Genomic DNA, 72,089 nt, shown 5'->3' with positions numbered 1-72,089 from the left:
CTTTATAAAAGTTAAATTTTGATTAAATATAAAATAAATTCTGGGTACCTCATATAGTGTATAAAATCATAGGTATTATGTGGAACCTTCATATACAGAGAAATTTGGGGGGATGTATAATATCATTAGATTTTATATATGATGTTATTGATAACGGATGTCAGATATTCCTAATTTTAACTTGTTTGAAATATTATGTAAGGTATCAATGACTTTTCAAAAATACTATATCCTATACACATATGCTACCACTTAAAATTAATTTACCAACAGAAAAACCTTAAATGAATAGAGTATATAATTTTATCATAATTAAGGATTAAGCAATATTATTTAATAATTTCAAATGAAGTACTTTGTGATTTTAAATACCGAAGCATGCTTTTTTTACTTGCACCATTTCTCCTAATTATCTGCGGAGCTAACAAACAGCAACATTGGGATGTATATGTTGGAAACACATCACAGAACACATCCATGCTCTCTGTGCTACTATGAAATGTTCAAATAGATTAAATAAAAACAAAGGTTCCATGTTACTAACATGAAGTTCAATATACAACTCTTATGAAGTTTGAGAATTAAAACCCATACCAAATTAATTCAATAAGGAATAATCTTCTAAAACAGAAAGCACCAGGCTTTTTCATGAGAAAAAAAGAAAGTAGTAAAACGAACAAACAAAGGAAGCAGAAAAACAAAACTGGTATTTAAATGAAAACTTTTGAATGCAAAGGAAAAATAATTTTCATTTTGCAAAATGTATTGATATTGATAAAATAATCTGTCGCTTATATGGTGTAATTATTAACTATTATTTTTATTGTTTAAATGCTTTCTACCATTTTAACTTATGTTTATCTTTTAGCAATATTTTAACAATAATTTTATAAGGATATTATAAATAAAATATCCTTAGCAATACAATTCTATGATTTTCAATGTACTTGATAAATTGAATATTATGAAAACATTAATATTGCATGAGCATTTTAGAATACAAAGACAAATTAAAATTAGAGATGAAATATTTTGTATGCATTAGTCAGTCATCCTTGTACCATTTCTTGCCGGTTATTTTGTACTGTCACGTAAAGGCCCTATGTTAAATTTTACTATATTCTAAAATGATTGATTAGTGAGAGACTTTTGCATTCCACCCCACCTTGCAGATGAGTCTAGGAGTCAGGTATGGGCAGGACGAATGCCAGGATGCCCTCCTTGGATCTTTCCCACTGACAGGAATTTGTCTTCTCCTTTCTTCAAAGCGCTGAAAATGGGTTTGGGGGTGCGGATTGCACTGGGAAGCCTCAGGAATAGAATCTGCTGTCAGTTGGCCTAAAAACTGCAGTGCGAACAATGAAGACGCAAATGGCACGCACACTTCTTCTCATTTGCTTCCTGAGACCTATCGCAGGGACACTGGGTCCTCGGAGGACGGACTGGAGACACGCAGGGAGAAAAGCAGGCCCAAGGCGCTCTCCTCCTGCACGTTCATGGTATTCCTGCATCGGCAACTATCGCAGATATTTTTTTATTTGCTCCGATTTTATTTGCTCCGATTTCCAGTATTGGCGCCTCTTCTGTGGTACAGGTTTTAGACTTTCCAGCAGCTTCTGAATATTCTTGACCAAAGGTGGCAGCCCCCAGCAGCTGCCTTACTCCAACCCTTTCGTAATCTTGTTATTAGACCTTCCCTCATGATTACAGTGACTTGTTTATCCCCAATAGGCTTCCAGGGCACAGGCAGCATCTCATCTGAGTCTCCAGGTTCCAGACGTGGATGGAAAGCACTCTAAGAACACAATACATATGCATTGGTTAAACCGATGAATCCATGTGTTCATTTTGACCTTCCAGAATAAGGTAAAGAGATCAAACAGCTCTAGAGAAAAGCTCACTGGCCCAAAGGAAATATAGAATCTAAAAATCTAATGGAATGAAGCATTTCATGCAGGCTAGAACCAGTAAAAACTTTGGAAACGCGGTTGTAAATTGATTATTTCTTAGTGTAGTATTGTATCTAAAAGCTATACTATTGTTTTGGTAGTTTTTAACATAATCTCAAGCTGGGTAGTTTAATGAAATCATAAACTCTTAACATTTCATCTTTGATCATGACAGAAATATATCTACAAGAACTTTTACATCACTTAACTAAAATTCTATGGTTCATCACCACAGAGAGAAAACACATTGGTTGTGGAAAGCTATTCTTTTTTTTAAAGAGTATTCTTTCAAAATTAAGTAGACCAAAACATTATAAGATACAGCTTTCAATAAGGTTCACCAAGCTTGTATAAATTTTATTTGTATGGTACTCATAACTGTGAATTTCAATTTTTGAAAATACAAGAGTCCCCACTTATCCATAGTTTTGCAATTTGTGCTTTCAGTTACCTGCAGTGAACAGTGATCCAAAAGTAATAAATGGAAAACTTCAGAAATAAACAATGCATAAGTTTTAAATTGTGAGCCATTTGGAGTGGCATGATGAAATCCCCTACAGGTCTGCTCCAACCCACTCGGATGTAAATCATCCCTGTGTTGGTCACATGCAAGCTGTAGACTCTCCCTGCTGTTGGCCACTTAGCCCTCGTGATTAGCAGATCAATTATTGCAGTATCGCAATGCTTGTGTCCAGCTAACCTTTATTTTACTTAAGAATGGCCTAAAGCCATTCAGATAATTTTTGTTTCAATATACTGTCATATTATTCTATTTTCTTATTAGTTGTTATTGTTAATCTGTTATTGTGCCTGATTCATAAGTTAAACTTTATCATAAGAAAAAATAATATATATGTAAGGTACTGTACTATTCGTGGTTTCAGGCACCCATAGAGGTCTTGGAAGGCATCCCCCAGGGGATACGGAGGAACACCCGGAACAATAGAAGTTAATGTATTACACCTGGATGAGCTTGCTGTAAGGTGTGCATGCTAATCATACATTATACCTCTGAGTGTACAGGAAATCTTAGCATCCAATATGAATATGTCGTTTGATTGAGCATTCAGTTAGAAAGGAGAAGGAAAAGAAGAAAAAAAAAAAAAGAACGTTGTAGCAATGAGGGAAAAAAAACGTTTACCATTCATCAGAAAAATGAGAGCATTTGGAGGAGTCCAGGGACCTACATTCAGTTAGATTGCAATAAGCAAATCTAGCTTTACAGTAGAACACATTCAATTCAGATAAAAGATGAGGCTTTAAAACCCAAACTGACATGATTTTATAAAAATGTATATTGAACATATAATTTTTCTTTAAGGGCAAACATTTAAATATGATTTGAAAGGAAAATTAAATAATGAAATTATGCATGGACACAATTTTAATATTTATTACACACTTTGAACTTAAAAACAAAGTTCATATGTTACAGTTTACTCGTTTTCATTCTGAATTTTCTGACACATGTCTTGAAACTGCCTTTGGTGTATGCTGACCATTATATGTATTTTTCCCAGGAAAGATATATGTTAAGTAACCACTACCTATATCCAGAAATTAACCTGCATTGTTCATGCTGTATAAATAAATAAATGTTGTGAATGGGCTTCTCTCATACTCTAAATAAGTACCACATTTTAATGTTTTATTTTAATGCCGATTATTTGATATTTTTTCTTCTAATATATATGTGATTTATATGAAAATAGAGAATTAGATGTAAGTTCACCACAAATAGTTGCTATAAACGTTGCCATATCTTTTAATGATTATAAATTGGCAGAATTTTCTTTTTTGTAATTAATGTAGAATGTGAGGAATTATATTTATGTTTTTAATGTTTTGATACATGAATGTGACTATTATTTTCTTCCAATAATTTGAAAATAAAAGAAATGGGATTACTTCCTGAGGATTAAAACCTGACAATTTGAAAAAGACAGATGTTATTTTATATTTATATGAGTAATCCATGTGAAAAGATGTAACTGAAAAATTTAAAAACACCCCAAATTTGAATTAACATTTTATATCTTTCCTTTCAAAAATTCTGATGCATTAAGTAGAGAGTCTGTCATTATTTTTATTATATTTGTAAGATTTTACGTAACATAAATATTAGAAAATAAGTAAAGAAATGAGTATCAAACAATGTTTTGTTTATCTACTTTCTTCTATCATTTTAACCTCTCCTTTTCAGCTTTCATGCATCTTTATTTTCCATAAATTAAACAAAAGAAAACAAAAGCAAATAATTCAACCCCTCAATCTTATGTCTCCTGATCTTTTTCTTTCTGTTAGTAAGGCATTGCAGAAGAAATATTTACAATCAATTCAACTAAATATCAAGCACCCACTTTGCTTCAATAGCTGTTAGTGGTCCTTGACACTTCCTTAAAAAATACAAAAACAATAAACAGAAATAATTACATGGTGTGTTATATTATAGCCATTGCCATAGATATTAAGGACTGGGTGTGTGGTCAAGGCAGGTAGCAATTTGCAAAAAGGAGTCACAGCTTAGCCTGATGCAAAAAAGGATGAACTACTACAGAATTAGGACCCTGGAGGGTTCTCCCTCTTTTCCACAGTTTTTGTGAAAAAGCACCAACTATGTTACTGGGTCAGAGGAAACAAGGACAGAACCAATAACTGCTTTAGTTAAACAAATGTACCCGTTGATGATTTAGAGTGTCGCTTTCACTGTGAAATGCCTGGACGAGACTGGCCAATGACTAAACCTTGTGCAGCATTTTCTTACCTTTAATAAGTTAATTCCACTTTGGTATAACATTCTGTCTCTTGTGAAAGTGACAAAGTAATAAACCATTTATTATTTATTTTTTTAAGATTTTATTTACTCATTTTTAAAGGGGAAGGGAGGGAGAAAAGGAGGGAGAGAAACATCATTGTGCGCTTGCCTCTCACATGCCCCCTACAGAGGACCTGGCCCACAACCCAGGCACGTTCCCTAACTGGGAATGAATCATCAAACCAGCAACTACTTGCTTTGCAGGCCAGCACTCAAGCCTCTGAACCAACACTAGCCAGGGCAGTAATAAACCCTTTATACTCCACTGAATCATAAGTGTACACTGCTGTCCGCTAAGTGCTACATTGAAATATTGACAACCACCCACTATTGCTTTTCTAATCTGAGCACTGGAATCACAATGAAGAAATGCAGATGCCCGGACACCCCCATGAGGCTGCTGGATCAGAATCTCAAGTTAAAGAGTTCTGTCTGCACCTGATTCTCAAGTGGGACCAGAGTCGATACCGACTGTCTTAACCAACCAAGACTGTTAACGTGTATTGAAAACTGACCTTCGAGCAAAGATGATAGTGGTAAAGTGTTTGTTGTTATGAGTGCAGTCTGATACCCATCAGCAGGCTCTTGTCTAACTTTCCTTTACAGCAGCCCTTCTGTTACTCCACATCGAAAGAGAATATCAAATAAGGTCTGCATGCATATTTGAATATTTAGCATGCTATTTTGCTGGTAAAAGTTCCCTTACATTACACATACTGAGACTTTATAAAAATCAGAATGATATTCTAAAAGCAAGTACTATTTTATCTTGGAAGCAATAAAGTAACAATGAACCTTTGATCTTGGGTTCCTGGTACAAAAAAAAATTATGGTACCTGGAGTACCTGTTCTATACCTAGAACCAGTATGGTTGATTTTTTAAGATGGCATCATGTTGATATATTTAAACACACTTAACAGAAGAGAATGTTCTTTCTATTCAGAGTAAGTAGTAAGCATATAAAAATGGCAATGTAATAGTAAGCATATAACGATGGCATAAAAAAATACAAGGCAAATATAGCTTTGTAACAGTAGCATGTAAAAATTTAAAAAATACTCTTTAATGTAAGTAAAATATATTTTTTTGAAATTTTGCATTTCAGGGATATAAGATTATTGGCTATAAGCATTTAAGTTTTTTTGGTGAAACATAAAGTTAGACTAAGTAGCTACCTGTAGAAATCAAAGAGAGGCATACGAGTTAAACTCAGAAAGCTACACGGTAAAATGATTGTGTACACATAATGATGATAATATATTTGCCCTCTTCTGGACTGAATTTCTATATATTCTAGTGCAGAACTTGATTAACAATGTCATCTTTTACAGGAGCTAGATAATACCAGTTTACAAAATTTTATTCTTGTGAATTCTCTAGGTACCAAGAAATCTTTCACATAGATTCCACAAACTAGTCTGGTTGCTTTAATTTTCCAACATGGGCTAGTTAATGTTATACATTTGTAAAATCCTTTATATTTGTTAGTCTTTTAAGTATTGATTGATCGATAAGCTCAATGAGCTTTAATAAGTACACAAACTCCCTAAGTAATCCTCCTTTGCATTTTGGATTTGATAAAATACAGGAGAATAATTTCAGACTCAATTAACACATATCAAATGGAAATTTGATCGGGTGGAGAGAAATGATTCTTGGAAAGTATTCCTTGTCAATTTGCTGAAACCAGGAAATCATTCAAATGGAGAAGCCAGTGAAATAATAGCAGCACCCGAAAAGTAATCAAAGCTCCAGAAAACTGTCAAACTGGGGAAAGAAAAATGAAGTTGTGCTACTTTTAATTAAACAGTATGCATTATTTAAACCCATTAACATTTAAATTCACTGAACTCGAATATATGAATAAAAAACAATTGCTCCATTATGTCTTAATTACTTTATATGTAGTAGTAAATTAAAGTTGCTTTCTATGAAGATATATAGAATAGACATATTAATTTGAGCATAGTTTGTTCTTCTTACCTATAAGAATTGTACGTAAATGGGAAAGATGTATTTTTAATATGTACTATGTTTCCCGTTTTTCCTTTTATTTTGCAATCAGGAGTTGCAGTGTGGCCATTCCCCAGCTCCCCTCCACACACACACACAACACAATGCTCTAAATCCCAGGTTGCGGAGTTCACGGTTCTCATTTAAAGGTGTGAATATAACTGCTGAAAACTGCTTAGCCATCTCCGCCTGAATGCTACCTGTGGTGGTAAGTAGCTGTCCGTCTGAATCAGCTCTCATTACTGACTGTGCTGACCTCCACTTGGTATTGATTTGGCCACCATTAGATGAAGAAGACTTCTATTCTCTGCTGTCTCACCCATTACTATGAGATTCTCAAATATTTTCTACTCTATCAGGGGCAAATAATTTCATTCTCTAAAGAATCATTTAAATAGACAGGAAGAATTTCAGAACAAAATATGGCAACAAATGGATTCTCAGTCTGCCACTGCACTTTAAAAAGACCAAGAACTTGCCTGGATTACCATCATTTGCTTACAGCAGTGTAATTAGTGTATTCACAATATTGAAAATGTGTGTTTTATACAAGATACTTAACAAAGAAGGATCTTAAATTATTAGAAATAATACCCATTGAAATTATTTAGCTCCTTATTGTGTTATAAAATATTACAGTTACAATTATTATTACCTTAATTCACATATTACAGGCTGCTAGGATTCTTCTGTCTAGTTTGCAGGTAAGTGCTAACGGGACTCTCTCATTATTGGAGATTCATGTGTATATAGAAGTAAAATAAATATGGTGGCAGAAAAATTTTTTGTTTGTATGCAATATTTAACACAGGCTAATTCCTGGCCAGATTTTCTAGCCCTTATTAAAGTTTTATGATGCCAACTAACAAGCTAATATAAAGGTATCACATTTTTCAAAAGATAAATTTTGATCTGAACCAATATCAACAGGTTCTCTCAATTTGGTTTACTTAATTTTTTTCCCGTGCCACATTCTTAACTGTACCTTAAGAATAGAAACTGCCTATTTTCTTGCTCCTTTTCTCTTTTACCCCTTACTCTAGGCATGGCACCAGGCATATTTTAGGTGCAGAATAAATTATTTAGGTGCTAAATCAATGATGATATATAAAATAAACTTTTTCAAAAAATTTAGTTATCCTACCAAGAAAAGTAGCTATATTTTTCTTGAAAAATAATTTTAAAAAGGATCATTTTAAAAGAAATTCTGTTTAAAATAGGAAGGAAAGAGTTTGAGAGTCACCACTTCATCCTGTGAAGAGGAGAATGCTAGCAAAACACTAACCCGCTAAATGCTGATGGCTTCCACCCAGCCTTTCAAATTCTCAGTCTGGGTGCTTAATTATATTTTCCAACATCCCACCGGCTTGTCATTTTGAAAAATAAAAGGGCATCTGCCCTAAATTCTAGTATTTGTCCTCTAATTCCAGTTAATTTTATAGGGGACTTTGCCTTGTTTGTCCATCCAGAAAATAGGTTCATCCATAAATCACTGTTAGGGTCCTTTACAATTCTAAGCATTTCCCAGGTTTGATGTTCTCTATTTACTTGGCAAACCAAGTATGTGGGTATGCAGAGAGAAGCACTACAGTACTTGTTACTCTTTGTCAGAAAGTCAGGAGTAGCTTAAGGCTACCTCATAATGCTGATCTTTCACCTCCTTCCCTCTCATCACCTCAGCACTTTACCCTCTCACATCACCACGAGGGTGAATGCCACACAGTAAGATAGATGATAGATAGATGATAGATAGATAGATAGATGATAGATAGATGATAGATAGATGGATAGATAGAGCATTTAGATCACCGTTATTTTCTGTGTACTGTTATAATTGTTCTGTTATATTAGTAGTTACAGTTGTTAATCTCCTCCTGTGCTTAATTTGTAAATCAAATTTATCGGAGGCATGCACATACAGAAAAGCAGTGTATGTAAGGCTCAGTGCTATCTGCAGTTTCAGGCAGCCAGTGGGGGTCTGGAGCCATGTCCCCCATGATAAGGGGTACTACTGCATTATATGAAGGAAGTAAAAGGATATGGGGAAAGAAAATAATTGCAATTAATGAAATATTATATTGCATTCCCTATTTGCTCCTTACTTGCCACAAATCTCAAATAAATTTATTAAGATGTTGAGGATTTAGGTGCTCCATACATAAAAATGGAAACAATGAGACATAAATTTTGTTGGCTCTAACTATAATAAAGCAATGTTAGTTTTCTTACATTATATTTGCCTGCTCATTAGTGTAATTATGTTGTTGTGCATAATAATAGATCCCAGTGGCTATTTTAACATGACATAAGACCATGTTTCCAGCTGTATTGCTCCCTGATGGTGGCTTCTAAGGGTGCCCAGTCTTACCTGAGATTTATCCATATAGTTCTTGGCCTCTTAAGGGCCAGGTGATCAGCTTTCACCCTCACTAAGCTGATTCCAGTAGTCCCTTGGAGCTCTGTAGCTACAGCTGTGCACAGACCTTTCAGAAAATGTGTCCACGTTTTCCAGAGAAACATTCTTAGAAGCATATCTTTGCTATACCAGGTTGTGTCATATTCAGCATTTCCACAGTTCCATTTGGCTTCTTCTGAGGCAAAATATAGTGCTGATACTCCTTGAGATCAGGATAAAAATTCAAACTCATATATATATTTTTCTTTTTTGTCTATCATATAGCATAAAATATGACCTACAGACAGTTTCCCAACTCAAGTATGCAGAGAACTTGAAAACGTCCCCAGAGGTCTTTCAGAGCTATTCCCTAAATAAGAACTCTAGCCACATGGAAAAACAGAGCCCCCCAGGCCAGATCCAGGCATCCCAAGGGTCTTTCATACAAATATTTAGACTAACCCCTAATAATTGCATGCATTTTTAATGTTATTGTACCAATTATACTTAATATACCTGTGCACACCATCTGCTATGTCGCTTGGGGAAGTGACAATGAACATTTGGGAATTCTTTTTTATGAGCAATCATGTTTTATAGCTCATAAAGTACAAATGAAATAAAGCCTTTCTTTTTAATTACATGTGAGAAATGTATATTATGTCTGGGAGAGTTGTCTCTTGTTAAGGAGTAGAAAATTATGGAGGCGAGCAATCTATGCAGGTATGCGTGTCCCAAGTATACCACCTCTCAATAAATTATTTCATTTTCACTGACTTTGCTGAAAAAAAAGGAAATTAAAGAAAAATATGTAGCGTTGGTTCAGGCAGAAGACAGACAGGAATTCCGTTTTCCTAGGCAGATGTCAAAAGCATTTAAACAGCTGTCAGAATCGTTCAACTGTCATCAGAAGTGACCTTAAACCAAGCTTAGTTTTTAAATGTTATAAAAAAAAGAAGTGCAAAGACAACACAAGGCCATAATGCAGCTGTCTGAAATATTAAATAAAAGAGTGAACATCTGTGCAGTTGCTCTTCAAACTTTAATGGTTTGGAGAGAAAGTCTGTTGTCTCAGATCTTCAAGAACATCTGAGGCCCATACAGCTTCAACACCTGTGAGAGATCTCTCTGGAAACGCACACGCCCACTTCAAAGCCTTTCCCTCCTGCCCTTTGCCAACATATGGCAACAAACAACAGAACACATTATTAATAACATTTATGATATTTAAGATCCTCTTGCAGTATGTGTTTTAGAGTGGGAATAAGATCCTTTGAGCTTTCATTTGCAGAAAATACACATTTTCTTCTTTATGTAAAATACTGAAACGGCAATTTGGTTGCAGATAATGGTTGCAGAGATATCATTTTTACTATGTCTGAACACTACATATGTAAAAGTAGTTAATTTTTGAATTAACTATACATACAGTACAATAGTTTTTAAATATAATCCTCTTGAATATGATTATTTCATTCAGCATTTACAAGAAAACCATGTCTTTTAGAATTGAAAATAAATCTTGCACAAGGAAATACCAGGTTTATGTGAAAGTATCATTTGAATAAAAACTACCTTGCTGCTATAAATAAAATGCTTTTAGACATGCATTTCCCTTATATGAACATGCATTTCCTGTTACAATTGTGTGAGTGAACATGTGTACACATGTGTCCGTGTGTGTTCAGTGGATCTCCTATACTCTGGCCGAATACATACATTGTATACATATTCTATATACGACACTCCAAATTTAATATACAAAATCTGCAACAGTCCCTGGCCAAAAAGATGTAATAGAGATCCATCTGTGTTTGTCAAGTTGGCCGCATTTCTGTTTCCAGGAGCTGCTTCTTCTAGCCTGAAAGTATCTTCACTTTCCCCGTTGATCTTCGGCATCTTGATGGGAAATTGTTTAGGGTTTAAAATTGGCTGATGTCAGACTGCTAAATTCAGTTTCCTCACGCCACTGGAAATGTCACCCAGGGGTTCTTTACTCTGGTTTTACATTAAAAATACCAGTAAACATTTTTAAAATCCAGGTGCCCAGTCTATACTCCAGATCAATTAAATCAGAAATTCACACATAGATTTTAAAGCTTCGATCATAGTTATAACATACATCGAAATATGAGAACTGTCTCTATAAAATGTCAGAAGTCATGTATCAAGCATAGCCAAGGAATCGTGTGTTCTAATTAATTTATCTATATTTTATAACCTATAAACAACATGATTTTGATGCATAAATATATGTTTAGTTTTATTTTCTTGAGATTTTTTTCTCAATTGATATTTAATTTTATAATTATAGTTCTATAATATTTATTAAAGTTTTAAATAGTATTTCCATCTATCATCTAGTAAAATATCCTTATAAAATATTCATCACAGAATGTTACCAATGAGTTTTAAAATCTAAGAATCACTGAAAAGAACATAATTTGAAAAATAATTTTGTCTACTTTCATTCCCCAAAGCAATTTAAATTCAGATATGTGTATGGCATATAAACAGGTGTGTTTGTAATGGCAACATGTAACACTTAAGTACATTATTAGATATCCCTTTAACACTATTAATATATAATTTATACATTAGAATTTTATTTAGATGTGTACACAATATATATAGAAATATTTAAAAGTGTATAATTACATAAAAGTTTAATAATTAGTATGTAAGAGGTTAGGTTTTGGGTAATAATTTTCTTCATTTTATAATTTTAGCATAATTATGTGTATATTTAATTTTAAGATGATATTTTTAACAACTTTTACATTTCACAAAATTTCAAATATTGAACGTTTTAAAATTTCAAAATTAAATACCACTTCAAGCACTTTTAAACCTTTGCTATCAGTTCATTCTGCCTGTTTTAACCTAATTTTCCTCAGTAGTTGCAGACTATCCAAAGGCAAATTGGTTTAAAAATGGGAATAATTAATAGATAATTTTTGTTGCATCTTACCTTTTTCTGATCACTCCATTTGACTAAACCTCTGAACCCAGAATGTATTTGTTGTTATTTGTTATATCCTCCACATTTTGTTGCACAGACTTGAGTAAATAGCATAAAAATACTGAGACAATTAAATAGTTTAAAGAACCTAACAATCCTTAAATAATGTTCTACAGCATTTTTAGCATAGCCTAGTATTTTTAGCCAGTTGGAAAGGCTTGTGGCTTTGCATTTCTGATCTTCTATCTGAACTGCTGTATCTCATACCAGATTATTTTAATTCTCTGGGTTTTCTTCTCTTCCAAGAAGATATATTGCCATCACATTCCTTGATTACTTGCCTGTCTGTACTTTAAACAGTTTTATAAAAGTCAATAGTCAAAACTTTATTTTTTTCATAGCTTCACAAGAGAAAATCATGTCCTCTTAATGAAGTTACAAATATTTAGAAATAATAAAGTAAATAGTAATTCTTGGTATATTTCCTATTAATTGAGGAATTTATTAAAAAGTACACCTCCCAATTGCTGGAGAACATTTTATTTTATTTTATTTTTATTTTTTATAATTGTTGTTCAAGTATAGTTATCTTTATTTTTCCTCCACCAATTCCTCCCACCCCGGCCATCCCCACTTCCCACCCTTGATCCTGCCCCTCTTTGGTTTTGTCCATGTGTCCTTTACAGAACATTTTATTAGTGTTGACAATTCTGCTTACACATACAAAGGCAGGCAGTACCACCACCCCGCCTTCCCAGAGACAAACCGCTAACCAGCCACGCAAAACAAAATAAAACTCACTCACTTAAATGCTGTAACTTATTTCTATTTAAAAAAAATCTTGCTGACTTGTAAATTATTAAATACAATAAATATGGCAGCTTGAGTTGTATATTTGCCTTTAAAATGCATAATGATTCTTTGCTAAATATTAAGGAATGTTAGGTAATATTTTAATAGCTATATTTTCAACTTCTGTTTCTATTTTTCTGTGTGAGTGACTGAGTCACCAATTATTGAATAATATATTTCCTTCTCACATAGTTTTAATACCTTACAAATTAATCAAGTTTTATAACTTCAAAAAGTTAGTGACAATTAATAAACTATTTTAAAAATAGTTTTCATTTTTGTCTTTTATCATTAAAACTTGTGCATTAAAAAAGAGACAAAAGCTGCAATTTATTAAAAAGGTACAGTCACAAATTATCTCAAAAAACATTGTAAACTCCATTTTCAATTTTTAACTCCCCTAAACTCAAAGTATTTGGATTAATATTTTTACTTATTTTTGAAAAAGGAGACAATCCCTTCAACTACTAGTCTGACAAGCTGCTTGATTTCACATAATATTTGCAAATAATGTTTTAGGATTGCTTAGTTGAATTGCTTTACCTTTAAAGTCGTAATATTTAAATTTGCAGTCATACAAGGAGAAATAAAACATAGAAAATTAATTTCATGTACTGACAAACCATGATTCCAGTGCTTAGAAGCCCCTCGAATATTTGTTCCATAATTTTTTTTAACTGCATTATTTTGTGCAATTCAGACTCTCTAAACGTAGCTCTCCTTCAGTAAAAGTTTAGTGACTAAGATGCCACAGAAGGGGATGCCAAAACTCCTACTCTGATTATACTATATTTTAGTCTATGTTTAATTTAGTTATAGTATATTAATACAGAAAGAAAAGTTGCTATCTCATACTTGGAGTAACAGAAATAACTTCTTTCTTCCTGTGCAGTGAAATTTGAAAGTAACATATTGGTTTGTTTGTTTTATTCTCTTAATAGAATGTGGATTAGGAACACATCTACTTAACAAAGACTTGTGTGAATATTTCAAAATATCCAAATACTAATGCAAAACACACATGTATACATGTGTATGTGTGTAAATCTCTCTCTATATATATACATCTATAGCCAGATATCATATATAAATAAATGTATGTAAATCTACCTTCTCTTTCCCTTTACAGACATGAATGATGTGTATGTATGCATGTGCACCCCCCACACACATACAGGATACATACCGCATTTGTATTTCATTGCATTTTTCATGTTTTGTCCTGCAGAGTTTGGTGCTTTCTAGCAAACATCTTTGAGCAAATAAGGGTATGTGATTATAGGCATGTATGTAAAGCCATATATGCAGGGGAAAAGCCCTCCTTGTTTGGCTAGAAACAAAGCAAACATATAATAAAGTGAATTCTAAAGTGAAAATTCTAAGATCTTCCCTAAGTTTTGTTATGGTACCTATTTTTGACCTTTATGTGTATATAGCTAGTTTTTCTTTTATTTTTTTTTTTAGTTAAGTTACTATTTGCCAAAACATGTAGGTGGCTAAAATTGTGATAGCTCATTAGCAGATGATTTACTGTCTGCACATCAGAGCCCAGTAGGGCCCGCTCACCTGTGATTAAATGCCATTGGAACACATTTCCACAAGGACACCTTGGAGGGAATGGCTTAATATAAATTGAATCCATACACTGTTTAAGGAGAATTATGAATTGAGATCATAGAACGGCAGTACAGAAATATTTGATAGGCTATTTGCAAATACTATTTCATTGAAACCAGTGGTATCTGGCTCTGTTTTGTCAGTTTTACTTGGCACTTCATAAAATCTTGGCACAGTTGAAGGTTTGAGTGGAAAAACAATTTAGAAAACTGTCACATCAAATTGCAGAAAATTATCTAAACATAATCTAGTTAGTGCAAAAAGATGCAGCAATTTAAAAAATGTGGGAGCATAACTCTCATTTATGAACAAAATGGTTTGACCTCAGTGGACGTGGACCACCAGCCAAGGCTTGCCCTGATGGCATCAGTGCTTTACGTAAAAGCAGAATCTGATACCCATATTTAGGAGAAAAAACATGGAACACTAGGAGAATACAATGCACAGAAATAAAAGTATACTAAGCATACATGCATTTGGCGCAAAGTGAGATGGTCAGTTGACGATAATAAAGGAAATTTGTCTAATTCAAATAACATGAAACTATCAACTACCATATGGCTTATAATAATTATTATTGTTCCCCAAATGTTTATTAATTAACCTCTTAATAATTTAACTTCCTATATGATTAAAGACCAGTTTAAGATGACTGCTATATATTTTAAAAAATGTTACAATGTCTGGCTCTCTCTTTCTCCGGCATGTGAGGACATGCTGAGAAGGTGGCCATCTGCAAACCAAGCAGACAGTTCTCCAGAACTAAACCTGCCAGCATCTTGATCTGGGACTTTCCAGCCCCCAGAATTATCGTAACATTTACACTTCTTGGAGCTTCCCAGGAGAGCAGTCCTACCAGAAACACCCGTGATGGCCTACTGGGAGCCATGTAAGGGACTGACCGCCCTGTAGCACCCAGCCCTCTCCCAGCTGGTCAGGGGCCTCCCCAGAAATCCCTGAGGAAGTGGGGAGACCCGAATGAAACAGCAACAGAAAACAAATTACAGCGAGATGTCTCTCAGCAAACCAAGGGAAATTGTGAACAATTGTATGTTTTTGCCATTACTCCTGGAAATGGGGGTCGACTTTCCTTATTTTACATTTGGAGACTGTATGAAACAGACTTCAACACTTGCACAGGAACAATAATCTCCTGGAAATCTCTTGGAAAACTATATGAGGTAAATGGGGACATTTTTTTAAAGTTGACTGGAAAATAATTTGCAGTTGGATTGTTCTATGAAAAAAATTGCAATGTCTGAATTTGTAATTTATTGAAAATAAAATTATTTTTGGTATGTTTTTCTTCTTTAGTCTTATTAGCCAGTTTTAAATCTTGCTAAATAAATTAGACAGATCTTTGATATTTTGACTTCTGTCCAGTCCAAACATAATAAGGTATAAGTGCCATTACAATGCAATAAAAAAACTAAAATCTAAACAATGTAAGTTTAGGAATTCTTTGCTTTTTTAAAGGAAGTCCATTGTTACTATATTTAAACATAAGCTTTTAAAAAGAAAACTGAAATTTAAATCTTTTAGAGGGTAAAAATTATAATTTCTGTGGTACACCCTTGATATTTTGAGAAATAAAATTATAACCCATAAGCAGCAGTGGAAAGAAAAATAAAATTTATGTTTTTAGTTAAAATACTCTAATATAAAATGCAACAAAAACCTTATTAGGAAAAGCATTAATTTTTATTTATCTTTTGTCTAATTAATTGAGTAAACATTTGGCTATTGTCAGAAGCCAGACAGCTTTCTATAAATTCTATAGTCTTGCGGTTGAACAATGAGGACTCGAGGATACTAATAACAAAGTAACCTAATTTAACACCACTGTTATTCTGCATGCAACTTCAGCAATCCCATAATTCTCTGTTAACTAGTAACACATGATATTTTGGTCACTTGAAATTGCTAAACGTGATTGCTAATCTGTACTTGGAATATCTAGTTTTACAATATCTAAAACATCCCATTTCATTCAGAGTTACAGGTACCCCCCTCCCCTTCTACCACCAAGTCAACAGAAATCCCTGTGACATGCGGGGAGAATGTGGTGTGCTCCTTGTTGCTTGGCCTATTTTTCTCCATTCAGCTTGCTTTCTGGTTTTTGGTAGAACTTTGAGCCTTGTCCAACTCAATTTTGTACATGGAGTCACGGCACAGTAGCACCTTTCTTCAAAGATCTCTTATTAATATTTTTTTCATCGGGTACACCCCCAATTGTTTTAAACACTTGAGGTAAGAAACTGAAAAGTGTAAAATTGATGTGTGACCATGTACTTGTTGCAGGAAAGAGAAAGGAAGTGAACCTGAGTACTGTCCTTGAGTAGGCGACAGAGGAGGAGATTTTTTAGACATAGAAAATCTGGGGAGGAGCTGGACTTAGTGGAAGTGCTGCACACAGTTCCTGCCTTTAAGAAGCAGGAGAGCGGAATAGATAGATTCAGATTCTGAAAGATGGATGATGGCGGTTGTGAGACCTTGTAGAAGTTCTCTCTGGTTCCTTCTTTTTTCTCCTTGAAATGGAGAAAAAAGGGCTCAGTTAAAAGTGAGGAAGAAAGACGAATTGTTGACAAATTATGTATCAATTACACATAAAAAAGAGGAGAATGATTTAACCAGAGGAATGCAATAGGATTTCTGATCAGCATTAAGGATCTCCTTGCATTTTATAGTCTTAAAATGAGACCAATTAATATGGTGTGAACATTTTGAGCAGAGCCCTGCTATAGGCTATTTCAGTTCTGTGAACCAGGGAGCACTGGGAAGGTGATTTAATGCTAACTACCCTTTATCTTTGTTATGATTAGTGCATCTTAAAAACAAAAAAATTGTTGTTGATTACATACCACTGCTGATCAAAGGAATTGATAATTAGTCAAATGTAATTGATGGGCTAATATCTTGCATGGTCTGCAAATGTATTTTGTATGCATTTCATAAACCAGACCAGACTGGTGAAATGTCATGAAACCTGACTATTTGGAAGAGCGTCCATGCATGATGGGCAGCTGTTGAATTCTTCCCCTACTTTAAAATGGCAAAATTACAGATTTCCATCGGGGATTTCCAAATTATCAAATTATCTTGAAAACAGCAACTGTTAGGCAGTGCTCCATGGTAAACTGGAGACAATGCATTTCAATCCCATTCAAGGTCCCTAAATTATGTATATACACAGTATGTAATAATGTTACTATGAGGGAAGATCTAACATTTCCTGTGCAGAAATAAAAAATTAAAGATCTCTAAGTTTCTTAGGTGACTCTGTTTGAACGTTGCCTTGGAGTTGCAGAGGATTTTGTCAGGTGGGTGACAGCTTGGAAGGCCACAGGGAGAGTAGTCATATAATCCTGAGTCACACGTGAGGGGCACAGGTTTGCTTTGGTTGGATGGAATGAGGAATAGATGTAGATTTTTTATTGAGAGTATGAAACTCATATATTGAGAGTCTTCACATTATGTATTTAAAATAAAGGTCATCACATGCAATTAGAAGAAAAATAACATGATTTAATCTGTGTTATATGAAAATTTTGTTGAACATGGGTGTTAGATTCACTGGAAGAGTTTGAGGGCTGGGAACCAAGGAAATGATGTTACATTAGCCTGGGCGTGATTGTTATAATTTAACAGAAATGGTCGGGATCAAGAAGTAGGGACAAGCGGAGTAATACTGGAAGGCAGATGATGGATAAGCAGAGGGAGCCGGTGGAATTGAATTATTTCAACACTCCAGCCTTTGATGATTGGGAGGGTATTGAGAGCCAAACAAAACCAAACATAAGAGCAGTTCCAGAAAGAAGATGAGCTCAATTTTGAACGTGAGTTGGAGCCTCCAAGTGGAGACTTTGATTACACTTCCGTAGAATCATCACTTGGAGGATGAATTATGGTTGTAGTCCCGATATGGGGTTCGCACACACGCAGGTATTTTTGGCCCTGAAGTTGGATAACATGGACAAGAGGAAAAGTGCAAAGTATCAAAGAAGATGTAGGAGGGTGATGCCTTTGGGAAAACCAACCTTGAAGTATGGGGAAAAGGAAGATAAAGATGGTTTAAACTGATATGTTCATATATTTTCCTGAGAATTTTAGACATCAGTGCAGCTCCAAATTATACATTATTCGTTGCTTTTAAATTGCAGTTTGCAAAGTCAATATATTTTGGTAAGAAGTCAGTTTACGACAACAATGCCATCTTTTCATTAACTTCAATTTCAATTATAGAAAACTACTAAATTGTACTTATCACAGTTTTTCCCAAAGAACAAAATATTTTAATTACAAGTACCTCTGCTACAAAATAAATATTGTAACATAGCATTATGTGTTAATACAAATAACCAGTGGCTATAGACTAATATATATGTATATGCTTAAAATATTTGTCAAATTAATTAAGATACGAAGAAATACAAGCAGATGGAAAAATTTATCCTAGATTTAAGTACTGGAGTTATACAGTAAGTGAGAAATAATAATATACTTTCCCCTTTCAGGTACCATGATCATATTATCATAAAATTAAATTTGCTCCAAGGTAAGGCAATTTCTATTGAGCAAATGTGTAATAATAATATAGTTATTAATGTAAAATTTTCTCTATCATTAGGGATTCTAAGTTAAAAAACTATTGAATTTCTGTTTTAATAATAATAATTCAGCTTCAAACATATGAAAAAATGGAAGTAGTTGATACTAGGTTTGCATTTAAACTACAGGGTTTACAAAGCCTTTATTGAGTTCTATAGCTGAAAATGCCATTTCGCATTTAACAGCTCTGATGAAAGTCCTTTACTATATTTATTTCACCATGGACACCCTCGGGTCATATTTCTTCTCCTGCCAAGATATATTTGCTTTTATTGTGAGCTTGTCATTCTAGTGCATTACAATGGAAGGAGTGAGTGGTTTACAAATCGTGAAGTATCTTGTAAATATAATGGTCCTACATATCTTGTAACTATTTTGGTATTAAAATATTTTTAAAGCATATGTTGATTTTAAAATATTGTGAAACAAGAAAAGTGAAAGAAGAGAACTTTGAATTTGGTGGCAGGAAGCTTCCTCTTACATACCGGAAAGGCAAGTGATTCTGACACTGCTGAGGTTGACAACTGAGTTTTCACCTGTTCCATTTAAGTGTCTGATGGTGCTAGAATTAACGCTATTACATGGTATATTTCTTTCATGAGTTCTGAATACAGGAAACATCTCTTTTGAAATGGAAATAGCTACTTAAAAGGATGACCTTTAGAATCTGGAAGGGTAACTATTACATCCGTGTGCACATGAACCAGGGAGAGTCTATTTTTCAACCAATAGATAATTTAGAAAAAACATGAAACGGTGAGAAGGAGAATAGTTTCACCAACCAGATGAGGCAATGAGCCTGGATGACAAAATATTTGACAAATATTTCCATGTTTAATTGTTCATCCTTTTGTGATTCAGGTGAATATTTCACATGCCTGATGTTTTAAACTACAGTTTAAATACATTCTATATTATACTTTCCAACATTAAAAAAAATTCAAATTGGAGATGAATATAGTTTTTGAAAGACCATTATGTCAAGGTTTTAAACTTATGCCTAATATTCACTAGTCTATACACACAGAGTTCTGAAAAGGAAGAATTTTCTAACTATGGTGTAATTTCAAAGCCTCAAATCTCCAGTTCGCTTCTGTGCATTTTAGGTACTTTTTATTTCTTTGTTATATTTTCAGGCTACATATGCCTCCCTATATACAACCGTATTCCACAGTTATTATGGTGTCTTACAAATAATATGAATTTCTCCTTCTTCAACATTTTTAAGCAGTAGCCATTTATATTCTAGTATATACCTTTTAGGTATATTGTATTGATTATGCTATTACAGTTGTCCAATTTTTTCTCCCCTTTATTCCCCTCCACCCTGCAACCCCCTCCCACCAGCATTCCCCCTTAGTTCATGTCCATGCATTATACATATAAGGTCTTTGGCTTCTTCATTTCCTATACGACTCTTAACCTCACCCTGTCTATTTTGTACCTACCATTTATGCTTCTTATTCCCTGTACCTTTTCCCCCATTCTCCCCTCTCCCCCTCCCCACTGATAACCCTTTATGTGTTCTCCATTTCTGTGATTCTGAATATTCTTAACATTATTATCTCCCAAGCTTTCTTCAATGAACATGCATAAAACAAGCATTCATTGCCATTGCTCTTTTAAATATCTGTCTTGATTAGTTGTGAGCCATTCATCCAGGTTTATAAATACAGCTTGCACAAAACCTTTCCTTCTTTCACCTCACATTCAACCTGCCAATAAATTGCATCAATTCAAACCCAACAGGTCTTCTTTAACGTACATCTTACCTCCCCAAGGTAATTTTTAATGCCTTATATCAGGATCTCTTGGTTTCCTATTAAAGAAAACTACTACAAAAAATTGTCAAAGCACAAGTAGGTAAATTTTAAAACATAGTAAACATTTCACAGAAGTGATAGAATACATCACAACATATTGGTCAAAAAGGTTAATTGAACCACATATACAAATAATGGAAACTAAAATACCTTTGAGTAGTCACTTTGCATTTGTTAATTTAGAAAAAAATAAAATGAAAATATCGAGTTCTTATAGTGATATTCATACACTCATACAACTTTGGTGCAATGTAAATTGTTTTAATTCACTTGAAATTGTGTGCAGCAACAAATTTAAAGAACCATAAAAATTCATATCTTTTAATATAGTAAACTCTTCTCACTTTCAATAATATATTCCTAGGAAGTGTTCAATATATGGAGGGATATATGTTCAAAAAGATGCTCACTTACCATTCTTTATACATAGGAAACAATAAAAAATAAATTATAGACAAAATTAAATCTCCAAGAATAAAGAAGTAGTATAATTCTTCTAGCTGTGTTTACAGATGAGCAGTATGAAGGTTTACCTATAGACGAAGCACAGGGAAAACAAGCATAAAAGAAGCTTGTAGTGTTAGGAGCAGTGAATGCAAGATGCTGAAGTCCAAGGTTAATTAAACTGATTAGATTTTTTAAGGTTCTGAAACAGAATGCATAAAATTACACACTTTTCTTTTTTGCCTACTTTACTTTCCTATGCTCTGAGTATTTATATTTAAGAAATAATTACCAGTTAAATGCCTTTCGACAAACTTAACTTTCCTCACTAAAATAGATTTAACATCATTAAACTTAAAAAAAGAGGTTATACTGATATACTTTGAATTTTCCTTACTATTTAAACTAACAAATCAACTGATAGGAAAAAATAGAGTTTTTCCTCCAGAGTTGTTCCTAATGGCACAATATTGGGAAGTATAGATTCCTTGATAGAATACTGATTAAAATAGGTACTAGTACAACTATGTGATAAATTAACAAGTCCTCATCCAAAATTATGCAGGATAAGAATATCTAATGACACTGAAATATAGCACTGTATTTTCCGAAGTAAAAACTAAGTCCTGTACCACATTCAATTACGATGAAATTTTTGTAGAGTAGAAATACAGGATTTTTGAACATGGCGGTTGGCATGGGGCTGACCATTTGGCTACACAGCACTGATAACAATGGATATCTCTGACCAGTGCTCTGTGTGAAAGGACTTTGCTGTCCACAAGGCCAGCCACTCAATTTATAGTTGCAGCAAAATAAAACTGCCAAGCTCCTTGTACAAAAATTATTTAAAATTTCGAGACAGCAGATCAAGTATGGTCCCTTCTGAGCCCTGGGTCCTGTGGGAGGCTGCACAGTCGCAGTTCCGTAAAGCTGTCCCTGGCTGTCCTGTTTATCTGTTGTACTGACTCCCATATTGTTGGCTGTTTTATCATTGAGAGAAAAGAGGATGGGCCCCCAAAATAGAGATGATCTATCGAAATACTAACACCACAGCTGAAAGAGAAATTAGATGTGGGCTGGAAGGCTGCAGGTCACCACCAGCAACTGCTACCACTTGCTTTTAATCTTCTATTACCTCCTCTCCCATTCTAAGTCTTTGTGGCTTAGTGCTTCTTGACTCCTTTAATTTTATGTTACTGAGTGTTTTGGAATGATGACAGATAATTGCTGCTAAACTAGATATACCAAAAATGTGCCTTGTTGTCTGTTTTGGAAAGCGTCCCTAGAGCAAAACATTCAGGAAAACATATTCCTTCTCAGTTATAAAACAACAATCTTCAAAGGAGGTAATTATCAAATATTTATTTATACTTTAGACTCTGTTGCCTAAAAGAAATATCAAATAACTTAATTTGCCCACACTTAGAACCTGAAGATACTCCTCACAATCAAAACACACAGAAAATAATTGATATCTTTTATAGTTTATTCAGCTTTTGGAAACATAGTTCAATTTCATAGAGGCAAATGTAAATTCAAAATAAAGTCCAACAAATATAAATATATGAAAGTTTAAAAATCATTCTAATTTTGTTTTATATAAAAATATATTTTGTAGATATTATATGAATTGCAAATTATCCAGGATGACAATTTTTTTACTTAACATTTTTATGACCACTTCATAACACTGTAAGAAGATTATGTTTTTAAGAAATGTATGTCTGAGTCTCAAGGTTAACTTTTTGATAATTATTTATAATTCATTGATATATATTTGACATGGTAAATTATGTTAAATAGCCACTGAAATTTTTTTACACTTTTTAGAACAGAGAAAATGACTCAGAGGAAAATGTCTAGCTTTCTCTCTTCAAATGACAAATACTTTCATGACAATAATTATTACATTTTCTAAACATATCAATTTTATATCAAGCCCTATTAAATAGATAATTTTAACAGAGTGCCTACTGTTACTTTTGTTTCAAAGGCCATAAAACTCAAATAATATGAAATAAAAAAGAGATGTATTGTTAACTTACAATGAATTTTACTGAACTGACTTAGTAAATGTACTTGACACATCCTTGGTCGTGATGCCAGTTACATGGAATCACTGTGCATGCGCACTTGGCTGGAATTACACATCATCAGAATATGTTGAGCAAGACAATGTTAAAAATTCACGCTGAACCAAATGTTGTATGGGGCGGGATATATTAAGAACTGTCGCAGGTATATGTTCATGATATAGTTTTTCTTATAAGTCATCCGGGCAACTGCTTGGCTAGCTGCCTGCTGAGCAGCCGGGCACCAAGGAATAGACAAGAGTCACACACAGTGACTATGCTGTTCACTCAGTTTTTATTGAATGCAGGTTCACTCAAAGTAGAGCATCAACATACATTAATATCCTCCTCATATTCTAATAGTCTAAGAGAAATACAACACATACATACAGCTATTGGTGGGGGATAATGAACCCGAGTCCCAGAGTCTCAGTCTGTAGGTCAAGGAGGCAGCACGGTGGGCAAAGGAGTTGTCAGCATCTTGTAGGGAAGGATCTCTGGAGCCAGGTGACCAGCAGGGCAGGCGAAGTCCTCAATCCAGCAGGGCAGAGCCTCCAGCTGCGATGCCAAGGGAGATCAGAATGGCATGGAGCAGCATACTGGTGTGTGGAGCTCGGCTTCCCAGCAGTGGTCTGGAGCCTGCCTTAGTTGTACCTTGAAATTGGTGCACTCCACCCTTCTGGGTCTTTTGATAAATGTCTTAGACCCCTGATGCCAAGTGGAGAATTTCCCTAGGAGCCTATCTGTGGGTGGTCCCACTCTGCAGACACAATTTTCTGATCTCCTGTGCAGACATCTTAGGTATGTCTCCTTGACAGACGTGTCTGCTCTGACCTAGGCAGTTTCCCTCTTGAACCGAAGGGTCGTGGCTGACTGGCAGCCATCTTGGTTGATATGAGTGACTGTTTCATATACTTTATGCTATCTTGATTGGACCAATGCCATTTTATTGGCCCTGCTCTCCACAAGAACTGCACTCCAATTTCCAATATAGTGTATTGCTGCTAATTGTGGAAACTCACATCAGACAATCTCACTTTGCTAAGGATTTAGAAATACGCAACACTTACATCAGAAGCAGAAGTATTCATTTGAATCCCATATCTATCCTTACCTATCACTGCAGATTGGGTTCCCCAGGTAGTCCTGAATTGAGGCGAGGGACTGGCCCTTTGGGCCCTCATCTAAAGTAGCTATTGTTTGTGGCCTTCCCCAGAAAGGCAATATAACCTTAGGCAAAGGCATGGTCTTCAGGTGAGGACATATCCAGGAGAGATGTGACAACTGAGCACTGTCTGTTGGTTGTGCTCTAAGGACTGAAAAGGGGACGAATGCAAGTATTTTATTCCTGAAGGGGAACCTTGGGATTGCATCACCCAGTTCACTACATTTTTCCCATTTGCTATACTGGGAGTAGAGTCTCCCAGGGGTGTCCAAACTTTTGGCATCTCTGGACCACACTGGAAGAAGGAGAGCTGTCTCAGGCCTCACATTAAATACATTGCAACACATAATCACAAAAAATCTCATAATGTTTTAAGTAAGTTTACAATTTTGTGTTGGGTCACATTCACAGCCATCCTGGGCTGCATGCAGCCCAGGGGCCACAGGTTGGACACCCTTGGCAGACCTTATATGTTCTCCTGGATTCTGGTGTGTTTATGTTCCCAAAGGAAATTCACAACAGGAAGGTTACTAGGGAAGATTGCATCCTCTGCTTTTGCAGCTGGGCTCTGAATTATCACTGCTATGCACCATCCCTTGTTATCTTTCTCCCCGTTATCTGTTCTAGGTCCCTGTCAAACTTAAGCAGCAATTCTGCTAGGGTCCATGGTTTCGCTGACACTGTGATCCAGACTCTCCATCAGTGGAGGAATATAACACATGCAGCATTTCCAGCTGGTCCTGGTCGTTTTGAATGATGTTAAGACAGAAGGTAGAAGAAACAACATGGCCCTGGGCAAGATGGTAAATGAATACTGAGGTCTGTTCCAAGTAAGTACAAACTGGTGCAGATCCTCTTTTCTGATAGAAATGGAAAAGAACCAATTTTCCAGCTCAATGGCTGTGTATCCTGTACCAGAGTCCATGTTAATTTTCTGTAGTAAATACATCCCATTTGGCAGAGCAGCGGCAGTTGGGTGATTACCTGAGTTTGCAGTTATCCACTGGCGTCCTCCAGCTTTCATCTGCTGTCTTCTTGAGCCAGCTGCGTGAATTAAATGGAGGTGGGATACATCCCTGGATCCTTAGGTGTTCAAGGCCTGTACCACTTTCTGCCTTTCCCCACTAGGGATTTTTTTTTTTTTTTATTGGCTGGGGGCTAGTATATTTTTATATCTATATTGATTTATTTTGTCCTAAAAGCAAGCATGAGGTTTCTGAATTAGAGATTAGACTTATTACAGCAATAACAGTGTGATTTATCCCCCTGGGAAGATACAATGAGGACGAATGTCACCTGCACTTTTATAGGACAGCAGCTCTAGAATTATGTACCTGGAAACTTCTACAGGAACTTCACCATCCCCACTTCACCTCCCTAACTCCCCAACTCTGAGAGAGAGAGGGGGAAATCATTTTTCTAAATGTAAGTAGATCCTCTCTTAGAAAACAAAGAGGGGGTCCCAGGTTTTTGTAGCCTTTTCATTACCTTTGATATGTAATAACATGGAAGCAGGTATAACACCCTTCAAATGTGAAGAGCAAACAGTTCTGGGGAAATGGGTTCTGTGTTCAGAGCATGTCTATTTTCTTTGCTCAGCAAGTTCTGACAAAGGAGCCACATGAAAATATTTTCCCCACAGAAAGTAGCCATTTCGGAGTCTTATAATTGCGCTTCACGATGCTGGTCTTTAGCCTGCGAGCCAAGGCACACACAGAAGATTCTTCCAATCATCTAGTGCGTCTGTTCCGATTTTATAGCTGGGGACCAGAGAGAGAGCTACGTGACGGCTCTGCAGACCCAGTGGAGCCCCTGGGAGACTAACCCACACCACACGCTCATGTGTTCGTATCTCACATGACCCCCTCTAACAGGGGTCAGCATGACATTTTGTTGTTGCTGCATATCATCACCAACTTGAAATCTGTGCCCCCAAATCCTCAAAATATATGTCTCTTTCCGCATGATAGATTTACCCGAGCAAATGGCTGCAGATCCCTTTGAGAGAGTGATGGTGGAATCTTCACCAGGCACTGGTATCTGGTAGTTTTTCCTGCTGGGGATCCTCTGTCAATGTTAACACGTATAGATATGAGTTCAAACTTGGGAACTAGGTAAGGAGTCACAACATTTTATTAGTTAAGGACCCTCAGTCCTCTGTCTGTCTTTGATTATATACCCTGAGCATTGTCCTCGGTAATTGTCCATCGCTTTTGCCCATCGGGACATCATGTCCTTTAAAACATTTCTATAACACTCCTGGGCCAGTCTCCTATATTTCTGCATTCACCTCGTCCTTTATTATGATAATTTTGTTTACTTGACTTCTGATGATTAAGCATTCACAACAACTGGAGGTACCAGCTTCTAAGGGAAGGAGTGAAACTCTGCTGTGGGCTCAAAGAGTCTAGAAAAATCTGGAGATGCATGATTTGGGGACAAGTCACCCCTAATATTTCCATCCCTTGTGTTAGGACCCCATTCTTTCTCAAGGTCCTGATCTTCGACTACCAAATATTTGTGATTTGAAAGGGTAACTTTCTGTGGATCGCTGCTACTTTAATTATTAAATCCTCAGATTTTTCTTCCTTCTGGTTGAGAGTCATTTTATATACTAACAAAAATCCTTCTGGTTTTTCATGTTAAAGACTTTATTGGTAATCAATCACTCTCATCTATTTCTTGTATTTTTCTAAGCATAGTTGTGCTTGGCAACAACAACCAATTCAGTTTCAAAGTTCTCATGGTTACTAATTATTTGTTGTTCTTTTTCAAATTATTCTCTAAAGCTTCAATTTTTGTATCTGCTCGTAAACTCTCTTCTACTGGAAATCCTTCCAGTTTACCATCAAGAAAAGTAATAAAATTGTCCCTATTACCTAATGCCATGAGGTGTCCTTGATTACTTGTCTACTATTAGTGATGGTGACTTCATTGCCATCTAAACAGCAATTGATCCAAAATCTCATCTTACTGCCTGCTTTCTCAAACCAGGAATGATAACAGGTGTCTCATGTGGATTTCTCCAGGCAGCATAGTCTGCAAATCTGTTTAAAGCAGGCGCTGAGGTGGACATGAGCATGTGGGAAGTATATTATGGACCGTTCTTGGGACCTTCACCAACTGAGGGGGGTTAGGAAGTAATTGGGAAGATAAAGAATGAGAATTGTGAAGCCCTTTCAATAAAGTTCCCACATGGGCCAGGTATCCATACCCTGCCTTCTATCATCTATTTACTGGCATTAAGCTATTTTACAAGAGGAAGTGGTACCTGCTTTCCTACACCTTTGAATGACGTGGCTGCTGTTCCTGTTCCACCTTTTGGAGCAGTACTCCAATGCAGCTTGTGCCCATCCCAGCCTGTACTCAGGCACAGAGGAAATTCTAAGAAACTTTGCTCCACACCACCAAGTTCACACAGTACCAAAAAAAAAAATAAATAAATAAACCCAAAAATCTATCTGTGTCAACTTCATGTCCAAATACATTTCTTTTAAGCACATTTAACTTTGAAAACATCCAAAGTACAACCATGCTTTTACTTACATGATCTAAGTATCTCTCATAAAACCTACACTAGACTCATCCTCTCTCTAAAGTACATTATCTCTTTCTTATACACCACACTATCAGTCTTTGAGTGGTAGTTATTATTCCTCAGGATGAGTCAAACCAGCTTTCATTATCCTGCAACTTAGATACTGAGGTGGAAGTTTAAGCATGATGGACTCAAGTTATTTAGAGAATATGGGAATGATAAAGGACCAAAAAAAGAGAGAGTAATTATTTGACATATGAATATATGTTTTTATTTCACAATAAAAAAGAAATGCCTTATTATGGTCTTTGTCTCTGCCTCTGGTTACATGGTCCTAGCTGGTTTTTATAACATCTTCCACAACCCCTTCTTTAATTCCTTTTCTGGCAGCAAGAATTTTGGAAAGCGTGACCCATCGTCCTGTGTAATAATCCATTGGTTTTTGTTGTTGTTGTTGATGTTTTAATGACTAGGCCTTAAACTTTCCCTCCCACATTAGATCATAATATGAGGCTTAAATTCTTTTAAAATTTAAATACCAAAACTCACCTTAATACCAGATATGATAGGAGTATCTTTTCATTGGTAAGTAAATTGAGCACTCAATAAACAGTAAGCCTAATCTCTACAACCTAATTGAACCCTACTAAAGAAAAGAATGAACAAATACTTAAGTGAGTTGTAATTTAGCAGAACTGAGTGCCAAAGTATCTGAGTATCAGCATCAAATTATTATATAAAAATGTATATCCATTCACATGTAGAATTGTAGATGGAAAGATTTTCTACCAAATCATTGCCTCTATTTCTATCATAGTCATGTAATTACAGATTATCATTTTCACTTTGATTATATATATAAACTATCTTTTCTACAAGTATATTCCATTAATTCAAAATATTATTATTTAACTATTAAATTAATCTCCAATTTTTCATTGTTTTTTGCTATTAATTTTAAAGATTAATTGTGTTAAGCTACTTTGACATATTATTTAAACAAGAACACATATGTAAAACACAAACTTTCTTTTAAATGATTATTTTAACTTCCATGAAAATATTTACAAACCAAATTCCATAAAATCAATGTTCAAATTAAGACGGATTGTAATGAAAGATCAACTACTTTAGAGTATAAACATTTTTATCTTAAAGTCGAGAAATGGGCATGATTCACTTCTATAAAAATCCTAGATTAGGGTTACATGTATTTGTTACCCTTGATCTTGTAGTGGTGGTGTTATACATTGAGGAAGATAAAAGGGTAGCAACTATTTTACCCTCAGCTTCAAGTATGATTTTAATATTAAAATCAAATTTGTTATGCATTCATTACTATAAATCTAAATCGTTTAATGGAAAAAATTATATTTTCATTGTACACATATATTACTTGTCTGAGTGTAAATTGCTCTTTATTTGTCTAGTAGGCATAAAATTTCCATACTTCAAAGAAAAAATAAATTATTATAAAATAGGTAATTATGCATATCATCACCACGGCTCACTTTTTTATGGTGATAAAGGTTAACTGATGTGTTTTAGGCCTTTTTCTCACTTCATAGTATGAGTGAAAAGGAACACCTTATTTATAAAACTTGCAATTTATATAAAAATAGGTTATATTTAAGAATCTCTCAAAAGTGGCATGCAATGATTATAACATTTTCTTATTATCTCTGAAGCATGTTAAACTTTTTCTGATAAGTTAAAATTAGGCATCTTGATTAATTCCTTTTTTCCTGGAAACATATATCATACTTTACTCAAGATTTAATTAGACTTTTAGAGTTTAGTTAAATAACTTTAAATGCACATAACTTTTAGTAGTATATTATGAAAAAATAAATAAGAATGAGTAGAGCCCTCTGTCTTCAGAATTTAAATAACTCACTTGAGTAAGCACTACTTTTATTCATGGTACAAATACATATAAGTCTCCACTTAGAAAATCAAGCATAATTATCATGCTAACTACAGCATAGAATTATATCTATTAAATTGAATATTTTATTACAGATACCCTAAAATATTAGATTATTGAATTACAAATGATCAGCTCTAACCAATTAATTGAAATAGTAATCATGTTAATCTAAGTGTCTGAACTGGTAGTGTTCTGATGGGTGGCATGTTTCCATTAATAAGATGTTTAGTAGAGTTATACATGATTACTAATTGATTTTAAATAAGAATATAAAAACTCCTGTTTTTAACTTTACTCAAGGGGGTAGAGAAATTTTAATATTATTTTAGAAATTGGATAATTGATTCTTTTAAAAAATTTTACTGCTTTCCAGATGGTTTAAAAACTTTATAATCATCCAAAAGGAAAATTACACTTGCTAAATTTAAAATATTTAAAGTAGATTGTCTTCTAAAAAAGTTTATTATGTCAGTAGGCAAAGTGCATACATGCCCTTGGTGGGACCTAGAAAAGAAAATAAAAACAAAGACATCACTGAAGTGATTTCAGGGGACTTGAAGAATGTATTAGAAGTGGCATATTATACAAACTGCTGTTAAAAGACATTTATTCAAGAATTATTTTGGAAACTTTCTATGGGTCAGACAATGAGGATTCAACAATGAACAAAATAAACAAGATCTTCCTTGCTCATCCTTTGTTACATGGTTTGGTTTGGAATTCAAGTGAGAGGAAAAACAATTATAATACTTTTATATATGGTAATGCCAATACATTTTAAGAGGGTGCTGTGGTACGGTTTATGTTGGGAAAGGGAAGGAGAAGACGCCACTTTTCAGAGACTCCATCAGGCTTCATGTATTTAATTATTTAAAAATTGAAACCCAATACCAAAAACACTGGATAGGAAAAAAGGAAGGAAAGCTACTAGGATTAGAATTGTTAGTCCATTTAAACTAACATGTTAATTTTTAATTGATCCACATTCATGAGCTCTTTATTCTTTGAGGAAAAGTTGTACATTTTCTCCATTTCTTTGTAGACATGAGCTTTCACAGAATACAGACTAAGAATGCCCTTAATACGTATTTGTTGGGGAAACATAAGAATTAATTAATGCCTCATTGTTTTCAGGTATAAGTAATTTTGTGCATTTAGATATTGTATTCTTTAAGAGGTCCTGATTACTAATTAAAACATAATTATTCTGATAGTAGCATCTTTCACAATGAATATTATTTATTACATCATTTAATCTATTTTATTCCATAATTATAAACTATGTGTGTGCCCAGTTCATACATAAACATCCTATTAGTCAAAATAATGGTAAGAATGATAATTAGTAAGTACCTCAGGAAGGTGTATCTCAGTACATGTCACTTAAGGTGATGGCATAAACTGATACAGCCAATTATTATCCTTTGTGTTGTTGTCTATCTACCTCCCCCAACCCCATGTTCTAGTCACTGTCATGAGAGCGTGGAGAGATCCTGTAATGGGCTTTGTGTTTTGTGCTCCCCCGAAATTCAGGTCAAAACCCTACCCTTCAGTGTGATGGTAGTCGGAGGCAGGTCTTTGGGAAGTAATTAAGATTGATGAGGCCATGAGGGTGGAGCCGTATGGTTGGCTTTGGTGCCTTTGTGAGAGTCACACAAGATCTTGCTGCTTCTCCATGCTCTGTGACATGTGTGGATAGAACATGGCAGCCATGTATGAATCCAGAAAAGGGTCCCCACCAAGTCCTGACCTTGTTGGTACATTGACCTTGGATTTCCAGGTTCCAGAACTGTGAGAAATCTGTTCCCAGTCTTTATAAGCTACGTAGTTGATGGTACTTGGCCCTAGCAACCTGAATAAGACAAGATGCATTGCCCACAGAAATATGTGCTCCTTTGGTCCTTGCCAATGGTCTCTGGAAGACCAACACTAATATGAAATAAAATCTCACTTCTCTTTTCCATGTTGTGAAATCATAACACTACGATAAATATGAAATTTATGGCTCGAAGACAAAATTATACACAATAGTTACTCACCCATTTACATTCTCATTTGTGGCACTGTCTTGTTAGATTGATTTATAAACCCTTTATAATTAAAATATGGCTCTATATTTCTGTAACACATTGCTCTACTACACAACCCCATACCCTAAACCAGCGATTTAGAACTGGTGTGCTGCAAGGAATTTTAAAACATGGAGTACCAGACTACTGAGCCAGGTGCACTGACCTCGTTTTCACTTAGGCTGTCAAATTAAAAAATGACAACATCCAACACAAAAATAACTGTCCGGTGTGAATGAATCAAAATTATACCTAATTTTTGTCAGATTAGCAAAAATTACTTTTTCATGTCCTGCAGAAATTTAGTAATTAGATTATGTTTGCATGAGATAAAAAAGTTGAAAATTGTTGCCTTAAACTATTAATCGTTGCCCTAATACTCTAAGTTATTTGAGGTTTCACAGCAGTTGCATACTTACTGTTGACTTACTGACCTTTCGAACTTTCTCATAGTCAGAATGTTTTGCAAGTTGAGTTTGTATCATTTTTAAAAATTTGAAACTTGCACTTGTACACTTTAAAAGCATATTTCTGCTCACCATAATTTATTGATTTATCTATTTATTTGTTTGTCATTTTCTCTCCCTTTCCAGCATCCTCATATGCACACCTTAGTAGAAGAAAAGTTTTCCAGAGATAATAAGAAAATATTAATATATTATGATTCTTATTTAACAAAAGTTATTATTTATTTAACAAATCCATAGACCACTTAAGTTCATTATCAGCGAGGAGAAGGGAGGCTTCTAGACTTCTGGGACATTCACATGTCATTCAGTTCCACCCTGGTCACCAGTGTGTTTCCTGTGTGTCTGGGTGAACCATATATGGTATCCAATTATCCTACTTGTTTTTCACGAGGCCGGAGTTCTCCCAAACAGGGGCACACTGTTTTATTTAAAGAAATATACAGTACAATGTCCTAAAATAGCTTGCTGATAATTTTTGTCCACTGGGCCTCTTGGTCTTTGGGAGAAAAGATCGTTCTGCTGTTTCCCACATGCAGATCTCTGTGAATCCCATTTTTTTTGTCTCAAGTTCCCGTCACCCTGTGCTTCTTTCTTTACTTTCCCAGGCTCACATTTCACTAAACCTTTGGGAGAAGAGAACGAGTTCCCAAAAATGCATCTGTATTTATCTTTCTGTACTTGAATGATTGTTTTTACATTTATAAAGCCTGGATTAATGGGAAGAGGAGTATGGACAAATGGAATTAAATGGCTCATGAGGTGATTAATACTTGGAATAAAATGGCAGAGAAATAAATAAGAATTACAAGGTGACCAGAGCATTTAACAACCTGTTAAACTCACACTAAATGTATGAAAATGTTTATTTTTCGATATAGAGCACTCCAGTATTGGGGTTTGCTTTCTTTTCTGTTTAAGCTGCATTGACCACACTCTCTTGGCTGAACATTTCACACACACACACACAAATTTCCTTCATTTAACATACACATTGAGCCAGCCCTTAAGTGAATTTATAACTCACTATTTCCCCCAAAGAGCCCTTCCCATGGGATTCTAGGAGCTTCTATTTCTTCCAATCACATTATTCTCTCTTCTAGCAGTCTTTGCTGATCTCATTTCTCTTGTTCAGCCAACAGTTTCATTTTTTTTTTAACTTTTAGGATTCCATAGATCAAAAAAATAAACCCTCTTTACTTTTATAATATTTTAAATCTTTTTAAATAAATGATGCATTTTCCTTTATTCCTCAGAAAAAAGGAGACAGCTATACTCAACAATAAAAATGTGGGCAATAAAAGAAAACTTAGTAATAAAATGGTGCATTTAAAGAAATTATTTTTGGCTCGCTTTTCCTGTTTGGTGGGTGGCTACAGAGATGGAATCAATATACATTATTTAATTGAGTGAGATCTCCTCTAACACTGGAATAAAAAGCTAAGGAGATCTCAGAATTGCTCTTCCACTGTGCTTTTAATTGTTTTCATTCTCGTCCTTTTGGATGTTGCTTCTTTTTTTTTATTAACTATAGACAAGAACTCAGAAACACTCCACAGCTCTTTGAGGTGACTCACCCAGGGGAAGCACAACACTCGCCGACGTCCTAGCGTGCTTCCTCGCCTATTATTTTGTGCAACCTGGATGGAGTTAATGTGGCAAATTTGAAACTACGCTTCTCCATATTTTCCCTGAAGGACTTATATAATCTTAATCTTTACCTTATGGGTAAGAGATGACACATATACTCATAATCTCCTATTTCTGATTTTATATATATTATAAATTATCCCCCAGCAACAATCAAGAAAAAAGATCAACTGTAATCTCCCAGAAACCTATGTGTTACACTGATCTGATTTCGAATTACCTTGGTAACTTTTGATGTATGGGGGAAAGTGGGAAGTTTTCTGATAACAGGAAATCACTGTTTACTCTCTGTGGTCTCAGCTCTCATGGATTTTTCTCAACAGACACCAACGTACAACAAAAAATTGTATAATATTTTCAAGAACTATACCGTATAAACCTATGCCTCCCACAATACCTTGACTACTTTAAACAAACACATCTGTGCCGTAGATATTTGCATATCTATATAAGTAGTGTCATATGAATCTGCCCTGTGAGATCTTCACCTTATGTAATGTGCAAAATAAAGTACAGTCAGGGCTATTACTGATATGAGGATTTCTTGTCCTTGTGTATTGTCGTTCCCAAACCACTTCCCTTTTAGCAGTTTTGCATTCTTTATTGAAAATGTAAACTTCAGTATTGTGCCCTCCGTTCATCCTCCACAGCTTTTCTCCCAGCTAACTTAGTAATTATGTAATCATTAATGACAAGCATTAAGGAAATGTTGCTATGTTATTAAATCAAGATGATTTTTCTGTTATGATATTAAAAATAATACTAGATTTAAAGAGTTAGAGTTTTTAAAGATAATGCATGTATCAAGTATTTTTAAATGTCCAAAATAAACATATAACTATATATATATATATATAACTCTATATATTTATCTACATATATATATAACTCTATATATTTATCTACATATATATGTATGTAGATAAATAGGTAGGTGATAAAAGATATTCAAATGTGCACATTTATGTAAATGTATGTGAATATATATAAACAGTCATACACATGTAAGAATATAGATATGTATATAGTAATTATCTTTCTCTAATGCATCTAAAAAATAACATATACAATAAAAGTGCAAGTCACTGTATTCTAAATTATCTGCTTGATATAAGAGGATAGGTTATACCACACAAGGCTTTCTGTTGCCTGCAAAAAAAGAACAAAAGCGTTTTAAAGGCTCAAGTTATAATTAAACATGAAAAGTTTTTATTGAACCAGAAATTCCCATAAAGCAGCCTTCATATTAAACCTGACATGTGCATTACTTATATAATATTGATATTTTACTTTTCATTTCTTTTCTTTAGGTTTTGAAATAGCACTGCATCAAAATATAGTCATCCTTATATATCCGGGCTGATCACATGCTAGAAACCTAAATCATAGTTTATTTTAAAAGTTTCTGAGTGCTCACATCTAAGACATGTTGAATTGCTGTTCAGAGAGATTTTTATTAGAGACAGGGATGAGGTATCACACTTTCAGGAAAATAGTCAATAAAATCTTTAGCTTTTCTCACATAAGAAAAATTTAAGTTCCCATTCTGAACCCCATCTCATTTGCTCTTCTCTGCTTGTGTTTAATCAAATGGTTTTCACTTTGAGCTATGATTATTATACATTTTTAACTTTAATTACTGAGCTCCTCATTGATTAGCACATGCATTCCACTCTTTAAAATATATTACAAAACTTTTAATACACAAGGTGAGGCAAAAGTAGGTTTACAGTTATAAATATACAAGGCACACAGTTTACTCTTGGTATCATTATTTATTAATTATTGTATTATTTTCCATACTAACAACTGTAAACCTACTTTTGCTCCACCCTTTATAAGCTAATGTTTTGCTTTCCTAAAAAAATGTATCAAAGAAACATTTTTGCACTAATATGCATAGATAGTATGCCACAAGAATCATTCTCTCTTGGACTAGAAAGGGGTCACATAGCTTCTCTAACCTTCAATCCCCTCTCCACACCCGTTGCATAGTTGTAAATTCTTCTGTTTTATCAGCCTATCGCCACCCAGGAATGTGGTGGATTGTGGAGTATTTAATTTTTTTAAATACAGTCATTGCTTTCTCTGGGACCATCTTTAATTACATATAGATCTTTTTGTTCATGGTGGCCAAGGCCTTATAAAATGCTGGACCTGAGCTTCTCTATCTTATCTATTCTCTATTTTTAGTCCTATAATCTCATGAATATCTCTATGGAATATCACAATGGAATTAATTGTATCGGAGTTTTGCAGACACTCCCTTTTATTTATCAGCAGCAATTAGCTCTCTCTTCAGATAAGTGAATTTTTAACCCATTCAGGTCAGGGGCTTAAATTTCCTTGTGTTCTGAACTATGCTGAGGACAATGGGAGTGTAACAGGGTGCAGCCAAGGAGAGCCCCCAAATAGGGATTTGTAATGGGGTCCAGAACTCAGGGTGTCCGGGAAATATTGGAAAAAATATATATAAGATGTCCTCATCCCCACAAGTCTGAGTTGGGGGATGGGATGCATGGAGCAGGGCCATTGAAAGTTGTTTTGAATAGCAGCAGTTTTGCAGATAACCTCTAGAACAGTTATTTAACATATCCATGGCCTTTAACTGATTTCATAGATGTGTTAAACAGCTGTGGCCATGCTTTGAGCCAGAGGGATGGGAGTGACTTCAGCCCATGATGTAACTGGGAGGCCCTGGTTACAGAGCCTGCTGAAGAGTTTAGAGATGATTGGCTCCACACCACAGGGCCACACCTGCCCAGACTTACTTTGGCAGCCCAGTAAACCTGGAAAAATATGGGAATGCTGGCAGCTGTGGCCAACTGTGGGAGGAGTCAGAAATGGTGCAGCAGAGGAAGATTGGCGCTGGGATTTAAACCCATGTGTGGCAGCCATGAGGCCTCTTTTGGGGACCACGCGGCTTGGACAGAGAAGAACCATGGACTTCTACTTCTTTTTCTGAGGTGCGGTACCCCAGACTGGGCAGAGGGGGAAGGAAGGGCTGTGCGGTTGTGGGTACTCTATAGGACTTTGGGATCTCAATGAAGACATTAAGTCATTACTCTTAAGCTTGTATAACTGTTTAAATAAATAATTCCTTTCCTTTTCACCAATCTCTGGCATTGAGAGACATCTTTCCCTGGCGGCAGGCAAGGCAAACCTAGTACAGGGTGGGAGACCCCCGGAGCACAAGGGTGGGTACATTTGGAAATAGTATATTGTCCCCCCACCTGGGTCTGTTCTGTAACAGGAGGAGTTGTAGTTTATTTTTAAGATTTCATTTATTTATTTTTGGAGGGGGGGAGGGAGGGAGAAAGGGAGGGAGAGAAACATCACTGTGTGGTTGCCTCCTGAGCACCCCCTCCTGGGGACCTGGCCTGCAACCCAGGCGTGTACCCAGACCCAAAGCCCTAGACTGGGAATCAAACCAGCAACCCTTTAGTTCGCAGGCCAGCACTCAGTCCACTGAGCCACACCAGCCAGGGCATTGTTGTTTAACAGCCACACTCCCCGCTCAGGCACCATGCATAAAAGTGGAGCATCGCAGACCTCTGTTCTCCTGCCTCTCTGGCTCTGCTTTACCCTTAGCGTATGAGTCATCGATTGCCATTCGCTCTACAGAATAGCAGTAGCAGCTGCAATACAGAAGTGGGTGGCACTTTTCACCAATGTTCTGTTCAGAATTATTCGTTATAATTTCTGTTGGACTAGAAAGCTCTCTCAACATGGCAGTGACTCAGTGGACTCAAGTAACTTCTTTATCGTTGGGAGGAAAAATACTCATTTTCTTATTTCAAAATTTAAAGCTATGCCTATACCAAATATCACCTGCAACAGAAACAGTCCATGAATGAAAACAAATTGTATTTGTCATAATTGCTAGTAATACCAATGAAACAGTATATGTTCTGCCAAATTTAAAAGACAACCTGAAGGAGGGTGATTTTTAAGATTTTATTTTTAGAAAAGTAAAACCTGTGTATATGCTATTTTCAATTGATGCAAATGCATACTTATCTCTACAAATTAACAGTTATGGGGTGGTCATAAGAAGGTATTAATTACAGTCTGAAAGGACAATATGATAAAGTAACAAGGCTTTTGTAATTATCTGTGCCATTTTTCTTAACTATTGCATAAAACCAATTTCCCACAACCATGTTCAAAGATGATAATTTTTGTGGACAATATTCTTTAAGATTTCCCTAAACCCATTTAATATTTGCTTTTCCATGACAGAAAGGGATTTCCATTTCTACCATGTAACTGTAAGCTACTACCTTAAATACGGTGTTGGGTTCTCCCCTGCCCAATCACCTTCTCTTCTCAACAGTCATACCGACTTCTCATGTTCATGGTACAAGTGGACAGCCTGTCCTGACTTCCCAGGAGGCTCTGGCTTAAAGCAGCCCTGGGGGCAGGATGAGGGCTGGGACAAGAGGGGCCCCTCAGGAGAGATGAGCAGGCCCTGGGAGCTGCTTGGGCACTGAGCTGCACCCTGGGCGATGGGGGTTCGACAGTTGAGGGCACGGCGCCCAGCCAGTTACAGAATGCCTGGGCGATCTGTCCAGGACCGTGGCAAGGCCACTGGGTTTGGCAGTGCCAGGTTGTACTTCCGAGGGACTGCGAAGTCACGTGGCCGAGTGGCCAAGAAGGTGCCTTGTGTAAGCTCCAAGCCTAGCGCAGAGGTCCTGCTCCTGGCTGCAGATGCCCATGCCTAGCACAGAGGCACCCCTCGTGCCGTCTGAGAGGCCATGTGGGATTTCTAGGGTCCCTTTACTTAGGCTTTTGTCTTCTCACTCACTGTCAGTGGGCAGGAGCATGGACGACTCACAGCATGCGGGGACTAGAGCATGGGGCGTGTGCAGAGCTGACAGGAGAAGCGAGAGAGTTCCCCAGCCCCAAGCCAAGATGGGTCAGAGAGAGTTACCTACACTGAGTATGCACAAGGCTAGCAAGAAAATTAGTTAGAGAAAAAAGCTCTTCTGCCTCCTTCTAGTAGCAGATTTGGGGGTGGGGCCAGGGGAAGGCAGGAAGGCACATGTCCCATAGATGTTAAAATGGTAGCAGGGGGAGGTGCTGGACCACAGAAGCTTGTCAGTGTAGCCTGGAGAGAGAAGGGACTGGTTGGGAGGTGGACCCATCCAAAGCCACAGAAATTTGGGACATTAATTGGTCATTCTGAGAAAGTACTTGACCGTCCCACACCCAAAACAAATGTAGTCCAAGGGGAACGAAGAAAGGCTTCCCACTTGCTTCTTGCTGGCTGCTCAGAGCCTGCACTGGGGCAGTGCACTGGCCTGTCTTCTCCATGGGTCCCATGGCCTTGGCAGTCCCGTGGCTGGTGGCCTTCAGGAGGGAGTGTCTCTCTCTCTGTCCCACCTGGTGAACACACTGGTCTGTTCATGGACCTTTGTGGCCCTAGAAGCCACATGACCAATGGCAGTGTGGGCTCCCACATAAGGGTTTCCCAATGGGGATTCCAAGGCTGGTCAGTAGCCAAGAAAAAGCAAAGCTACCCGGGTCACCACTTAGCAGCTGCCTTAAGGTCCCCAAGGATGGCGCTTTAATTGGGAACAGGAAATCTGGACACTGCCTTTATTTGGGTCTTGCTGAGGTCAGCTGGACTTGACTGGGATTTTCTGGAGCAGATGAGCTTTGAGACGAGAGCCTGCCATTCTCCCCGATGATACAGCATCTGAATAGAAACCTCTTTCCTTTCTCACCAGACGCTGACTCTAGAGTTTGCCTTTTCCATGGTGGTGGGCAGCCGAACCCTCACTTTCAATCAAGAACATTCAGACTAAATCAATATAGCAATTACACCCAAGTATTCATAGGAAACTCAGGTTCTTGAATTTTACTGACACATTACAATTAACAACACATAAATTTTCTGTATTCACACTCACTTTGACCAAAATCAATTATTAGTGTTAAAACTATACATACTCTTTCAGTAAAATAATAATTTTGTCTTTTAAATGCATTTGACCTGACTTAGTAATTATGATCATAAAGGCAATACAATATATCTGGAAGGTGGTGTAATACTCTAAGGCTAAAGCAGGATTTTAAGAGATCAGTTGGGAAAAAGAAACTACCACAAATGCTTCATGAAAGCTGGAGTTATTCACAAGAAAAAAATAATTTTGTTTGTAGATCAAAATAGAATTACTAGCATTTTTAAAAATGCAATTTCTTATTCAACTTTTGGATACCAACTTCCCACGTCTGGAAGAGGTGATTTGGACCCTCAGTTTGGAGTGTGAGAGCAGATGACCCTTTCTTTTGATCTGGATCTCAGCAAAAACTGATGTGAACTTCCAGTTTAGCATCCTGTCATACACAGTTACTTATTCTCATGGTTGCACGTGGATTTTGTTTTTAATCTTTTGCATTCTATAGGATCATGGAAATTGATCACATAAAACACCTTTAATTTTTAAAAAATCAAATAAGAGTTTGTTACAATTTTTTTTAAAAGAGGGAAAAGGAAACTATGATGAAAATAATTGAAAGTATGAGGGCATGGAAACTGTTGATAATAACAATTGATTTCTATGGAATAATTTTGACCCCTAAAATGGTACACACACACACACACACAGAGATTTACTTTAGGACATTTAATTATATCAAATTTCCTATTCACATTCAATGTGTTTAGTTATTACTCATTTTTAACATTTCTACCATTTTAGCTTGCCATAAAATCGTTACAAGGTAAATTGCAAGGGAGATCTTCTGCCTTAAGACATGTAAATTCAACATGCATTAGGTACTACACCGCTTTCACATAAATAACTCTAAGAACAGTTATTCGTAGGGTGGTAAAATGAATAATATTGTTCTTGGGTCTTCATATTTCAGTGATTAAATTTAGAGATCTTTCTGGTGGGCAAATCAGTCTGTGTCCAAAATGTATGGTTACTGTGACATGTTTTTTTTTTTTTCATTGAAAATGTGTGCCGATATAGAAGCAAGTCCTGGGACTTGCACAAATGAATATGAACCTTCTAGTGAGAAGGCTGGAGAATTAGAACACAATGTATGCATCTTTTTGATATTCTTGTTCAATACTTAGTACTCCACAGTAAGATGAATCTCCATTCTAAGCAAAATACCAATAAGCAGTAAGAGGGATCATAAAATGAACTCATGGAGTATTTTTCTTCCAGAAGTGCAATAGATGTGAATTTACAACATGCGGGAGCACACTGCATGAGTGATGCAGGCATGGTATTAAAGTAAAGTAATTAGAGAACGTTTCCTAAGAAAGAGCAGAAAAATCAGTCATTTTGATGGTGCGTTTTAGGTCCTGTAAAGTGTTATGAAATGCATTATGTCAAGAATCAACAAACTACTGTCCCCAAGCCAAATCCACCACATCACTTAGTTTTGTAAATCATTTTTACTGGAACACAGTCATGCCCATTTACTTATATATTGTCTCAGAGTGCTTTTGCAGAACAGTGACCGAGCCGAGTAGTGCAAAATAGTCTAGATAGGCTGCAAAGCCAACAATGTTTGTGTACGATCTTTTACAGAAAGAAACAGCCAGGCCTTGCATTATCTTATTAGAGTAATATTGAGATAAATATTGAATTATTTTACAGAAGAGAAAAATAAAAGAGGCTTTATTGTTTTGACAAAATGGTAGCATATGAGTTGACATTCCTTTCTATTATTAATAATAAGATATGTTGGATAAAGAAAATAATTTAAAGTACATAGTCCAGTCTCTTGAAATATAAAAGAGTAACCAGAAATACTAGGAACAGTGCAGTCCATGGGAACCAAATAAAAATATGCAAGCTGATATTGGACAAGCTCTGGAGAAGAAGGTTCCAGTGACATATTTGAACATATGTTAACACATGTAAAGAGTTAGGTTTTTATAACAATTTTTGAGCTGTTGATGAATCTGTCTTGTGACTATTGCAGGCAAAGAGGTAAGCCTGACACCAATTTTATAAAGCCACTGACCTTCACGGGAAAACTAATAGAAAGAGGAAAAATTATACAAAATAATAACAGTCACAACAACAAAAACAGAAAGAGGCTCACTGACTAGAAATCAAAGTTATTAAAAAGAAACCCTCATTCATTAGTAACAGGTATATTGTAATATCTGGCAGATATTATATAATATAATTCGGTAGATATAGTTCTTTGGGAGCCAAATATACTAATTTTAGATGTGTTTTTATCTAGTATTTTCTGTTGACAGATAATAAAAGTATAAATTAGTTGTAAACATAGAAAAGGTTGACACCGTTGCCAAGATTAGTACTAAAAACAATCTACTATTACTAGAAACATTATTTAAATATTTTATACAAAGTGATATTGCTTCCTGTTTCCCCTCTTCTTCCTGTTGCTGCAACATTTTTTTCATAATCAACCTTTTTACGCACCTTCAAGAAAGGGGAAGGAGAGTGTTAGTTGCTTTTAAGTTCACCTTAAATCTCTTTTGCTCTATTGGAACCTACATATAAATGAAGGCTTGGAATATTCAAGTTTGTTTTCTACCTTTTTATATCTAACTTGCTGTTATGAAAAATCAAATGTTGAATACGTAGAGAAGAAGTAATAGAATAAAAGAAATACGCTAACAAGTATACAGATAGGCACACATGAATGAATGCGTGTCTGTAGGTATATATAAAATATCATTGTGTGAAAACATATATATATTTTTTTCATGGTTTCCAAAACAATGTGAATAAACTGCTACTAATTTGCTCCAACTTCGTTTGAAAATGTCTTTTGCAAATAATAAAGTCATTCAATTTAAAGATAGCATTTTTGTCATTTCAGTAACTTCTAAAACACTTTTCATTTTCTATTTTAATAAAAGAGGTTTCACAAAATATTAAATTTTTGCCAGAGGGACAAAATGTACTGTGAATATCAGGGACAAATTTTATTTTTCCGAGATACGTATTGACTAGCTGTTGTCATTATTAGAATCTCCAAGTATAATATTTTCAGTTATTACTTTTATTGACAGATATTGTGGAAACCAAGAAGACATTACACTGCAGGATTTGGTGAAATGAAATATCCCTGAAAGAAATCATAAAATTGAACTTTTAAAAATTGGTTATACAGGGAAAATACAAATGTGCTATTTTAAGAGATACTAACTTACCATGCTGCCTACCCAGAGTTAGCTGATGGCCAGTTTATCGCACCAATAACAGTGTTGCAGTGCTTCAGGAAACATTGCCTCCCAGGCGAAAGGGGGCTGAGAGTGCTCTTCACCCGGATGTGCCACGGTCAGGTGAGACTGGGCACGCAAGTCTTTTCTCAAGGGCCTTGTGAAGAGAAGAGACAACAAATACCAAAGTACTGTTAATATTGTGATTTCAAAAGTATTAGTGCAATTCACGGATCACTCTCTGATTTGAAAGTGTTTCCATCAATATCAAAATACGTTGTGCGATGGGATCATCTGTACTGTTCGTGAGTACGCTACCAAAAATAAACTCAGTGCTTGGGAATGACGTAGTTTAGCACATAAGATTCTTATCCATCTCTTAGTTTACAATTTACACCACCCAATTTTATATAATTTTATATATTATATAATTTATGTAATTACATAATAATTTTAATTATAATTAAAACTAAATATGCTTTCATTTTGGAAAAAAACAAAATTAAAAGTTCATACCTAAAAAACACCTAGACTTATTAAAATTTCTTGCTTTAGAAAGCCCATAAAAATTAATGATATAAAATCAGTGTGATTGTTGGTGATATTGAGACAAATGCATATATATTTGTGTTTTAATAGATTTTAAGTCTGATTTAATGAAGTTTTAATGTTACACTCATAACCCACCAGTATTTTGTATGTAGTATGAAAGATAGTAATTGGAATATATGGTCTAATTCATATTCCATTAGTGATATATTATTTCATAATAAAATTTGCACTGTTGCTAAATCTTGTAATTTGTAGAGACCATATTCTAATTAGAGGTTTAATAATAAGTCAAAAGAATTATCTGGTAAAATATCATAGTTGTTTTTATGTCCCTTAGGAAGGGGTTATTGATTATTGAATTGATAATATTTAACTGTTCAAAAGACTAATTACTTTATTGGCAATGATTATAAGAAAAAACCTAAGACTCTTACTATAATTTAATAAACAAAATATATATATTTGATATATAAATATAGCAAAGTATGTTTGACAGAAACATTGGAAAATTTTTTTCAAGTAGTGTCAACTTCTAAAATATTAACATATGAATAAAATGACAATGTAAAATGGTATTCAAGATTGTGGTAGAACAAGAAGTAGCAAGTACTTTTTGTCTTTGGATTTTTCATACACAGGTTATGCTAAGCGTGGGTTAAAAAGAGCATGTTTGCATTTCCTATTGCACATTCCCCGCAGAGAGAACACACTGTTTTCCGGGCAGGGTTGGCTCAGTCTGCAGTGCAGAGGGCTGACTGTGGAATCTAAGGCTGTAAGCGGACTCTCAGCTGCAGGAGGGTCAGCCCTGGACCAGCGTTGTTCATGGTCCCACTGGAATCATTTTGGTAGAATGTGGAGTGGCAAGTGATTCTTTCTCATTCTTCCTTACATCAAAGTATCTGTATTTGAAGTATCTTTAATAGTTTGTTATTCATATGTGACATTTAATTATTTAGGGTGAACATTTGTTTATACTCACATGTAATAGCATGTAAATAATAAATTATTTTTGTTTAATGCTAGGTATTGTTAAAAGGTAGATGAAGTAAAATATAAAATTCCAGGTGCCATTAAATTCAGTTTTGACACAGTGGGTGTGGGCACAATTCAAATATGTCAAAGTCTTATTTCTAGACTAATAATATTCATGTTTGAAGTAGTGACTTTGGCCATGAGTGTTATGATTACAGATCCTATGGAGTATTCATGGAAACTTTTTTTCAAAGCTGAGAAATTGCCACAGTTACATTTTCTCTTGGAGAAAGTATCTTTTCATAAACAAGACTACTAAAAGTAGAAGATAGTGCTAGAAGACGTAGCATAGAAAACAGGAATTATAATGTAATATGTTTTCTCTCCATCCTGTCCTGGTGGGTGTGGCTCAGTGGATTGAGCACCAGACTGCAAACAGGTGGTCTGTTCCATTTCCAGTCAGGGCACATGCCTGAAAGTTCCCAGTAGGGGGCGCGCTAGGGACAACCACGCATTGATGTTTCCCTCTTTCATTCTCCCCCTCTCTCTAAAAATAAAGTCTTAAAAAAAAAAAAAAAAGAAATGATGAGCATGTCCAACAGTATGGGGATTGCTGGGAGGAGGCAGTATAAGGGGACTAAATGGTAATGAAAAAATACAATAAAGATTAAATAAATATATATATATGATGAACACTTAAAAATTAATAATAAGGAAACAAAAATCCAATTAAAATGGGCAAGAGATATAACAGGACACCTCAGTAAAGAAGATACACAGGTGACAAATATGCACAGGAAAAATTCAGTATCGTTTGTCATAGGAAACTATCAATTATAATGTAACACCGCTATGCACTTAGAATGGCTAGAATCCAAAAAGCAACACCACCAAATACTGACAGGAACATGGGGCAGCAGTAAACCCCATGGATTCTGGAGGAATGACAACAGTGCAGTGACTTTGGAAGACATTTTGGCCGTTTCTTATAAAACAAAGCATAGCCTTACCAGACGACTCTGTAATTGTTCCCCAGTTTAGTTTAAAATTCACAACATATTGCTATGTGGAAGAAGAGAGTCTAAAACAGCTGTGTCACTCCAAGTACATGACATTCGGGAACAGCAAGACCATAGGCGTGAAAGATAAGTAGTAGCCAGCAATTTAGGATTCGAGAAGGTGGTGAATGATGTCTATGGTGTTGGGTTAGACTTGGGACATCCGTCAACACCCATTTTCTAACTTGATATAATTCTAGTGGGTTACGTAAAGAACTAGGTGCAGATATGTGTACTTACACAAACCGTAGTCTACACACACATATTCTTTCACTCTGTGAGCTGAGTGCTACAAAAGAGACGACACCCCAGTAGCAATCAGCATGCCTAAAGCCCAGATCTTGATTTTTAGTGCTTTTATTTAATTAAAAAATGAGAGCACTTTGGAGGAGTGCTGGTTTTAGGACTGGGTAGCAAATGCACAAGATAAGGCTTGCTCATGTTGTGGTGTCAGAAAATAAGGAGAAGCTCAACACACACAGGCGCACGCACACACACACACACACACACACACACTAATGGGATAGAGGCATATCTTTGCGAGTCACTAAAGAGTTTACCACCTCATTCTTCTGTCTTTGAGTCCCTGGTGTGTAGCAGGGGGCCTAACAAATAATTGGGGTTTAACAAGTATTTTTATAAAAATAAATGAATAGATGGATTTAATGATTACTATTAATAACTTCAGGTATTTGTATAAATACTTTGAAACTTTGGTTTATAAGCTTCTATTTATTTTTCACATTTATATCAAACTACTTAATGTATTTTTTTCCTACAAATCCACAGGTTAAAAATAGATTAGATAATTCAATGGAGAAATTCACTTTTCTTAAGTAGTCATAAGCCGCTGTAATTCAAAGCATCCCATCTTTTGCACAGGAAGATATCATGCGAGGCACTTTTCCTGTAAGATTTTGTATCGGGTAAACATTTTGATTACTCTATTGTTGTGTGTATGTTTTGTTTTCAGCCAGATTTTAAAAAAAATTTATGTATGTGAAATGCAATATAGTCAATGAGGTCAACTCACATGGACATGCGGGACTTATCTAGAGTCCTCTGACCAATATGTCATTCAGGTTAAAAATGTGTGAGGTCTCTTTTTTGCTACATAATCTCAAATTCTTTGATCATAAGTTTAATAAAGACTGTCAAATTTGAAATAGTTATCATCTCGTGTTACTCTCCAATAATTAAAAATACCAATTACTTTTTCAACCTATATCTTAAAGCTCAATTTTCCTATTTACATATTCCTTATATAATTATCACATTTTAAAACACGTGCCCAATTTTGTCTGAATGTACATAAAAATGCACAATGGCATGGAAATCACCTCATAGAGTGCCAAGTTCAGTGAATATTAGTTTTCTTTTCTGTTTCTTTTGTTAATTAAGTGTATAAGAACCAATTTCCTAAACTAGTCATTATTAAAATATATTAGAATAAGATATCTCATTGAAACATTAACATGTTATTGAAATATTTAAATAGAATTCTCCTGAAATATTTAACAATCAGAGAAATTTTAATCAAAATACGCTACACTCTCAGTGTATGAAACCTTTCCCTTTATTGCAGAAATACGTGTATGTATTTAAGGAGAGTTATTGAAGAAACCGTTTTTGTCTCTCTACCTCCCTGCCCCCATCTCCTGGGCGGCGCTGAATGAGGCCCAGAGCTGCTGCTGATTTTCTGTGTCACCCACTGTTCGCCTCTAGGAAGACTCAGGACATTCGTGGTTGTATTACTGTGGCATCCGCTCTGCATCCTGAGGCAGGATCAGGAGACGGAAGGACAGGACTCACCTTGAACCACTAAAGAATTCTTCTTTACTGCACAGAAGAATTAATAGTTTTATTTTACCAGGGGTAGTTTAGAGAAGAGAGATTGCTTTTGTTTGTTGTTTAAAGATCTTTTTCCCTGACACAACACTTAAAAATATGTAAGAATTAAGAAATATCTGAATCATAGAAAAGTTAAATTGTACTTGAAGCTTCATCGGGTAACTGGAGTAACTCAGCATTAGAACAAATTGTTTCTGTTGCCTCGGATTATATGGTATAAACGTTAGTACAACCATGAAATAAAATAAAGGAAGGTGTGCTTGCCAGGTTGCCATTTCTTACTCTTGCTTTTTGTAGCAGCATTACCAACGTATCAAATGTAAAAAGGAATAAGAGTATTTACAACACACCAAAATACTTTCAGTAATTCGACCAATATTACCTGCAAGCTCTGAAAGGGTATTTTGGTACTGCTCAGGAATTTCCATTTCTTCCTACTTTCCCCACGTTCACCTTGTTCTGACTTGCCTTCGGCAGCTGTTAATGTCATCCAAGTATATCCATCTTCAGGGCCTGACCAGCCTATAGCGCTGGGTCACAGCTGACGTGACATCGATGCTGATGGATCGGCTGCGTTCACTGCCTCGCTGGTGTTGATAGTGTCTCGTGGTGTGATGTAAAGGCTGGTTCACAGATGCCTGATGGGACGGCTCAGAAAGCTGAATGGATGCCTGTGGCCAGCTCAGCTGTCAGAGGCATAAAAACGAGGGACAACACCATTCCTCTGAAGACCTGAAAGTTGATGGCACGGGTTTGAAAATTATTTGTTCATTTATTTTTCTAAGCTTGGAGGCCTATTTTATTTCTAAGATGGTACTTCACCAAATTGCACTAATACAGGTGTATATGTGTTAGTGTGTGTGTGTGTGTGTGTGTGTACATATAATCAAAGCCCCATGGTACATAAACAGCAGATATTTGTTTTAGGTGTGATATTATTGTTTGAAGGTCAGAAAATTTATATGAAAGTTTCTTTTAACTTGTACATTTATAAAACATAACTGAGCTGAAATGTTTATCACTGTGCATTCTGATAAAAATTCCCCCATTGCTTATTTCCCACTGAGTTTGAAAAGAATAGCCTTTTGTTATGATAAAATGCTCTTGTTCTGTGTTGAGAAAGATGGTACAATTTTATGAAATGCAATGTATGTTAACAACATAGACCAGCCCATAACTTCTCCCCGTTACTTTGGGAGACATTGTTGCTTTTTCTCTGTTCACCATTTTCTAGAAAGTTCACCTTTAAAGTTGGAATATTTCATACTTGTCTTAAAAAATGTCTCTTTTTGTAACATTTCACTTATGTCAGTGGAGCTGTTTTCTAGGTAAGGAAATGAGGAGGAAAAAGCTAGTTCTCTTTTCCCTTAAAGGAATTTTATTCATGAGTCAAGTCTAAGTGGCAAATTCTTATTTCCTCTACAAGTTTAGTCACGATGATAAGTTGTTATTCCGGTTATAAGAAACGGCATGCAGTGGTTAAAGTGCTGGCTAATTTACTCTCGGGTAAAAATGTCCGATGAAGCAAAGTAGGTTTCTTCCCCACTTACTGTAATTAGTTCAAAAAGTCACTTTTACAAAACAAAGTAACTATAAAACTTTAAAATAATTTTTCTTTGCCTATAATATTTATGCAACATTAAAATATATATAGAGAAATATAAATATAAATTTTAATAAAATTATATTTAGAAAATATTTTACCAAACTTAGAAAATTACATATATATAATTATTGAGCATAAAAATGAAGATGAAATGAATTGCTCTTGAAGTGATATAATTACAATTTAACATGTAATATAATTAAGGGAGACCTTTGGGACTAAAATGTCCTTCATTGGGTGAATGAAATACTCAGTGACCAAATGGCCTTAGCATTGCCCTTAGGATGGCTACACTTCAGATAAGCTTTTGTCTGACTGTAGGCCCCTGACCTCCCTTTTCTAGAAGGTGTACTTTAGATGACTCATCATTCCAAAACTTTTCTCTGCCCCTCATTTGAAATGTATATAAATTTCCTTTTGCCAGATTTAAAACCCAAGAAATATCTTTCCTAAGGACCTAAGAGCTAGTCCTTTGAAATGTAATTATCAAGAAAAATATTAGAGAAGCCCCATCTCCCAGTCTATGTGGGAGGCACGAGCCTAACTTCCCCAGGTGCCACGTGCACAGGCTAATCGCAGACAAAAGCACTTGCAAACACAGCAATAACTCCAAGTGCTGCTCGCACCCACGATCAACCGACCCTCCACAGTATGTTCTGTAGGACTTTTCTACTTGCTGTTCACAGCCCTTAACAAAACTAAGCTTAACTTTTGTTTCAGCGGAGTTGAGTTAAATCTTGAATAAGATCTTCCTCACCTATGTGACTTTGGTAAAAATGTAATCAATATTAGCTGTACAGGAGATGCAGAGAGCAGTATTTTTTTTTTTTCTTTCTATGGTAGTAAGTGTGTGGGAGGGTTATTTGATATAGCAAATTTCATTTGCCCTTTTGGTTACCGAGGGATTTTGGCAGCTTAATTAAAGATTTGTTTCAACAAACATCCATGTGGTCTTGGAACCATGATAGTATCTTGGGAACTAGCCTGAGCTAGCCTTGTGAAAGATGTGACAGACACTGATTAGGAGACAGCCCGTTTTCCCACTCTTGGTTTCCTAGAAAGTCTAGAACAAATGTTCTCCAAGCAAGTGAGAAAGAACAGCAAAGACACACAGAGCAAGCTACCCGACCCACAGCTGATCATGGGTGCCTGGGTGAACGCAGACAGGGCCAGAGACCTTTTCAGAAATCAGCATCCAAGTGTGTTGTTGTTGTTTGTTTCTAACTTGAAATGTCGGTCTTGCATTTCATAAAAATATGAAAAAAGTGTGATCTCCCATATGCATCATTTGATCTAATATGATATATAGTAGTACAGAATTCTATGCTGTGACACAATCTTACATATTACCCAGTATGTATATTTTAAATGACTGTGACTATTAATTGCATGTGAAAGTTGCAAAATATGACAATTATAATTTCTCTCCTAGAAGTAAAAAACCTCCACCAAATGGAAAGATTCAATCTGCTCAGTTATTCAGGATACCATGATGAAAATGATAGTGATTCTTAGAAATTATAATGTGTTTAAGAAAAAATTAGGTCACTACCTATTTATATAAATAACAATTTGAAAAAGTATTGCTTAGTTTTTTTAAATTTTCAAATATATTTTTTATTTCCCAAGTGGCTTACTTTTGAAAATGAGCAACACCTATCATTAATGAAGAAAGTAAAGATGTAATATTATAGTCCGTATGCAGGAAAAACTCACTGTAGCCAAAGGGGGTTTTCAATTTAAGACTATAGGATTGCATTTAGAAACAGAGCATGAATATATAGTTTTCCCAGGTCAGCCTCTTCTTTTTTTTATTCTCTTGACAATGCCCAAATGAGTTTTTTGCTTTCTACTTAGGAAGAAAGACAAATTACTTTGGTCCTGTGCTCACATACATAAGACTACAGTGAAACTCAATGTCTATTAGCTAGGCATCATCTTATTAAGATGGGTCGCTCCAACTGGCTTTTAAAAACTTTTGGAGCAGTTAAATAACACCTGTTTGTTTTCTTGACTTGAAGTGATATGAGAGGTGATGAAAGAAGTATCAATCAGATAATTTTTGTGAACACCTAGGGAAATACTTCTCAAAAATGTTTGAATGTTGCCTATTTATATAGGACAAAAATATACTTTAAGTGATAGAAATATTTGATTTTCATAAATTAACATGTTAAAAGTATGCACTGGATTTTGCTATGATTTTAAATTTATGAATTTAGTAAAGTGTTTCCCTGTCATAGGACATTTCAAGACTTCTATGTCGTGCATTGATGCTAAAATTGGATGGGCGTCCCCACAAAATTCTGGAAGCACAGAGCCATTATTAAGTTGCCTTGTGTTTTCTACAAGGTTTTTTTGTATTATTCCATTACAATTTATCCATGGTATAATCCCTTCTCCCCCACAATCACCACACTTGTCCATGAGTCCTTTTTCCTTTCTGCTCAATCCCTCCACTACTAACCTCCCTGCATCAGCTGTCAGCCTGCTCTATCTATGAGTCTGTCTCTTTTTTGCTTGTTAATTCAGTTTGTTCATTTGATTTCACATTTGAGGGAAATCTATGATATTTGTCTCTCATTGGCTTATTTCACTTAGCATAATGTTCTCCAGATCCATCCATACTGTTATAAAGAGTCATATTTTCTTCTTTTTTTATAGCTGAGTAGTATTCCATTGTGTAAATATCCCATAGTTGTTTTATCCACTCATCTACTGATGGACACTTGGGCTGCTTCCACATCTTGGTGATTGTTAATAATGCTGTAGTGAACGTAGGGGTGTTTATGTTCTTTCAAATTAGTGTTTCAGGTTTCTTTGGGTTTATTCCCAGGATCACTGGGTCAAAAGGCAGATCCATTTTTAATTTTTTGTAGTATCTCCATACTGCTTTCCACAGTGGCTGCACCAGTCTGCATTCCACCAAAAGTATAAAATTGCTTCCCTTTCAGCACTTGTTTGTCGATTTACTGATGATAGCCATTCTTACAGGTGAGATGTTACATCTCATTGTGGTTTTAATTTGCTTTTCTCTGATAATTAGTGACATTGAGCATCTTTTTCATATGTCTATCGGCCATCTGTATGTTCTGAACTTCTCTTTTGTACATTCTTCTCTTCTTTCTTTCTGAAACCTTACATATAGTTTTTCTTTTGAAGATACGATTATGTTAAACATAGATTTTCTCTTTGTGCTGCTTTTCATGACTTAGAGTTTCTTGCATTTAAATACCTTGATTTCCAGGAAATTAATTATTGTCTCATAATAATATCAAGATCAATTACACATACAATGCGTATGTTATACACTTTCTATAAGTCAAGTATTGTGGTAGCTTTACTGCATATATTGACTAATGAAACTTTTATAATAGGGAAAAGATCAATGATGCTAACTTTAAATGGACACCCTGGAAGGAAAGATTTTCACTGAACCACATGGCCAAGTTCACTTTATCTAGCATATATGTAGAATCTGTCTTGTATCAGACATGATTAGCTTCACAAATATTAACTCATTTATTCAATGTGACATTTGTAAGAGGTTAGTCATTAGGATTCCTGTCCATATTTTACAGATAAGGACAATGAAGCACTGAGAATCACCTAAGTTGTCTGAGAGCAGACGTCTCTAATACATGGTGGAGCACAGGTCCAACCCTGGACGGGCTGACCACAGAAGGCTGCACGCCCTCACCCACCAGGCTACGCGGCCAGTCTTGCCCTCGTTCTGATAGAACAGATGCTGACCTCATTGGCACCGAGGAAGACCCAGGAAGCATATTTGGACACTATTGTTATATAAAGACAGCAAGGTTGGGGAGGGAGAGTCGCAGGCATATTTACATTTCCTTTTACAAATGCTTGTGACTTCTAAAAGAGACAATGTCCTTTGTTAGATAGCATTGCTCTGCCCTCACTTAGGAGATTAGAATGATACAGCTTTAACAAGGGTTCAAGTACACTGTATGGGGAAAAAAGAAACAACTTTCCTTGAAATTACTTGGGCCTTTCATTTGCCTCTAATGAGAGAGAACTTGATCTGATAAACATATGGACTCAAGTATGTCATAAAAAAGAGACAAAAAACACATTAGCATAGGGAAGATTCTCAGAAAAATGCAGAGAATAATCATCAAAGGGAAAGGTGTCACACTGAAGTCCCACAGCTTGCTGATAAGTGTCATTCACCGGGAACTCTCCTGCCCAAGCACAGATAGAGAACATCTGTCTACTTGAAAGGTTTTCTTATCAGACACTTATTTATACACTTTCTTTTAGCTGAGCTGCCTTACTCTTCTTACATATAACACGTTGCTGAGTGCTACCTATTTTTCTGATTGTTTTTTTCTCCCACCCACTCCTTATTTACACTTCAAATCCTCTCTGGATCCCACTTTTAGTGCTCTCATACAGTCACAGTCTAATCACGTGTATTTTTCCCGTCTGAATTCCAATAGAAAATTCGTTTGTAGTTTAATGGCATAAATAATGATGTATTTTCTTATATGATAAATTATTTAGAATAGCTGCTTAAATATTGTAATTTTAGCTGGCCCTTTGTCTTAACACTACCTGTATCCTCAGATAAAAGCTAAGTGTATTACCCATAATAGGTTTTCAAGAAATGTGTATTTTTTTTAATTCAACAGGGTGACTAGACATGCTAGTTAACACTAAAAACAGTATGAGAAAGTTTATTCTTAAGGGCTTGAACAAAATAATTTATCATAGCAAAAGAATCTTTGTGTCAATAATTTCCCTAAGTGTAGGTATCATTGTGGTAGGCGGGGGAGTAGTGCCCCAAGAGGCTGAAACCCTAACCCCCAGAACTTGTCAGTGGGCCCTCTTACATGCCTAGGGCTCTGACACTGATTCCATTGTGCAGCTTTTCCCCCACACTGATTCTTAGACACCAGCCGTGTGTTCTACAGTCCCAGTCGTTTCTGACATTATCTGTTGGGAGATAATGTCATAACCCACAGAATAAGGGCTCAATCTTTTCAAAGGGCTCCCCACTCCACTGTGAACATCAGCCTCAAATCCAGCTGCACCAGTGCTTCTGATCTAAGAACTATTGGTCAGGGCTTCCAAAAACCCCTTCTTTGGTTTCATTAACTTGCTAGAGCACCTTATAGAACTCAGAGAATATTTACTTAATAAATTATCAATTTATTATAAAAGAATTTACTTCAGAAACAGCCAAGTAGAAGAGATGCATAGGGCGGGGTGTATGGGAGGGGCCACAGAAGGGTAGAAAGCCCTCAGAAGCCTGACCATTGTGTTTTCATGGAGCCTTTATCACAGAGTATAATTGATCAAATCATTGGCCACTGGTGAATGGACTCAATTTCTAGCCCCTCTCCCCTTCCTGGAGGTTCCTGGTATGGGAGGAGGGGGACTGAAAGTTGCAACCTTCTAACCACAGGTCGGTTCTCCTAGCAACCAGCCCATCTTTAGGTTATCTGGGGCTCATCCAGTCACTTCATTAACATAATAAAAGATACCTCCCCCACCCTATCATTTAGGAAATCCCAAGGGTTTTAAAAGCATTGTGCCAGGAACAGAAAGGAAGACCAAATATATAATTTTTATTATAAATCACATTACCACAATGTCAAATATAGACTCCAGAAGTGATTAAGTTAAAAACCAGGAGACAGACATTGATTTAATCCTACATTACAGATAAGGATTTAAAAATCATGTACTCTGCCCTAGAGTGGCATATGTAACAAATCTGATGTGGCATGAAACATTAATCTGCCTTAGCATCAAAATAAGTATCACTGTGCTATTTATCATCAATAAAGAAACACCACAGATTGCCTAGAAAGAGTGAAAATTCAAAAATCTATCCAGATAAAAATTGCTTTTATATTGATGCCATCTTGAGAGAGATGTTTTGAATTGAAATTCTTGTTTTTATCACCCTGACATTATTGTTCATGGAATGATCATTAGAAATTGCTCATCAAAGACAGAAAATTTTGTAAAAGATTGGAATTTAAAACTCATTCTTGGAGTTTGTCCTAATATTGAAGCAATTTTATAACCAGGGTTTGAACGTAAGTTCTCATATATTTTAGATGAGAATTGTTTTACGTTGCTTACCCAATAAAATTGGAGGACTAAATGCATTTCTATTGAAATTGTGTGATGTTGAAACTGTGTGAAATTTGGATTTTTCAAGGAAAATAAAAATCAATACATTATATGTGCATACCCCTATTTTACTGATAAATTCTATTTGTATATTATTGCTTAAGTTTATAAAAAGAATTAATAATAGAATTAAAAATAAGCATATATATTAGTTTTATAAAATCTTCGATTTTTAAAAACTGTTATATATCTAATTTCTCATGCATTCTATTCTCCAACCTTATTTTTTTCAAATAGCTCAATTTTGAAGGTCTATATAAAATACCCATGGAAGACACATTAAATTTAAGATGAGATTTCACATTAATTTTGCAATATTTATATATTATATTTAAAAGGAGCATAACAATAGTGACAAGCTGTAATTATTAATATATTAAATTGATGTACTTTACGATCATTTTCCTTAAAACTAAATTAGTAAGACTGAATACAAATATCAAGAATATAGACTAGAACTAGCTTTGAATATGTTTCTTAGTTTTGTTTTACTCATATAGGTATAAGTTTTACAGTAGACAATATGTGTTCACTCTGTGTCTCAGAGAAAATAAGGCTTGAGGCATTGATGCCCAAGGCCATTGAAATCGACTCAATTTTAATAACCATTAATTCAACAAATATTTCCTGGCTCAGTGGATTGAGCACTATCCTTCAAACCAAGGGGTTGCTGGTTCGATTCCCAGTCGGGGCAAGTTCCTGGGTTGTAGGCCAGGTCTCTAGGGGAGGGTGCACAAGAGGCAACCACACATGATGTTTCTCTCCCTTTTTCTCCCTCCCTTCCCTTTGTCTAAAAATAAATAAAATCTTTTAAAAATTATTAAAAACCAAATATTTTTTAAACACATGCCAGACAAACTCATTGCCATGGTTGTTATAAGTTAAACTAACCCTCAAATGGAGGAAAAGGGAAACAAATAAAGAAGATAATGTCAGTTCTCAAACACTTTATAATGAACATAAACAGAACAGAAAGGGTTACAAGGGCTACTCATGGAAGTACTTTGTAGGAAGAGGTGAGAGCCACAGCCTGGCTAAAAATCAAACAAGGGAAATTAGACAAACAAGGTCTGTTTGAACTGAAACATAACCAGGAAGTGGAAAGAAAGCTCAGAAATCGTGATGTGGGGCAGTTTGCAAGTGTCAGAGGGTGAGCTCCACTGCACCCAGACCACATGGTACAATTGCACTCGGATTATACAAGGGAGGCGTAAAGGGGTCTTAAGCAAGTAAATTACTTGATTTAATTTGCATGTTAAGCTAATTTGTGGAGAGTTTGTGGAGTGAAGGTGGCCCATTAAAAGGTTGTTGAAACTACGTATTTAAAAATCAAAATTCCAAAGAGAGAGTTAACAGAAGATTATAGGATAAAAACAAATTATTAAAATTGAAGATAAATCAATAGACAATATCCAAATTGAAAGAGAACAAAGAAAAAGACCAATTTAAAAAATGAATGTGACAAATGGAATATGGTGAAAGCCAGATCCAGAAGAAGTGTTCTTTGTAATGTATAAGAAAAGATCATAATGTTTTGACAGGAAGATATTTGAAAGTATGTTTATTACTTTGGAAAACACATTTATTTATCAGGACAAGAAAAAAGTTAATTTCAAAATATAATGTTATATCATACTTCTTAATATTGCTCTACAAAAATTATAAATTAAATGAAATAACTATAAATTATGAAATAACTGCTTTTGATAATATTAAAATAGGTCCTTACAATTCATGCCCAAATATAATAATTTCTTGGTATTGAATCTGTTTAAAAGGACCCTTGAAAATTCTGGTTTATATAAAAATGCAGACTAATGCACCTTTATTGTATTTGTGATTTCAGTTGTCAATAGGGGAATAATTTTGAATTTTTGATGGTATGATTTATTTTTTTCCAAAATAGTCATTCTTGGTAACTATTTTCTTAAAAACAACTTACATATTATGGGTAATTCTGTCAATGTCAGTTAATATTAAAACTGTTCAATATATGTCATCCTTGGATGTAGCAATAGAGTTAAAATTTGGGCTCTCATTCTTTGTTCAAGGCACAGGCCATTTCTTTCCTATATGGGACTGTCCCTCACACAGGACATCTAACATATCAAGGGTAGGCATCAACCAGAATAAATGTCAGTTGTGCCCCCTCTCTCACTGCGACAACAAAATACAAATTCATAAATTTCCAAATGCTCCACAGGACATGGAAACTTCCTGCCTCTCTCTCCACACACATATTGAGAATCACTGTCTTTAGGGATATTTTAGAAAAATTTTCAAGGGGCTGGAGTACTGTAATTTCCCAACCATCATATTTTAATACTGTTTCCTCAAACTCATGTTAAATCATTTAGATTTTTTTCAGATGTATATTGAAAATATGACCTCATTTCAAACAATTTTTAATCATTACCACCAAAACAAAGATCTTCCTCCACCTAGGCTAATAAAATAATGACTGATTCTTTACTTTTGCCTATTTCCCCATTTTGTTACAGTAGTTGTCAACTTGTTATTAATAGCAAAGAGAACAAAGAGAATTAGACATTGAGTTTCATAAACTGGAGATCATGAGCCTGTTTGCTTCACCAGGAAGCTACAGCTTCACACCTCAAGTGACCATGGCCTTGTTCTGCCAAGGGGGATTAACATTCTTCCCTTTCCTACTGTGGGACTGGATTGTTGGGGAGAGCAGGTCGAGGTGTTGGATCATAGAGGCCAGTCAGTCTAGTTAGGGGGTGCACCCATCCAAAAGCCCAAGAAAGCTTAGAGAGTTGACTAGTCATTTTATAAAAGTTCCCAGTGCATCCTAAATCCAAGCTAATATAATTCCAGGGGAACAAATTCCATGCTCCCTCTCTCTCTCTGTGACCAGCACCCTCATTCCCTTTCTCTCGCCCAGGAGTCTGAGATCATGTGGGTCTAGCAGCTACCAGGGCCAGTGCAGTTTGCGTGGGCTCCAAAGAACCAAGCTTTCATGAAGCGGAAACCCTGGACACTGGCTCTTGTTTTGGCTTTGGTGAAGACAAGGTTTGGCTTTTTCCATGTTCAATGGCATGAGATGGGAAACACAAAGGGCAGCTTCTATTTGCACCCAAATGAGCCATGCCATACCACAATCTCCCGTGTGTGGGTCCTTGGAATGCTTCCATCTCAATTCCATGAAGGAGCCTGATTTCCACTGGCCACATTTCGATCTCCAAATCAATTTGCAAAAAAACAAAACAAGGCTTTAAAAAAATTACTGTGTCCTTTCTCTGCTGTCATCTTCTAAATGTCTTTTATTCTACTTGGAATAACATGATATATTCTTTCTTTGGCCTGGAAGTGGCTACAAGATCCAGCCTCTGTCTACTTCTAACTTTGTGCCCTTCCACTCTTCCATGCATTGGCCACAAACTAGTTGTCCTTGACCTGTTCCCTCCGCCATTCCCCCTTTGCTTCCTGGAATGTGCTTCCCTAAGTTAGATGAATGGTTAAATCACTTGTTTCATCAGGTCAGGTCAAACAACTCTGCTTTCTACCTAAACCATCAGGAGCATGATTTTCCTTCTCAGATTCTATTAATAACTGACATTATATTATGTTTATTTCTATTATGCATTTATTTATTCATGTTATATTCTGTTTTCTTCTCTAAAAAGAAGAAAATCAGTTTGATTTTTATGTACTATATACCTGGAACTTAGATTACTCTAAAAAATAATATGCACTCAATAAATGTTAAATCCATGAATAAATAATATAATAATCTCCTTTCTCCAAATGTTAGGAAAAATACTTAATGAATATTGAAGGTTATAAGGATATTTTCTTTGAAATGATTTTCAATCTTACTGAAGCAGGGTGCAGCCAAGAGGAGGGCCCCAAGAAGGGATTTGTAATAGGGTCCAGGACTCGGGGTGTCCAGGAAATATTAGAAAAATGTATGTAGGATGTCCTCACCCCCACAGGCCTGAGCCAGGGGGGATGGGACACATGGAACAGGGCCATTCAGAGCTGTTTTGGGTAGCAAGAGCTTTGCAGCTAACCGCTGGCACAGTCATTTAACATATCTATAACCTTTAACTGGTTTCATAGATATGTTAAATAGCTGTGGCCCTGCTTTGAGCCAGGGAGATGGGAGTGACTTCCACCCATGATGGGACTGGGAAGCAACTCCCCCTGGTTACAGGGCCTGCGTGAGAGCGTGGAGATGATTGGCTCCACACCATGGGGCCACACCTGCCCAGACTTACTATGGCAGCCCAGTAAAGCTGGAAGAATATGGGGATGCTGGCAGGTGTAACTGACTGTAGGAGGAGTCGGAAATGGGGCTGCAAAGGAAGATGGGTGTTGGGATTTAAACCTAGGCACGGCAGCCATAGAAGGGAGGAGGACCACAAGGTTTTGGGTGAGAAAGGAGTAGATCATGCGGCTCTGAAGTAAACAGGGAGAACCACGAGGTTCTGAAGCAAGTAGATAGATAGAGGTCCATGTGGTTCTGAAGTAAAAGAGGAGAGTACCACGAGGTTCTGAGGGGAAAGAAAGAGGGCCAGGATCAGGCAGCTTTGGTGAAGTAAAGAGAGGACCATGCGGTTCTGAAGGGAAAGGAAGAGGACCACGAGGTTTTGGGGTGCTTCTTTTTGCCACGCAGCTTAGGCAGCAGGAGAGACTTTGCCGGGAAGAAAAGGGGAGAAAGGACTCTTGCTGGTGGGCCATGAGAAGGTGCCACATGGCTTTGGATTAACTGGAGATTGCAGCAGCCACACAGCTGATGGTGCCGGGAGCCTGAATCACGGACTTCTACTTCCTTTCCTGAGACACAGTACCCCAGACTGGGCACAGGGAGAGGGAAGGACTGTGCATCTGTGGGCATTCTAGAGGACTTTGGTATCTTATTGAAGACATTAAGTCATTACTCTTAAGTGTGTGTAACTTTTAAATAAATAATTCCTTTCCTTTTCACCAGTCTCTGGCATTGAGAGACGTCTTTCCTCTGGCAGCGGGCATTGCGAGCCTAGCAGGTGGGCGTGGGGGAAGGAACCTCCAGAGACAGAAAGGGGGAATCGTTTCTGTAATAATTTATCGTGAACCACCCCCTGCCCCTGCTCTGTAACATTACTACTAAGAGAAAAGTTCTTTCTTTTACTTGTCCACCTTGGCTACACAATATGTCATTTATAATATCAGAAGTAATATGTATTTTTGGTCTCAAGAAGAATTTATTCTACCCTGAAATCCTTAGTCTGAGAGCTATTGTTTTAATATTTGCTGAAGCAAATCTTCTAAGCTTCTTCTATTGGAATGCTATTTTTTTAAATGTTATATTTGTATTCTTTAAATGAGCAAAGGAATAATCTATCTACAAAAGACTCACAGTAACCAAAATGCCAATGGGAAAATGAATATTTGTAATAAAATATTGAAGTATGTTACTTTACATTCTGTTGTGTGATCTGTAATATAAATATGCCTGTCTGGTTATTAAAAAAAGAAAACACTGAAAATATCCTTAGGGTCATATACAGGTAATGCAAAGTCAATAAAATTGTTTCACTAACAATTTTGAGACTTCCCAAAGGTTCTGGCTCAGAACGGTAAGTTTTCTATAAAATGAGAGAATGTGTTTAATGAGAGATATTGAATCTATGAATCATAAGCCTCTGATATCAGAAGTTGTATTCTAATCATGACTTCATCATTTCATTTAGTGGAATTATCACAAAATTATAATTATTTAAACTTCAAATCACTGCGCTCTCTTACCTGTAAACAATACAATTTTACTTTTTTGCAGAGATGCACTAACAATTTAGGAACAGGATATTTTAAAAATAGAGCAATAATGTAGATGATACAGTTTGTCAATCTATAAACTTTGGGTAGAGAAGTCCATAATTCAATATTCATCTACTAGTGAGAATATTTGCTTTATTATTATTATTAATACTGAAGACCTGAAAAGATGTATTTTATATGTATTTACATTGAAAACACTAAAAAATCTAAATAACTTTAATATGCATTATAACTACAGGCTTATTTTATTATCTGATTTTTACTTAGCTCCCTGAAGATCCCAACTTTCTTTCTGGAAACTGAATAACTTAATTTACTTAGACACCACAAAGAACAATAGGAGTGTGGCAATTTCAGGTTTTATGCTTTGTTTTATTGTTGGTTTACTACTGAAAATTATCATGCTTGTGCTCTGCGCTAAGTTCATTAATTTGTATTTTTGTCAGTGAGTAGCTGAAATTTCAGAAATACATACATAATATTTGTTGCAATCCTTTTTAAAGGAGGTGTCTGAATTTTACAATCAAACTATTATTTCCTCCAGAAGGAAAGACCTACAGTGGACACGCATGCTTTTGTGTGTGTTGTATGTGTGCATTTGCATCATCACACGCTTTGAGCCGTGTTCCTCTTTCATCACATCAAATGTGGACAATACACAGCAGCCGTCACATTTAATGCACATGATCAATGCACAAAAAAGTAAAAAGTTTCCCTTGAAGATTCTGTCATTAAATATAACTTAATAGTAAAGCATGAATTGTGTTGGTCAATATTCATTTATTATTAATATTTATATACTCATCAATTATATTAAATTAATACATATATAATTTATTAATACTAAATAATACATATCACTAAACAAAAGATAGATGTTAGTATTAATATAATTAATTATATATCAACCATTAATTATTATTACTAATTATATATTGATTATTTTTAAAAGCTATACTCAAGACAAATGAGTTTAAATTTATTTTCAAATTGATTTAATATTTTATATTTAATGTTTATGTTACTATAGTTCGTATATTAATTTATACATTTAATGTCTAAAAACCTTAAAAAGTTATCAGTGGGAAAATATCAGTATTTTTTGTTTAATATTAGCTACCCATATATATATATAAAAGCTACATTTATTAATGGTTTCACAGAAATTGACTCAACATCACAAAGGTAAAGTTTTAAGGTATAACTACAAATACCCTAAGGAGTTTGGGAAAATGTAATTTAGTTTATTTTTTGCACAACCAAAAATCATTTTGACTGAATTACATGTTTTAAAATGTTAATTTAGTTATATTTAAAATAAAGTCTAAATAATTATATATAGTTGAATTATTACAATGTACATTCTGAAATGAAGAAAAATTATTTGACTAGATACTGTCTTTTACAAGATTACTATTTAATTAGTAAGCCAGAATACATACTTAAAACAGTTAATACATTAAAAGTTATATAAAAATATGTTTAATGAGAAAATGAGCATTAAAAATGTCATCTGAACTTGACATTTTCAGGAACTATTTATTTCCTTAAACATTTCTGAGAGCAAGGACGTTAGATAACTGCTCCCTAATGTTGCTCTTGTCAGTGGAGAAGGCTGCTGTAGCATCCCTACCTCACACCACACATTCCCTAACGCAAAATAAGAAACCTGCTAATCACTCCTCTAATTTATTCTCATTACTAAGATCATAAACCTTATAACTGTATTCCCCATTCAGGTTCACAGCTTTATTTAGTTTCTAAGAAATAGCAAGAAGTCCCAATTTTATTACCTAATGTATACAATGAACTGGCAAGATACTTAAACTGTCTATGTCAGATACAAGTGTAAGAAACAGAAAAGATTTGGGTAAAGGATGGAAAAGAACTCAGCACAGTCATAAATATATTGCAAATGTGTAAGAAAGAAGAGCTCAACCTGAGAATCTCACTTTTTCATATATGCCTGAGTTTTCTTTACCACTATTGATTTAGTTTTGAACCTCTGCAGCTCTGTTTTAAGACATTACTCAAAAAAATACTCTGAAGTCTTTATAAAATTTTAATATATATCTTTTTTAAAATGTGGATATGTATATACTTGTACTATATATGATGTAATTCAATAATAACAATTTTAAGATAATTTTTCTATTCTTAAATCATTAAATATGTTCTCATCTACATAAAGATATTTTGCCTAGTTAATCCACATACATGTAGGAAATGTTTGCAAACTGTTATTTAGTTTATGTAATTTTTGTACAATATTTTTGAACAGTGTATATTTAGGACTGTCAAACAAAATATGGTTAACAAGGCAATGTTGTTGAGAAAGAGGAATTTCTTAGTATGTTAAGAAGAAGTTATTTAATCCTTTGCCAAATCTGTTAAATATTCTACTTCAAAAAAGAGTTTTGAAATTCCCCTCAGTTTTGAAATATTAAGAATGACTTTTCTTGAAATATAACTATAAATAACAAAACATAAGAAGAGTACAATTGAAAATCTTAAAGATCTTTAATTTTAGTCATGCACATATGGCACTATAAAACTTGAATTGCAGCCTAATTATTCTTTATTTCTTCTTAAGAAATTGCTGACAAATGTTTATAGTTTTAAGAATCTATCATGAAATTTAAGAATTGGTATTTTGTCTCAAAATATGTTAACACAGATTAGTTGGCTCTGAACATAAGAAATTTTAAAAATTAAATACAGCATAAATTTGTATTGGAAATAATATATGTGGATCACAGTAAAGAACACTACATTTGTATTTATTAAATAAGATATTTGCAAATTTTTATTTTGTTTTTGATAATATATCATTCTTGTGGGTATGTATATCGGTGTGTGTGTGTAAATGAATTATATATGTATATGCATAATTTCTAGTAAATATATTTTATATATCTCTATCATCTACATAGTAACTGTGTGTATTAGAGATGGGATTATATCAGATATACTTAGTACTATGATTCAAAATGGCTTATGCAGAAATTCTAACATGTAATTTTTCACATGCTATTGACATGTACAAGTGCACACACACATATATATAGCATAAATTTGATCAAATTAGGCAAATACTTAACCACTCTCTCAATCAACATACACAAACTTTCCATCACCCTGAAATTCCTTTCAACTGAAACATTGCAGCTGCCCGTTGTGCGATTGTAGGTGTTTGTCTCTGTGATTCGATATAGTAGTTTTTCTGCTTTGAACTCGCAGACCTCTGCCTTTGGGTAAGTAGTGTGGTTCTTCATGACCCACTCCTATCTGGCTTATCCTTCACGGTTAATTTCCAGTAACAGACTGGGTCTAACATATTTTGTAGAAACGGAAAGGTCGAAACATTCCCTTTCCCAGTCTCCCTGGATTTAATGCATGTAGACTTGTGATCTAAACCCAGATAATCGATGGGTTCAGTGCCAGACGTTGATTCAGGAGCTAGTGTGGCAGGAAGTACAATGGAGACCTGAGGCCGGCAGCCCCAGGGTCTGCAACACCACTCTAGAGAGGCGGTATCGCTACCGTGACTGGAGCGCTGGCCCTGTCGGTGGGCAATCAGGATGACTTCCCTCAGAATGCCTTCTGTCCCATGATTTTGTGGCTTCCCTTTGCTTCTTTCTACCTCCCAACAGATTCTTCTATTCATTTTCTACTTTAATCAAAGTCCATAAATTATTTTTCATTCAAGTCAGCCAGTCATTTCTCTTACTTGCATCTAAGAAAACTGAGTAGTATAAGTAAATAGGCATTTATCTGTGGTAGGAAAAGAAGAAAAAGAAGTCAATACGTGTTCAAAAAATAGGAAGAAAATGATTTGGTGTGAAAAGCCAAACTAGTTGTTTTTATATGCAAGAATTATGAAGACATAGGCAAAAGCTAAGGACCTGGACAGAAGAGGGACAATAATTGGTAACAGAACAACTGAAGAGACAAAAATAGATTGATTTCCTTGGGGACAAAGAACGTTAAGGACCGACACATTAGCTTCAGGACCATTTGGAATCACGTTGGCAGCAAAAAGTAAACTGAACAGACACAATGCATTTCTTCAGTTTGCAGTGGGGTAAAAACTGCTCCTGGCTAGTCACATATTATAGGCAGATGTGTGGCATCCGTTGCTCACACCTGAGAAAGCTAATTAGCTAATTAAATTCTTAGGAGGAGCAGAAAAACAAGCCTAAGGTACAAACTTCGCCCTAGCTGTGTTGTAAGCTTCACTGCCAGGATGAATGTGAATTTTAAGCTGTTTGACTAAGAGGAAAGAAAACAAGTAAGGATTTTATTTTAACCCAGGAGTTATACAAGATAAACAAAAAGAAAAAGGATATTGTATTAGCAACCAGGGAAAGAATACAGAGTTTTGAAATGTTCTATTATTTGGTTTATTATCTTACATAAACATATCTATTCATGGCAATATTACTTTTCAACATTAGATAATTCTTATATATTAGATTTTATTTATTATATATGTAAGGTATTACATTTTAGATAAACTTTGTTATATGAAAATACAAATTTATGCCCCTCAGGTACATCTATCTATACAAAGTAACCTTGATCGCCTGATGCTAAAGCACAGGGTTGGCTGTTAATTTAAACCACCAAGGTTAGTATTGACATGGTGCTATGATTAGATTTTGTCTGCTGGCTCTATAGAAGGTGTATTTATGTGAACCATATTTTCTAGTCACAATTCACATAATTGGGGCAAACTCAGAATGCTAGAATTACCCACATTACAAGCTCAAAATTTATTTTACACTAGAGTTTTTGATTAGATACTTTTTAATATGATTTTCTTTTTTCCATGTTAAATATAAAAACATGTTTTTAAATAAGTCTTGGGGACAGCATTTAATTCTATTTTGAAGGCACTGACTTAACATTGGACTGCAATTTGAATTATAAAAGTTTTAAAATACGGAGCATGTGAAGGTTAATTTTATTTTATTAAATATATTTTATTGATTATGCTATTACAGTCATTCCATTTTTTCTCCCCTTTCTTCCCCTCCACCCTGTACCCCATCTCCCACCAGCATTTCCCCACCTTAGTTCATGTCCATGGGTCGTACATATAAGTTCTTAGTCTTCTCCATTTCCCATGCTATTCTTAACTTCACCCTGTCTATTTTGTACCTACAATTTATGCTTCTTATTCCCTGAATATTTTCCCTCATTCTCCCCTCTGATAATCCTCCATATGATCTCTATTTCTGTGAATCTGTTCATGTTCTAATTGTTTGCTTAGTTTATCTTTCTTTTTGTTTTTTAGGTTCGGTTGTTGATAGTTGTGAGTTTGTTGTCATTTTGCTGTTCATATTTCTGATCTTCTTCTTTTTCTTAGATAAACCCTTTTAATATTTCGTATAGTAAGGGCTGGATGATGATGAACTCCTTTAACTTGACCTTATCTGGAAAGCACTTTATCTCCCCTTCCATTCTAAATGACAGCTTTGCTGAACAGAGTAATCTTGGATGTAGGTCCTTGCCTTTCATGACTTTGAATACTTTTTTCCAGCCCCTTCTTGCTTGCAAGGTTTGTTTTTTTTTTTGAGAAGTCAGCTGATAGTCTAATAGGAACTCCTTTGTAGGTAACTGTCTCCTTTTTTCTTGCTGCTTTTAAGATTCCTGTCCTATCTTTCACCTTAGGTAATGTAATTATGATGCGCCTTGGTGTGTGCTTCCTTGGGTCCAACTTCTTTGGGACTCTCTGAGCTTCCTGGCCTTCCTGGAAGTCTATTTCCTTTGGCAGATTAGGGAAGTTCTCCTTTATTATGTTTTCAAATGTTTTCAATTTCTTGCTCTTCCTGTTCTCCTTGTGGCACCCCAATGATTCAGATGCTGGAACATTTAAGTTGTCCTGGAGGTTCCTAAGCCTCTCATTTTTTTGAATTATTGTTCCTTTGTTCTGTTCTGATTGACTGTTTATTTCTTCCTTCTGCTCCAAAACGTTGATTTGAGTCTTGGTTTCCTTTCCTTCTGTACATTTTCCTTTATTTCATTTTTCATAGCCTTTACTTTTTCCTCTATTTTGCAACCATATTCAACCAATTCTGTGAGCATCCTGATTACCAGTGTTCTGAACTGTGCATCTGATAGGTTGGCTATCTGTTAATTGCTTAGCTGTATTTTTTCTGGAGCTTTGATCTGTTCTTTCATTTAGGCCGTGTTTTTATGTCTCGGCACACCTGGTACATAGTAAGGGGTGGAGCCCTAGGTATTTGACAGGGCAGGGCTACCTGTGTGTGGGGGAGGGGTCTGAGAGAAAACAGTGCTGCTTGCTTAGCTCTCTGCCAGCTTTCAGTCACTTCCTCATCTACCCACAAGCAAACTGGGCCCTTTTGATGCTGATTCCTAGGTGGGTGGGTTTGTGTACATTCTAGGACCCTGTGGGTCTCTCCAACAAACTGTTCTGTGAGACTGGCAGTTTCTCCTTCTGCCTCAACCCCCACAGGTTTTTTCAGTCTGAGATTTTGAGGCTTTATTTCCCTGCACTGGAACCCTGGGTTGTGGGTCTGTCCTCAGTTGTTCCTCCCAGTTTATCTGCATGTGAATGTGGGACCACCTGCTCCACCAGCCACCACGTTTCCCAGTCTGCCAGCCTCCGCCTTGCCTACCCCGGTCCTCCAGCTGCCTCCTTGCCACTTGTCCTCTCCACCCCAGCTGCCAGTCTCTGTCCCTCCTATTGGTCTAGATGAATCTTTCTTCTTAACTCCTCGGTTGTCAGACTTCCATACAGTTTGATTTTCTGGCAGGACTGGTTATTTTTTTTTTTTAATTTTTTGTCGTCCTTCTTTTGGTTGCTCGAGGAGGCAAAGTGTATCTGCCTATGCCTACATCTTGGTTGGAAGTCTCTTTATTAATGAATGTTAATTTTAGATTTCAACTTGACTGGAACCCAGGAGCCCAAGGATCTAGTTAAAATTATTACTGTGTTTATGAGGGTGTGTCAGGAAGAGATGAGCACTGGACTGGGTAGGCTGAGTAAAGCAGGTGGCCCTTCGCAATGGAGGCCCGCACCATCCATTCCACTGAGGCCTGAAGAGAACGCAGAGGCAGAGGAAGGGGGAGCCTGCTCTCTCTGCTGGACTGCAGAGCTGAACATTCGTCTCGTCCTGCTCTGGAACAGGATTTACATCATGAGCTCTCCTGGTTCTCAGGCCTTCGGCTCAGACTGGATCCACACCACTGGCTTTCCTGGGTCCCCAGCTTGCAGATGGCAGATTGTGAAAGGTCTCAGCCTCCATAATTGAGTGAGTCAATTCCTCACGATCGCTTGATTTATATGAATATATGCTGGTATGTAGGTATGCAAGTCTATCCATCTAATCTATTCGAACCTATCCATCTCTCCATTTATCTGTCCTCTATTGCTATTGGTTCTATTTTTCTGGGGAACCTTGATTAATTCAGAACATTTGTAAATTTGTTTAAAAATATAATCTAACATTTAGCAGTGTTTTAGACTATCAGCTCTCAACAAGTGGAGATTTTCAAGGGTACATGTTAATACTTCCATGTTTGATCACAATAAAAATGTCACTCTAAAGTAAGCCACTTGTATCCAAAATGAAATCAAGGAATTCTTTTTGTAGTAGGTCAAGTTAACTCATTACAATTTGTGAGAAGTGAGAGATTGATTACATTTGCAAATCTAAAAAATGCATTAAAGACACCTACATTTTAGGAGAAAAGAAATGCGTAATTACTTATAAATGAATTTTGAATATTTTTATTTGTTTATTACCATATTTTAAAATTTGCACTCAATGCTTTTCAAAAGAGAAAATATTTATTCAATTTTTTGCTTATAAAAAACTGCCTAGCCATTCCAATTCTGATCATGAACTTTCCAAGAATCTTGACACCAAGGAAAAATAATACTATTAAAGGAGTATAGTTGCTTGATTATTAAAACAATATATTCTTGTAAGAATGGATTGTAAAGTAAGTTGATGTACCTTTAAAATGCTTAGGCCTAATGCACTAAACAACAGTGTATTTGCAAAGTCAATAAAATTGGATAGAAAGAGGTGCTTTATTTTTAGTGCCCTCTTAAATATAACAAAGCCATTACACAGTAACACAAAGTCAAATAACTATAATTCTCTGCAATTTATAATTACCCATAAAAAACATATATTTAAAGAAATACTTTTGAAAGTGGATAAAATTATTATTTCTGTATCTCCTTAGCAGGCATTAGTCAGCCAGTCAATCATGTAAATATTTTTCAAATTTCAAATATGTTACAACAAAGAATACTTGAAGAATTTAATGAAAAAGATAATTTTCAAAAGTTTATGTTTAATAATGTGAAAGTCAGAAAGTACTATATTTATTTGTGATTATTTTAGGTAATCTAAATAGCTAGATAAAACTTAAACTTAAAAATATGAGTTCTTCAAATTATGTTAACAGATAGGGCAATCAAAATTGTAACATAATTTATAAAACAGTATAATTTGCATGAATATAGATATAATTTTATCTTGACACATGCCAAGTAGGTTTATCTTTCATAAAATCAGTTAATGCAAGCTTTTTTGTTAATACTATGGTTAGTAGTTGCCTTTTTTTAGTTTGTGTAAGCAATGAAACAGATGATATTAGATTAACCCTAAAGCTGTAAGAAGAAAGAAGGTTCGTATTTTTTCAAATGAGTTCATGGTACACATGGAAATGAGAAATTATAGTATATTTTTATGCATTCAAAACCTTGACCAGGTGATTCATTGTTGCACATAAATCTGCATAATATTCATTATCACTGATTGCCTAGGTGCCATGAAATAGCTTATCTTTCTGTTGATTTAAAAAAAATTGTAACTGTTGCAAATACCCAAACATATGATTATATTGAATTACTTTTTAAATCTTTATTCTATACATGAAATATGGATTTAGCTGTGTTTTCAAGTGAAAATGACCTTGGCAAGCCATTAACTTTCCAAGGCCAAATTTTCCTTTTTCCAAGATGTGATAACAATACCTGCCTCTGTTTACTTTGAAGAGAGTGAAAATAACAGAGATAAGGTAGATTCTCCCAGGGCCTAAAATAGCTACTGATAGTAAGTAAAATACTTTATAGAAATAGAGTTAACTTTTTTCCCCCAGCTACTAGGTAAACTTTGACTAAGTTACTGTATCAAAATCATTATAGAAACTCAAAGAACAGAAATACAAATACAAGCATGACATAAAAAATAAATTAAGCATTAAATTTGTTTGAAACTACTAAAAACCACATTTTACAATATAAACATAAACCCAGGAAGAAAATGATGAGAACAGAAATTAGTGCTATAAAAGATATATTGAGTAATATTACTCACTCAGCAGGTTATAGTTTAAAATACCATCACATATTTTATTTAATTTGATTTTCATAATAACCACTTGAAGTGGTAGTGCAAGCGCCTCTCTGATTATTTCACAGAAAAGTTATAGGCAGATAAGGCAAAAGCAGCAATGATGTGCTATGGAGTTTTATAGTGAGAGTCCACGGAAGCACCGCACACCTCTAGAAGGAGACGGAATAGGGAACAGAGTCACTAATACGAAATGGGACATGTTTACCTACAGGAAGAGGAAAAAATAAGCTTGTAAGCCACTTCATTTTCCTTCTCCCCCCGACATACGTGTAAACCCTACATCAACTTTCATCAAAGATGGAGTAGCTAGTAGCATGTTCCACCCAACCTACATAAACCGGAAACCTAGGTGAAATATATAGGGCAAGTGCTTCCAGGCAGCAAAAAAAGACAACAGAAGACTGAAATCCTAGACAAGAGCTATGTGGACAAGGCAAGCTTTGGGATCAGAGAATCTTGCAGGTGTTAAAAGATAAAGCCCCTCCCAGATCAGCTGCTCCCCACCTCTTCCTCCCCCATTTCACCCTCATTGGCAAGAAAATCCACATGGGTAATGCATAGTGAAAAATACTTGCATTGGTGTTAAATTTTAGGGAAAAAGTGTAATGTCTTCCAGATTGGATGTAATAACCAGGTTCATAATGAGCTAACTGGATAATCTCAAACATAATACAGTAACTTCATCATCATTAAAGCTTTGAAGTCAAATCTTCAACCTGGGTACTCACAATTAAATCAGAGGTTAAGTCAATTAAAATTTATCAGTTTTATGTTATAGAACAAATCAGATGGGGGCAAAATTTAATATGACTTTGTATTATGACTTGTTTTGTGTAATTTCCAAACTGTAATTCTTCCATGTATTTTATATATTAATGTAATAAATGTTGACTAAATGTAAAAGGGGGGAAAGGTATGTATATACATTTTTTGTTCTTTGGATTTAGCAAGATGGAAAGTTTAAATGATAAATTAGTTTTCCAGATGAGGTCAGCCTGGAAATCCAAAGACATATTTTTTTTATTCATGCAGAGTCATGTATTAACCACTTGAGATTTGGATAAAAGGGATTTAAGATTCCTCATTTCTCATTTAGAGATAATTGCTTTAATAATTTACTTTCCAGTTTGTCTTCAGAAAATCATCTTTCTAAAT

This window comes from Desmodus rotundus, chromosome 9 (assembly GCF_022682495.2).
Source record: "Desmodus rotundus isolate HL8 chromosome 9, HLdesRot8A.1, whole genome shotgun sequence".
NCBI lineage: Eukaryota > Metazoa > Chordata > Mammalia > Chiroptera > Phyllostomidae > Desmodus > Desmodus rotundus.
Note: the sequence above shows the minus strand (reverse complement) of the source record.